This window comes from Aquarana catesbeiana, linkage group LG07 (assembly GCF_042186555.1).
Source record: "Aquarana catesbeiana isolate 2022-GZ linkage group LG07, ASM4218655v1, whole genome shotgun sequence".
Classification (NCBI taxonomy): domain Eukaryota; kingdom Metazoa; phylum Chordata; class Amphibia; order Anura; family Ranidae; genus Aquarana; species Aquarana catesbeiana.
Genome location: NC_133330.1, coordinates 302,298,051 through 302,370,139, shown reverse-complemented (window position 1 = coordinate 302,370,139; position 72,089 = coordinate 302,298,051). Strand labels below are relative to the sequence as shown.

The 72,089-nt window shown below is 42.5% G+C and overlaps 1 protein-coding gene across 1 annotated transcript; it reads right to left on the bottom strand.

Moving 5' to 3' along the window:
• Nucleotides 1–20,489: 20,489 nt before the first annotated feature.
• LOC141103703 (cytochrome P450 4B1-like) lies at nt 20,490–66,672 on the bottom strand. The gene is made up of 12 exons (XM_073593595.1): nt 66,405–66,672; nt 53,977–54,121; nt 51,271–51,315; nt 44,292–44,419; nt 40,469–40,593; nt 40,207–40,358; nt 36,898–37,004; nt 35,453–35,643; nt 31,869–32,002; nt 29,943–30,007; nt 26,166–26,248; nt 20,490–21,682 (listed from the first exon to the last, which is right to left on the bottom strand). Exons 1-12 carry the CDS (start codon nt 66,591–66,593, stop codon nt 21,511–21,513), a joined length of 1,536 nt encoding a protein of 511 aa, XP_073449696.1. The 5' UTR covers nt 66,594–66,672; the 3' UTR covers nt 20,490–21,510.
• Nucleotides 66,673–72,089: the final 5,417 nt, after the last annotated feature.

Genomic DNA, 72,089 nt, shown 5'->3' with positions numbered 1-72,089 from the left:
ACCAAGATCAGTGTAGCGGTGTGTCAGACTGACACACCGCTCCACCGATCGCCGCGATGCGCGCCCCCGGGGGCGCGCTGCGGCATGTTATCCTGCAGGACGTCATATGACGTCCAGTCAGGATAACACAACCACTTCCCGGACGTCAATCCGCTATAGGGCGGGCGGGAAGTGGTTAAAGAAGTAGATGAACACGATTGTTTTCAGCTCATGGAACAGGAGACAATGGGATTCCCGCACGTTACAGATACACCAATTTTAAACGCTGAGTACACCTTGTATATAGATGGTAGCAGGTTTGCTGATGACAAAGGTAAATATCACACAGGGTATGCTGTAGTGACTGATACCCAGGTAATTGAAGCACAGCCCTTACCAGCCCACATGTCAGCACAGGAAGCAGAATTAAAAGCTTTAGAACAAGCCTTAGAATACTTAAAAGGACGAGAAGGGAATATTTACACTGACTCTGCCTACGCTTATGGTGTAGCGCACGATTATGGCCACATATGGAGGGCTAGAGGTTATCTGACAGCAGCAGGTACACCTGTAAAACATGGAGAAGGGATTAAGAGAGTCCTGAACAATCTTCAAAAGGTTAAACGAGTAGCCATTATGAAGATAGCGGCACACACGAGCGCAAAAACAATTGAGGCAAAAGGAAATGCATTTGCAGATTTGACTGCAAAACAGGCAGCTCTAGGGGAAGGAAGCCCTGAGACCTTAGCAGCGGTAGAGGTGAGTATCCCAGAACCAACATGGCAGCAGCTGAGTAAATTACAGGAACAAGCAGGGGAGAGCGAGAAAGATAAGTGGGTCAGGATGGGAGCAACACCAGACCTTGACAATGTATGGAGGGAAGGAGGCAAAATATGCCTACCTGCCTCTCTGTACCCAGCGATGGCAGCGGCAGTTCACCTACCCACACACGTCAGTTCCAATTCCATGTATAGGATTGTGAACCAAGGATGGCTCGCCCCTGGATTCAGTAGCACTGCAAGAAACTACTGTGCAGCCTGCCAAATCTGTCTCCTGAATAACCCAGGACAGAGAGTAAAAACCCCACGAAAACACCAGGTCCGGGCCCAATACCCCTTCCAGAGACTGCAAATTGATTACATACAAATGCCTAAGAGCGGCCCCTTTGAATTTGTCCTTGTGTGTATCGATTTATTCTCAGGTTGGCCCGAAAGTTATCCAGTAAAATCAGCTACAGCTAAAGCCACAGCTAAGAAACTGATCACTGAGTTAATACCTAGGTTTGGTCTTCCTGAAACCATAGAATCAGATAGGGGGACACACTTTACAGGAGAAATCATGCAGAACGCGATGACCATGTTAGGGGTTCAACAAAGTTTTCACACCCCTTACCACCCACAGAGTTCAGGATCAGTGGAGAGAGTAAATGGGACAATAAAGTTAAAAATACAAAAAGCCATGCAAGAGTTAAACAAGCCTTGGCCAGAATGCCTGCCTCTGGCTTTATTCTCTATAAGGTACACTCCAACAGGAAAAACAGGATTATCCCCATACGAAATACTTTTTGGGAATGCACCTAGATTAGGTTTATACTTTCCACAGAGTATGCAATTGCAATGTGATAGTTTGACTGCATATGTGATACAATTACAACAACGTCTAACTAAGATCCACAAAAGTGTGTATTCTTCTCTTCCAGACCCTAATTCAATAACAGGTACACATACGCTGCTACCAGGGGATTATGTATATGTAAAGAAACACACCAGAAAGACATTGGAACCCAGGTTTGAAGGTCCTTACCAAGTACTCTTGACCACAGCCACCTCAGTAAAGCTGGAAGGAAAACCTACCTGGATACACGCATCACATTGCAAGAAACAACCCGAGAAAACAACATGATGAAATATCTACTTACATATTTTTTGTTGAAGATTGTTGTTTTACAAATATATGCATGGACTCCTGGTATTAATGTACTTGAAGTAGAGGAAACAACAACTTTCGAATGGGCTATAGATGATCCTAAAGTAGCAAATGATTATTGACAAAGGTAGACTAGTACATCTTTCCTCACAGATACAACAGGATACTGCACCACATTGGTGGGATATATTTAGTGGAATGTCTTCTGCAGCAACCAATACCTTTCACTGGTTGTTAAGTCCAATGGTAATTATTATTCTAATATGAATATCACTTACAATCACGAATATATGTGTATACAGGAAAATAAATAGGAAAATTAGGAGAATAGACAGGGCATACCGATAAATGTGTATTGACATCACCCTACTCCTATAAAACTCCTCTTCTTGAATTTTAAGATGTTGGTAATACCTAGGGGGATGGGTTCTACCCCTCTGACAACTCGCGGTCAGGGAAAGGACTCTGGAGAAAAACTGACTAGAACTTATTCATGAGGACCCAGGGGGAAGGAGAGGATGATGTCAAAGGGGGAAATTGATAGGGTTGAAATAATGACTTAGAGTTCCACTTTAATTGTTTCTGCTCTTTCTTACCTGTGTACGTATCAATTGTTCTATTTAAATTGTTTGTGCTCTTTTCTCTTCTGTGTACGTATCAATCTGTATCTAGATGGAATTTGGAACTGCTGAATAATCATTACATGTTCGCTGATAAGAAACTCTTTGTACCTTAACCTCATTTGGTAATGCCGATAAGATTACTGCTTATAGAACTGCCTATAAAAGAAGTAAAGGGAGCAGTCCTTTATGCTGAGAACTGTGATACAGACATACCTGACTCCGTGTCATCTTTCTTATAGAAGCAATAATTTGACAAAGCAATATAAACTTAAGCAACTTATTTAAAAGTTGAACCTAACAGGGTGGTATCAAGGAACGGTGCTCAGAGGTAGGTAGGGGCAGAGACAAGGGGGAGTTCCTGCACCTAGTCTCTGAGAAAAAAAAAGCCCTGCATTGGACCAACTACTTTATAAATAAAGGAACCTAGTCAGGTAAAAAAAATTAATAAATAAGCAGATGCAAATAGACTAGGACGGAATCCTATGCTGCAATGCACTTATTTAACAGAAAATGTGTTAGAAGTGCTGGTCCCAAAAGGCTAGATCACTTGTAAAATTCAGGTAGCAAGAAGCCGCTCTCTGTTACATGGTATATCCCTCAAGGTCCCCAAAGTATCCCAATTACAGTGTGAAAGATTAGAATGCCACACATTTGTAATAGGTCAAATCAAATTTATTTATTTTTTTCTTGATAAAAAGGTCAGACGATAATTCCATCACTTTTCGAGGGCTCAAAACTCCCCCTTTAATGGGGCTTGTCGAAGCATAGGTAATGACAATACTGTCCAACTTTTTATCAAGAATAATAAACTTTTACTGGACCTAAGCATGTCAAGCTTTACTATCACACTATGATATTGTTTCAGGAAAGGAATTACCGAAAGGTAAGTAAGCGACTTCCCATTTTCCTGATAATCATGGCAGCATACTCTTGGAATATAGCTTGTCCACAAAAAAAAAAAAAACTTGGTAGGGAATGCCAGAAACTTTCAGCCCTGTTTCACACTTGTGCGGTGCGAATTGAAGCTCAGGTTTCACTGGTGAGATAAAAATCTCCTGTTCAAAGGATTCATTGCGTTTTTGCTCAGGATTAGAGAGCAGGGAGAGGGGGAGGGAGGAGGGGGGGAGAGGGGGAGGTGTAGTGAGGAGAAGTAGAAATTCCTTGTTCAGAACGCAATGCATCTGCGAATCAGATGCGTTCCCATAGGAGATAATAGGCTTGTAGTTCGCACCGCAATGCCCAAAAAACGCACACGTTTTTTGTGCAATGCGCAGTGCGAATGCAACGCAAATATGTGAACCAGATGCATTCATATGAATGTATTTTAAAATGTCCTGCGAATTAGATGCGGTGTAAGCCGCATCTAATTCGCATAGGTGTGAACCCGGGCTTAAGAACAAGGAAAACTTTTAGACTTGTAAAATGGATTGGCTGAACCCCACAGAAATCAGAGCTGCTGTATTGACCCTATAATGCATAAATAAACATAAGGTGCTCTTGCTCCTTTAAATAATAAAAAAATATATATAAAAAATATCAATATGCGTAATTAAATGGTACAATAAAAACACAAAATATCACTAATTACAAATAAACCATAGTGCTTGTGCATAAATAATCTGTGCATAAATAATTTGATAATTAAATTGCAAAGATTAAGTGATTAAGAACCAGCCCCAATATTAAAGTCCATAAAATTGTGACAGCAATAGTGAAATAGTTCAAAGAATCCCTTTGATAGCAAATACAGTAAAAAAAAGTTTGTTGCTCAGAGCGGGAAAACTACTCAGGTGCTAAGATAGGGCAATCATTCAAGACAGCTTACCAAACTCAAAGATCTCAACACAGGAGATCTAAAAGTGCTTTTGAAAATGTGTCCTCCAATTCCAGTGGGGACCAAAAAAAAGGGTCCTGCACCATTTTGGTGCCAGTGCAATGCGATTTCAGAAAAAATGAATCACCGCTCAGGTAGACCTGATTCCAGGTGTATGTTAGTAAATCCTTCAGAGGAGGGGAGTCCCAGGTGCTGGCTAAATGCAAATTGAAGAAAGGTTTGGAACAGGAAAATCTGGATGCCACACACCGGATAAAGTTGAAAAATCTTCTTTATTGTAAAACTTGGATCATCAAAATTACAGGACAATCAGGCAGATAGTACAGACACAGCTGTGTCTGTACTATCTGCCTATGTCTGTACTATCTGCCTGATTGTCCTGTAATTTTGATGATCCAAGTTTTACAATAAAGAAGATTTTTCAACTTTATCCGGTGTGCGGCATCCAGATTTTCCTGTTCCAAACCTTGCTGCAATGCGATTTCAGCCAAACTGTATGGCTAAATTTGCATGCACAGACATTGCATGTGATGTGCACAGCAATACGGTGTGAAGCACATGCAATGTCTGGCATCGCATAAATGTGAACCCAGCCTCAAAAGCAGTTCACAGCCACAGCTACCGATTATGAAGTTAGAAAAAAGAGAAGCTTCATGGTGCAGTAAACCTCTATAGCATATAGGGGGTCATTTACTATTGCGGGGGGCTAATTACCGCGATTTAGCGTTAAAACGGTATTCACTATAGCGCTGGTAAAAAAAATACTCCCAAAATCGAACTTACTATAGTTCCCTGAAAACAAATAGTGCCCAAACCCTAATGCCCTGTACACACAGTCAGACATTGATCGGACATTCCGACAACAAATTCCATGGATTTTTTTGAGACGGATGTTGGCTCAAACTTGTCTTGCATACACACGGTCACACAAAGTTGTCGGAAAATCCGATCGTTCTAAACGCGGTGACGTAAAACACGTACGTCGGGACTATAAACGGGGCAGTAGCCAATAGCTTTTGTCTCTTAATTTATTCTGAGCATGCGTGGCACTTTGTGCGTCGGATTTGTGTACACACGATCGGAATTTCCGACAACGGATTTTGTTGTCGGAAAATTTTATAGCCTGCTCTCAAACTTTGTGTGTCGGAAATTCCGATGGAAAATGTGTGATGGAGCCTACACATGGTCGGAATTTCCGACAACACGCTCCGATCGCACATTTTCCGCCAGAAAATCCGACCGTGTTTACAGGGCATTACTCTGCTAAAACATTGGAGAATTGCACTTGGAAATAATGTTTAGAGCATGATATAATTGCCTTAATGGTACTGAAATATGCAGTATATTATTTAAAGATAATCTGCTTTTAAAATGTGTGAAAAAGTGATTTCTACACTAAAATATCATTAAAACTTTGAAAAGAGATAAATTCCCCGTCTCTTTATAACAAGGTGCCAACACAACTGAGCATGCTCAGACCTGCAAATAGCTCTCATTTTAGCTCCAGTGTCTTTTTTACAGGGCGCTATAGTAAATACCAGAATGAGCGCTATGTTAACCACTTCAGCCCCGGACCATTTTGCTGGCCAAAGACCAGAGCACTTTTTGCGATTCGGCACTGCGTCGCTTTAACTGACAATTGCGCGGCCGTGCGACGTGGCTCTCAAACAAAATTGACGTCCTTTTTTTCCCACAAATAGAGCTTTCTTTTGGTGGTATTTGATCACCTCTGCGATTTTTATTTTTTGCGCTATAAACAAAATAAGAGTGACAATTTTGAAAAAAACGCATTATGTTTTACTTTTTGCTATAATAAATATCCCCCAAAAATATATAAAAAAAAACATTTTTTTTCCTAAGTTTAGGCCGATACGTATTCTTCTACATATTTTTGGTAAAAAAAAAATCGCAGTAAGCATTTATTGATTGGTTTGCGCAAAAGTTATAGCGTTTATAAAATAGGGGATAGTTTTATGGCATTTTTATTAATAATTTTTTTTTACTAGTTTTGGCGGCGATCAGCGATTTTTATTGTGACTGCGACATTATGGCGGACGCATCGGACATTTTTGACACATTTTTGGGACCATTGTCATTTATACAGCAATCAGTGCTATAAAAATGCATTGATTCCTGTGTAAATGACACTGGCAGTGAAGGGGTTAACCACTAGGGGGCGGGGAGGGGTTAAGTCAGTACTAGGGAGTGTTTTCTAACTGTAGCAGGGCTGGGCTCTGTGTGTCAGTACACTGACCTCTGCTCCGATGACAGGGAGCAGAGATCGAGTGACACTGTCACTAGCCAGAACGGGGAGATGCTGTTTACATCAGCATCTCCCCGTTCCTGCTCTCCGTGAGACGATCGCGGGTATTCCCGCGGTGATCGAGTCCGCGGGACCCGCGACCCAACCCACGGGGCTCCCGGCCGGCACGCGCCGCCAGCGGTGCGCACGCAATGACACTGCAGGAAATTCAAATGGACGTACCTGTACGCCCATTTGCCCAGCCGTGCCATTCTGCCGACGTAAATAGTCGTGTGCCAGTCGCTATGTGGTTAAAGAGCATTTTTTGGGGGTGAAAGTTAGTCCAATGCAAGTTTTAGCGATTGATTCTAATGGTACAATTGTAACTTCCCCAAATAATTCCTTTTTAAGTTGAGATGAAATGTATCTTTCTCTGAAATAAATTTTCCTTTGCAACATTGTTACTTCTACTTAAACTATTTTGTTTTTAAGAATGCTAGAATGCGGAATGTGTTGGTAAAATATTTTTTTCTCTGTCACTTTCACTTGTTACTCTCCATCTCACAACAATCTTTACCCCAAACTCACACAGGTGTCTTTACAATCCACAAACGATACCATTGCTGATGCAAATTTAAAATGAGTCACAATTTTTTGTGCTTTTTATTATTTCCAAATAATCATAATTTGAGCCCAAAATGTGATATGTGTACCATCAGAAATCAAAATATAATTCCCAAAAATTTGAGGGCAATATCACTATTCTACACTCACCCACAAAGAACCACCAAATATCACAGAATAAATCAAGAAGAATAGAAATGCAGTATTTATGTGTATTTATGTGTAGGAGGTTCTTACATGTGGCAGCTCTGTGGCTTAGAGGTTAGAACTTCTGCTTAGCATCCCTGAGCGTCTGGGTTTGAATCCCACATGGCGCTTCATGTAGAGAAGTTGTGTCATCTCCCAGGTCCTAAAACTTAATGTAGGAGGGTTCCACCACCATTGTAAATTTTGCCTGATACACTATCCAGCCAAACCGTATTGGGACGCCTGCCTTTACACACACATGAACTTTAATGGCAGCCCAGTCTTAGTCCATAGGGTTAAAAATTGATTTGGCCCACCCTTTGCAGCCAGAACAGCTTCTGGGAAGGCTGTCCACAAGGCTTAGTGTGTCTATGGGAATGTTTGACCATTCTTCCAGAAGTGCATTTGTGAGGTCAGACGCTGATCTGATGTGGACGAGAAGGCCTTGCTTGCAGTCTCTGCTCTAATTCAGCCAAAAGGTGTTCTATTGGGTTGAGGTCAGGGCTCTGTGCAGGCCAGTCAAGTTCCACCACCCCAAACTCACTAATCCATGTCTTTATGGAACTTGCTTTGTGCACTGGTGCGCAGTCATGTTTGAACAGGAAGGGGCAATCCCCAAACTGTTCCCACAAAGTTGGGAGCATGAAATTGTCCAGAATGTCTTGGTATGCTGATGCCTTAAGAGTTCCCTTCACTGGAACTAAGAGGCCAAGCCCAACCCCTGAAAAAACAACCCACATTCTAAGCCCCCCCTCCAACAAATGATTTGGACCAGTGCACAAAGCAAGGTCCATAAAGACATGGATGAGTGAGTTTGGGGTGGAGGAACTTGACTGGCCTGCACAACAGTCCTGACCTCAACACAACAGAACACCTTTGGGATAAATTAGAGCGGAGAATGTAAGTCAGGCCTTCTTGTCCAACATCAGTGCGTGACCTCACATATGAACTTATGGAAGAATGGTCAAACATTCCCATAGACACACTCCTAAACCTTGTGGACAGCCTTCCCAGAAGAGTTGAGTTGGTGGGCGTGATTTTTTTGAGGGGGGGGGGCAGCATTTCATTCTTGGTCCCAGGCAGCACAATGTCTTGGGCTGGCCCTGGGCCTTGGGCATAACACATTCTTTATCTGGACATTGATGGTTTTGATTTTCTCCACAGGGATTTCCATCGGATTCTCTACTGTGTTCAAAACTGCACACAAAAAAAAATATATAATTTTCTGGGCTTCTTTTGGCTTTTCTTCAAGTTTTTGAACCAGCTGAAAGGTTGGAAGGAACGAAGAAGCATCTTTCTGTAGATCAGCATTTCTGAACAATGAGATATCAGAAGGCTGTCCTTGAGATTATGAAAACTCTGAAGACCTTGCTGATGAATATTCGCTATTCCCAACATTCTTTTAAAGTGGCACTAAGGATAAAGGCAAGGGCAATCAGATACCCCAGATTCAAAATTCTACAATGTTTTTTCTTTTTTATGGGAACAATCTTGGGTTTGTTTACGGCAACCTTTTCAACACAGAGGAACCCTGGTCTCAGGGAACCCCTACTAAAAAATATTATATCTACAACTTATGATACATCACTGTTATGGTCAGTGGGGAGAATGCTCTTTACACTTTTGGTTATTGGGAATAATTTCCCTCTTTTAAACTGGCTAAAAAGATAATTGGTACCAGTGGGAACTTATCTGAGAGGCAAAAATTGGTCATTATTCAAGGAACCCCTAGCAACCATTGGAGGAACCTTGGGGTTCCACAGAACCCTGTTTGAGAAGCCATGGTTTACAGTAATATTCGAAATCTATGAGGAAAAGTCAGGACAATCTGAATTGCTCACAACAACGGGGATATAGGCTTCTCATTGCCTGCATATACTGTATGTGTTTTCTGAGTCTAACCCAACTTTTTTTTGGCCAGCAGCCAAAATTACAGACAGCTCCAACGTTTTATGAACCATTCTCTATGACACCATTGGAGTGTCAATAATAAGCGTGCATTTCATTTTATGTTTTTATATTTTGTTCACCTGTACAGGATACTGTATCTATTGCAAAAACAAAAAAATATATACTTTCTATTTAAATTGAATAATTTGGGTTATAGGTAAAACTATTGAACCAGTCCCATAAAATAGGGCAAGGAGCAAAGTGCTCGTTACAATACAATAAATAACTAATTGGAATTCACATTGTTCTTGGTTTGCTGATTTATTGCAGTGGATAGTGGATTTTGCCCTTTGTACAATTTCACAGAATTAAAGCTCAGTGTCATCACTCTTACAAATGTCCCATCCTTTATTTATGGAAAGGAAGGTAAAGGTAACACATTCAAGTCTTGTGATTACCTGTCCATCTCCACCCTAAGTCTGAATGTATTACATAATCACTTTGTTTACTTTCCTTCTACAGATTGTTTAGTGTCATGCAAGGTTATAACATGCAAAATAAGCAGAGTAAAAGAGTTTACAAGAGTATTAGGCACTTAGCCAGGTGTAAAGAATTTGTGAATGATGCAACTTTGTAGTTTGTCTGTGTAAGATCTGTAGTAGATTTCAGGGAGGAACAATTAATGTTGCAATGAATCACATAAAATTCTTTCTACAACCACTCTGCCTGATTCAATCCTGCAGTAATAAGCCCATTCACATCATGATACATGTTACTGTATGTATGCATAACACACACGCTAGTGTAACCTGAATCCAGAGGACATAAGAAACAATTGTCTTGTTCCTGCATTGGGGCAGTGGTGGTCAATGCAGTCCAAACTGCTGGTTTAACTGTCCCCAAGTAATTATGAAGGATAACATAGGATTCTACCAATATCCTCCACATCACTCAGATGACTGTAGTTCTAATGCAAAACTTCTGCTTAAATGTTTTGTGTTATTTTCCTACTTTCATGTTTAACCCCTTCAAATGTATTTTATTGTTAAAAAAAGCGCAGATGCTTTGAAAACATTGTTGCCATGCATTGACACCTGTTTTAAAAAAGTACATAAATGTCAATGCACATTATTGCACCGAAACAGTGTGAACCTAACTCTTAACTTAAGGCGGAGTTCCACCTAAAAATGGAACTTCCACTTTAAGTACTCGTGACCCCCTGACAAGCCACATTTGGGCGGCTGCATCGCTAGACTGTGGGACAGTTGAGTGTCTGTTTATTGAAAGTCAGCAGCTACATTTTTTTGTAGCTGCTGACTATTAAATGGGTGGAACTCCACTGTAGCCTCCCTGGCGGTATTCCTGAGTGTGGCTCGGGGTTAAATTTCATTCCCATTAGCAGTAACCCCGAGCCACACTCGGGATTACATTGCAGGATCCTGGTGCGGTGTTACTTACCTTGTCCCCAGAATCCTGCGATGTCCCCCGCTGTGTCTGCGGGCTCTGTCCTCCTCCGAAGCCTCTCCGTGCCAGGCTCCGTTCCCTGCAAGCGTCTCGACGCACGGGGGCGGAGCCTGGCGGCAAATTCAAAAAAATGTACAAACTATAACACATACAGTACTGTAATCTTACAGATTACAGTACTGTATGAAATGATTTCACATCCCTTTTGTCCCCAGTGCTTTGGCCCATGCCCTGCATGCAATTTTATGTTATATATACTGTTCTTTCTGCCTGGAAACTGGAGATTGTCCATAGCAACCAAAAAGTGTCCCTTTACATCAAAAGTGGCTTTAGACCAGCTAGAAAACAGCGATAGTAAATTAGAACATTTGCAGAATTGAGCGATAGTGAATCGTGGGGAAATTTATTTTATTATTATTATTTTTTTTTTTTTTTAATTATTTATATTTATTTATTATATTATAATTTATGTTTTTGTGTTTCAAACTTCATCATACCCGGGATAACTACTAGACTTTTGGTGGACAGATTTAAGTGTGTTATTGTTAAGAATTACATGCCTACAATATAAAATGCCAAATTTCCATGCAAAATAATTATACCGCTTTCAGCACCTAAAATCCGAAATAATCATACCGCCAGGGAGGTTAACCCATACATCCAGCCCTCAAAGTGTTGATGGGGTTGTTACGTTTTAGGTGTTTTGGTCACTTAAATTAATAAACTGCCTAAAAACGACAGTAACATTCATCTCCACTCTATGCCAAATGCTGGGTCTCTCTAATTGGGCAATGCTCTGTTGCTGGGTCGCTCTAATTGCCTGCCCCCTCTTGCTTCCTAGACATTCCATTTAGCCAATGAAGCAAACCATACTAGTGATTTGCCAATATGAATGCTTAGGGGGAGAGAGTGGGCAACCTTTGAAACTACCCAGAAGAGTCAGAGCTTTTTCCTTTAGGACAGTCTGGCTTTGCAGGTGGAAAAGAAAGCTGCTGCAAGCACCACATACTTGCTTTAGGCATGATCAAATGCTTCCACCTTCTGACGACGTTTTGACATTTCCTTAACGTACTGTTCTTTCTGGTCTCCTGCTTGTTTCTTTTAATTAGTTAGGCAGACTATCATAAAGGAGTGTGCAGGGATGGGAGAGAAAGAGGCAAGCTCTGGCACTACCCAAAGGTATCGAAGCCTTGGCTATCAAAACAGCACTTGGACTTAGTGGATCTTGCATCTACTTAGGTAACTAACCACTGACACCAATGTTAGCGGATTCTTCCTTTAATGCCACTGACGAGGAGCAATTTTTTTCAATTAACACTGTGGAATTCTTCCACTGGCACCAACACTAGGCTACTCTTCCATTGACACCAATGTTGAGACATTCTTCCCTCTAATATCAATGCTTGCGCATTCTTCTCCCCCACTGATACACTTTGGGGGTTATTTACGAACGGCAAATTGGAAGTGCAGTCGCTCTAAATCTAAGGGGTAGATCTGAAATGAGTGGAAGCTCTGCTGATTTTATCATCCAATCACGTGCAAGCTAAATTGCTGTTTTTTTATTATCCTTGCATGTCCCCCTCGGATCTACAGCGACTTTACTTCCAAGTGCACTTTCAGTGCAAAGTGGATTTTCCTTTAGTAAATAACCCCCTTTGTGAGCATCCAGCAGCAATCACCACAGGTAACAGCCATGGATAGCTGCAGCAACTGCACACCTGTGATCAAAAGTGTACGGGCTCGGCAGCCACAACTAGCTGCTCACAGATGGCAAAAACAGCTGCAGGAATCAGCAGATTCTTGCTGCTGTCATTCACATTGGGCCAGATCAACCCAACCAACCCATACAAATGTAGCCTTATTGTAAATTCTATACATGGGAACCCTTTTATTTTTGGGTATCTCTTGATTTCAGCTCCCTTTACATTTCTGTCTCTGTACAGCTGGTGTTTAATACTCAGTTTCAAGCAAGCTCAATTTATAATGTACTAAATTCACTCTAGAGAGTAATTATTTTTCTTAGACAATTTCTTTTCTTAGACCAAGGGCACATCTATGAGTGCAAATTATGTATCCAGCTATGCCAACATAATAAAGGGATATGAGGAGGATATCAGCATTTGGAATAGCAACCCCTAGCCCTCTCACCTTATTATGGGCGCTACATAGATGATATAATCATCATATGGGATGGCCCTTGTGATTCCATAATTCTGTTCTTAGATTATTATAATATTAATAGTAATGCTTTGGGTGTGTCATTTATCCATGTAATTGACTTACCAACATTGTTTTTTTCTTTAGATGTAGAGCCAGCTAAGCAAACAGATTTTTACCAGAAAACATCGTGGAAGAACAATGTACCTAAAGGTCAATCCTGCAGACTCAAAAAAGTTGTACAAAGGAGGATTTACTAAACAAAGCATTCTTTTACAAGACAAATTCTACATAAAGGTTAAATGATGTAAATGATCACTGAAGCGCGCTACTGGGAATTCCCACCCAAAACTGACAAAAATAAAGATATAGGTTTTCAAAACATAAATTTCATTACTCCATTAAATCACAGTTATAGAGGTGTCAAACATTTCACATAAAGAACTGGGACCTCCTACTTCAAGACCCCAAATTAGGTCCAGTCTTGCTCACAAAGCCAAAAAAAGAATAACTTTAAGAAATCATGTTATATTAAAAAATTATATAAAGTAAATTAACCAAAAATCTCAATTAATTTTTTGTTTCACAATAGGAAAGGAATTTTCCAGTGCAGGAAACCCAAATGTGTGTAACCCAAATTCAACATAGGCAAGATATTTATGGACAGTTTGGGACTAGTTCATTGGACTAATCAATGTATTACCTGTTCTAGTGATCACCTGGTATATAAATTCTTCTGTCATAACAGCCTTTCATATTTAGTCTGCATCACAAGACCCTTGCGAAAGTGAACCAATGAAAATCATAGATACGTTGAAAAAGGTTTCTTTACATATGGTGGTCGAAAGTTAAGAGGTTTTGAATTTGAGTATATAATTTTACATATTCTTTAACTTAGATCAACCTTAAAAAAATCACCCTGGCAAGCCCTATGAAGATGACCAACGGAGGAGGTACCAAGACATACAGTACTAAAAAACTGATTTCATTTATATTTCTAGCTGCTAGGATAGCAATTTCCAGATCTTGGAGTTCTTCATCCATCCCATTCGCACTGATAAACACAAATATATAATGGATAATGGTAAATGAAAAATGATCAGCCACTCTGGATGAATAAAAATGCATTCATATGAAAAAAAAAATATAGGACTCAAAGATACATGATATCTCAGGAGAATAATGAATAGCAATGTATGCTGGACCTGCGGGATGGATGGAAAGGTGGGGTTCACCTCTTCACACTTTCTTTTTTTCCCTTCCTTCCTCTCTTTCTTGATTGTTTTTCATCCACTATAATTCTTGCTCAAAGCTATATAGTTACAATGCATCTATCGAATATGCATGAAACAATTCGGATCACATTCCTAGTTTGGTTCTAACACATTGACATCAATGTATACATTCAATTTTATCCATTCTGCGCTATCATTTCATTCTATATTGTTGTGCCTTTTATGTTATGAAAAAAAATTCTAGTGATAGAATATCTAAATTTACATCTAATTTATTTCATTTTGTCTTATTTATTTGTGCATTTATGATCTATTTTATATTGTATATAACAATCATTTTAACAACTTGAGTTCTGAGCCCCTTTTCTCCCTAAATTCCCTTAAATTCCAGAGCATTTTTTCATTTCAACAATATCTCAATTTCACACATTATTTTTTATTGTCTACCCTAACATTTATGTATACTTTTTTGGGATGCATAGGGCTTTAGATTGGTAGCAAATTTGGAAACATATATATTTATTTATTTGTTTTTTATTTATAATAATCAGTGAACCAAAAAAAAAAAAAAAAAAAAATTGAATAGAATATTGCACTTAAAAAAAAAAATTCTTAGTAACATTTATGTAATTTGCACGCTCCCATATATTTGCCCCAAAATATAGTCAATCTGCTGATTAACATAATATCACATTAGTGGGACTTTTATTTAAATCAGTTGTAAAGGATCTTATTTTTCTAAATAAACATGTTATACTTAGCTAATCTGTGCAATGATATTTCACAGAGTGGCCCCGAATGTCTTCTTCTGGGGTCCCCCACAGGCACTCTTGGCTCCTCCTCTTTTGTGCGTGCCACCCTAGCAAGCTGCTTGCTATTGAGGCATACCTATAGGCTTGCTACCAAGCCAGGCTGTGCATGTTCATAGACGGGAGGTCGTGATTCAGTTACTGGGACATTTTTATCTTAACCACTTCCCGACCGCCGCACGCCAATGCTTAATGACTTAACAGGGATCTAGTGCTCCCCCCTACAGTTAGAACACACTGAGGGAACACATTAAACCCCTTGATCGCCCCCTAGTGTTTAACCCCTTCCCTGCCAGTGACATTTACACAGTAATCAGTGGCTATTTTTAGCTCTGATCGCTGTATAAATGTCAATGGTCCCAAAATAGTGCCAAAAGGGTCCGATCTGTCCGCCGCAATGTTGCAGTCCCGATAAAAATTGCAGATTACCGCCATTACAAATAAAAAAAAATGTAATAAAAAAATAAATCCATCCCCTATTTTGTAGACGCTATAACTTTTGCACAAACCAATCAATGTACGCTTTTTGCGTTTTTTTTTTTACCAAAAATATGTAGAAGAATACGCATCGGCCTACACTGAGAGAAATTTTTTTTAGGGGATATTTATTATAGCAAAAAGTAAAAAAATATTGCTTTTTTTTCAAAATTGTCAGTCTTTTTTTGTTTATAACGCAAAAAATAAAGACCACAGAGGTGATCAAATACCACCAAAAGAAAAGCTCTATTTGTGGGAAAAAAAAAAAGTCAATGTTGTTTGGGTACAACGTCGCACGACCGCGCAATTGTCAGTTAAAGCGACGCAGTGCCGAATTGTAACAAATGCTCTGGTCATAAGGGGGTAACATCTTCCAGGGGCTGAAGTGGTTAATGTAGGGAACACATTAACATAAAAATGTGTTACCTTTTAGAACCACTTTATTGTAGTGGAATTGTATAGATCAATGTAAACATTTTGCTTTAGGATAGCTTTAATCCCCTTTTGATGCTACATACTAAGTGGCCATTCACACCAGATTGCCCTTTACTTGGACTCAACATTCCTCCACCCCATTTTCTTCATATAGCGTCTAAATACTTCAGTTGATAGGGCAAGATTTGTCACACTACCATTTTTATTTTCATTTACAGACTACATTATCCCCTCCTTTTTTTTTTTTTTTTTGTTACCTTCCCTCAGTACCTCTCTCCAGCTCACCTCATCTTCCCCTAAAATCATTACCTACTGTATGTCTACTCTATATTCTTCTATATTTCACTTTCTCATATACCTCCTTAACCCTTTCATAGTCCTCCTTCTCCCCCCTTCCCCAAGGTAGTGGTCCTGTCATCTGATGGCACCTACCCTGATAAATATTTTCAATATTATAGACAAAGGAGGATATGTGATGGTGTTGAGAAAACACATCTTCATTGGTCTAGGTACAATATTGCTAGATACTAGAGCTGGGCAATTTTCTCAAAAAAAATAAATCTGCGATTTAAAAAAAAAAAAAAAAAAAAACTCGATTCACGATTCGAGTCGAGTTTTTTTTTTTTGGATACCGCACCGGTCCTGAGGAGCTGTGGGCAGGAGATTTTAGGCGAGGCCGTGGCTTCGGCCTAGTCCGTGGCGTCCGGCCTCGCGGACTAGGCCGAAGCTGCAGCCTCGCCTAAAAACTCCTGCCCGCAGCTTCTCAGGACCAGCACGGTCCTGGTGAAAGAAAAAAAAAAAGTCTAAAAAAATCGATTTGCTTAATCTTTGAATCGATTTGACCTCTCAACTCGATTCAAGATTTAAATTGATTTTTTCCCCAGCCCTACTAGATTCATCAGTCTAACTAAACCTGGGGTGTCAAACTCTGTTTCATGGTGGCTTGCATCAGCATTATAGTTGCCCTCAAAGTGCCCCCCACCATCACAAGTCAAGAGTGCCCCACCCTGCCTTGCATTACAGTGCACCCCCCTTACCTTGTGCTGCTGCCGAGAAGAAGCTGGGGGTGGACCTGGGAAGCAGAAAGTGCAGGGTCTGGAGGATAAACAGAGGATGGCTGGAGTCAGCTGCCAGAGTCTGTCAAGTGATGGGACCAAGGGATGCAGAGAGGAGGGGCTGCTGTGGTTGCACAGAGAAGCACAGGATCTGTAGGAGGAGTTCTGTCCTCTTTGCTGACGACTGCTGAGATGGGGGGGTCAGAGGCGAGCCTCTTCACGGGCGCAGAATCTGGTGGAGGAGTTCTGTCATCCTCCCTGCCGCAGGGTGCTGAGACGAAGTGGGGGTGGAGACAAGGGGGTGCTGCAGTTGCAGGTAGACATGTGCAGAACGAAAACATTTGTTTCGATTCGTTATTTACTTAAATTAGTTTAGTTAAATTTGTTTCATTTGTTTAATTAATTTACGGAATTTTGTTTTCAAATCAATTCAAATTTTTTTTTTAATCAATTATAAAAGTTTTCGAATCAATTGTGAATAGTTTTCCAATTTCCAAAGAGAATAGAAAAGAAAATAAAGGAATAGAATATAAAATAATAGAATAGAATAGAAAAAAAGATAGAATGGAAAAGAATAGAATTAAAAAAAACAATAGAATAGAAAGAATATAACCATTTCCCAAAATTCGATTAGAATCAATTCAAATTTGAATAGAATAGAATAGAATAGAATAGATTAGAATAGAAAATAGTAGTATAGCAAAAAAACAACACAAATATATTCTATTTGAAATTCAAATTTCAGAAGATGATTATGTTCTATTTTTTTATTCTATTCTATTTGTTCCTATTATATTCTAGTCCATTCTGATCTTTTATTTTCTATTCTATTTTGTTCTGTTCTATTCTTTTTTTTTCTGTTATATTCTTTTCTAGTCTATTTTTTTTCTATTCTATTCCTTTATTTTCTATTCTATTCTCTTTTATTGTCTTTGGAAACTGGAAAACTATTTGAATTCAAAAATGTTGCCTGCCTTTACACGCACATGAACTTTAACCACTTCAGCCCCAGAAGATTTGGCTTCTGAATGACCAGGCCATTTTTGCGATTCGGCACTGTGTCGCTTTAACTGACAATTGCGCGGTTGTGCGATGCTGTACTCAAACAAAATTGATGTCCTTTTTTTCCCACAAATAGAGCTTTCTTTTGGTGGTATTTTATCATCTCTGCGGTTTTTATTTTTTCCACTATAAACAAAAAAAGGAGCGACAATTTTGAAAAAAAAAAAAAACACAATATTTTGTACTTTTTGCTATAATATCCCCATTTTTTTTAAAAGAAAAAAGCACATTTTTTCTCAGTTTAGGCCGATATATATTCTTCTACATATTTTTGGTAATAAAAATCGCAATAAGCGTATATTGATTTGTTTGCGCAAACGTTATAGCATCTACAAAATAGGGAGCAGTGCCGCAAATGTGGCGTCGCACTGATTAGGAATGGGCAAGTGCCAGTTGGAGTAGCGCCCTACGTTTTTTCACTTACTACACACCTGGGGACTTTGTGTGTATCTGGATTTGACTTTTAGCACCAGCACTTTATTTCTATGTATCCATTATAGTATATTATTCACTCGTTTATTTTTTCTTACATTATTTGTTTATTGGAGTTTAGATTTATCTTGTTAGCACCTAGCACTTTATATTGTTTATAATATCTTTATGTGTTGGCATTATCACTTTTGTACATTGCACTGGAGTTACATATTTAGTCTTTTAGCATTTTTACTGTAAATTCACCTCTTAGAGAGCAGCACCATCTATTGATTTTACTTACATTCCTATTTTGGCTTATGGTTTGACCAACCCAGTGTATGCTGCAACTAGTGTGTTACTATTGTTTTTGGTCCGGGTAGCGTGGGAATATTCTTTCTATTATTCTATGTACTGTGACATACTAAAGCAGAGCATGATCCCCTCCCTTCAGAGACTGGGCCACAGGGCAGTATTCCAACATGATAATGACCCCAAACACACCTCCAAGATGACCACTGCCTTGCTAAAGAAGCTGAGGGTAAAGGGGGTGGACTGGCCAAGCATGTCTCCAGACCTAAACACTATTGAGCATCTGTGGGGCATCCTCAAACGGAGGGTGGAGGAGCGCAAGGTCTCTAACATTAACCAGCTCCCATGGAGGAATGAAAGAGAACTCCAGTGGCAACCTGTGAATCTCTGGTGAACTCCACGCCCAAGAGGGTTAAGGCAGTGCTGGAAAATAATGGTGGCCACACAAAATATTGACACTTTGGGCCCAATTTGGACATTTTCCCTTAGGGGTGTACTCACTTTTTTTGCCAGCGATTTAGACATTAATGGCTGTGTGTTGAGTTATTTTGAGGGGACAACAAATTTACACAGTTATACAAGCTGTACACTCACTACTTTACATTGTAGCAAAGTGTCATTTCTTCAGTGTTGTCACGTGAAAAGATATAATAAAATATTTACAAACATGTGAGATATTGGATGTTTTCCACACTCAATAAATGTGACAGAGAGAGAGCCGTAGGTCTACTTGGGAGGGATGTAGGGACCTTTGTGTGTCCTTGTGTTATGTGTATGTTATGCAAACTTGTCTTCCTGATTCCTGGGTTCATTCAAGGATGGATTTCTGGATAGAACACACAGGCCAGGACCTGGGCATGCTCAAGGTGGCACTAGGTTCCTATAGTGATCTATGGTTTATACAGGGCTTTTTCCTTAGAGAAAAGGTGCAGAAACTCAACCACACGCCCCTCCTTCCTGGCAAACTGCATCAAATGGTGAGTGTGATCAAATTGCAGTGGGAGGGTCTTAAAGGGGCATTTAATACCAGGAGTGCATAACATATAGAGTGCAGAGTTCAGGAGTGTACTACATACAGACTCCAGTGTCTAGGAGTGTGCTATAGACAGAGTACAGGGTTCTGGGGTGCGCTACACAAAGAGTGCAGGGTTCTGGGGTGTGCTACACAAAGAGTGCAGAGTTCTGGAGTTTTCTATGTATAGAGTGCAGTGTTTAGGGGTGTGCTACCTACAGAGTGCAGCTGTTTCAGTCCTTACCTCTACGTCCCCCCATCCATGTCCCATTTTAACCCCTTCTCAGCTCTGACCTCTGGCCTATTACCCCCCCCATCCCCCACCTTTGCACACACTCCCTCCTTCACTGCCCTCATCTCCCCTCATCACCCACCTCTGCACACACCCCACTCCACTGTGTTCAATTTCCCCCTACCATTTCTTCAAATGTTTTACGCATCTTACCTTTTTAAAAAAAAACACCAGATCATCCATGGGAGTTGTCATCCGTGCACCCTGGGAACAGTTGGCGAGCCCAGAGGGTGCAGCCTACCAGGTGATTTCCTCTACCACCCATGACCCCACTGCACTAATACCTGTAACTCCCATGTACCTGCTGTGAGTGCAGGACAGGGAGGGATCTGTTGAGCTGCCAGGAGAGGTAAGCCTGGCTTCTGTGTTTACAAGTGACAGTGGTGAGCAGGGGGTGGAGAGCGAAACCCGGAGGTGGATGGAGTTTCACCAAATTCTGGCTGAAAAAAAGCAGTGGATTTTTTTTCCAACAATATCTTTTATTTATATGCACAAATAACATTTACAGAACGCTTCATAGACAAATAAACAATGAGAATACATGCGGCACCAATATACCGTAACTTAAGAGACTTAGGCAATTCAGTTGAAATATTCCTAAATATGATGTATCTGTGCCCATTTTGTGCTTCAAGTAATACTTGTATGTCTTGGGAATCTAGTCCCTAACAGGACGAAGACCATATGGTCAGGAGGTACCTGGAACTATTTGCGTTTTAAAGAAAAGGATGGGTTTATTAGGTATCCTTTTTAGGCCTGGTATCTGCCCCTCTGCCAGGAGGAGAGGTGACAAATGTGGGGTGTTTGTAATGAGCTCGGTGTAAGCTCCATTGTAGTCGAAAATGGTAAAGAATGTAACGGGGTGAGTGAGCATGTGTGGGAGATAGGCAACTGGGCCATGTATCTCATAGGTGGAGGGATAAGGAAAAGTGGAAGGTGGGATAATCAAGAGAGCGGGGGAGGAGGTGGGGAGAAATAGGGAGATGGGTGGCGGGAGAGAGAAAAGAAGAAGAAGGGAGCGGGGAAGGAGGAGGGGGGAAGTAAAGGGGCCCTCTCTGACCTCCCCCCTCGGTTTGTTTATATGTTTTGGGGGAGCCATTATGTAAGCCTGACATAGGGGGAGATGGAAGGGTAGGTTAGAAACCAGATTTGGTAGGGACTTGGCAAAGCAGTGGGTTTATATGATGTGCTGCCGCCCTTCCTTCAGAAGATCCAAGTACACACCCCTCTGCTGAACACATCATTCTGCCCTTTCAATGAGATTCCAGCATCCAAAAAATGAGAGTAAATTTCTCCAGAAATAAAAACCACAAAGAGGTTCTAATCCTCCCCCAGAAAATCCAAGTACAGCTTTTGAATGAAGTTAGATTGCAATTAATAATTCCGTCAGTCAGAAAGGAGATTAACAATAACAAGAAATTCTCACACATTTATCACTTAATTGTTTTGTCATAAGAACAAAGCCAGATATTTATTTTATTATATTTACATATTTATTTTCTTCAGATATACGTGGACACCATTTACAGATCGTAGAACGAGCTGAGGAATTTTCTTTGGCACTTTCTCTGGGTCTGGGCTCAGTTTAAATCTCTGTAACGTCAGTGCGAGGGCGACTTTCATCTCATTCATGGCAAAGTTCTGTCCGATGCAGTTTCTGAAGAGAAGAGTATACAACAGCAATTTATTAATCATCTATAAATGGAACCCAGTAGAGTAGACTTACATACAGTATCTCACAAAAGTGATTACACCCCTCACATTTTTGTAAATATCTTATTATATCTTTTTATGTGACAACACGGAAGAGATTACACTTTGCTACAATGTAAAGTAGTGAGTGTACAGCTTGTATAAGTGTAAATGTGCTGTCCCCTCAAAATAACTCAACACACAGCCATTAATGTCTAAACTGCTGGCAACAAAAATGAGTATACCCCTAAGGGAAAATGTCCAAATTGGGCCCAATTAGCCAAATGTTCTCTCCCTGATGTCATGTGACTCGTTAGTGTTACAAGGTCTCAGGTATGAATAGAGAGCAGGTGTGTTAAATTTGGTGTCATCACTCTCACTCTCTCATGCTGGTCACTGGAAATTCAACATGGCACCTCAGGGCAAAGAACTCTGAGGATCCGAAAAAAAGAAATGTTGCTCTACATAAATATTGCATAGGCTATAAGAAGATTGTCAAGACCCTGTATTTAACAGTACAGGTTCCACTCAGAGCAGGCCTCGCCATGGTCGACCAAAGAAGTTGAGTGCACGTGTTCAGCGTCATATCCAGAGGTTGTCTTTAGGAAATAGACATATGAGTGCTGCCAGCATTGCTGCAGAGGTTGAAGGGGTGAGGGGTCAGCTTGTCAGTGCTAAGACCATACGCCACACGCTGCATCAAATTGGTCTGCATGGCTGTCGTTCCAGGAGGAATCCTCTTCCAAAGATGATGCACAAGAAAGCCTGCAAAACAATTTGCTGAAGACAAGCAGGCTAAGAGCATGGATTACTGGAACCATGTCCTGTGGTCTGAGGAGACCAAGATAAACATATTTGGTTCAGATGGTGTCAAGTGTGTGTGGTGGCAACCAGGTGAGTAGTACAAAGACAAATGTGTCTTACCTACAGTCAAACATGGTGGTGGGGATCTAGAGTTCATTGAGGGAACCATGAATGCCAACATTTATTGTGACATGCTGAAGCAGAGATTGATCTCCTCCCTTTGGAGACTGGGCCACAGGGCAGTATTCCAACATAACGACCCCAAACACACCTCCAAGATGACCACTGCCTTGCTAAAGAAGCTGAGAGTAAAGGTGATGGACTGGCCAAGCATGTCTCCAGACCTAAACCCTATTAAGCATCTGTGAAGCATCCTCAAAATGGAAGGAACAGCAGAGCAAGGTCTCCAACATCCACCAGCTCCGTGATGTCATCAGGTGAACTACATGCCCACGAGGGTTAAGGCAGTGCTGGAAAATAATGGAGGCCACACAAAATATTGACACTTTGGGCCCAATTTGGACATTTTCACTTAGGGGTGTACTCACTTTTGTTGCCAGCGGTTTAGACATTAATGGCTGTGTGTGGAGTTATTTTTAGGGTTTACAAAGGAAATATGGTGGCCCTCCTGCAGACTGGGTTGGAGAAGTTCCTCCACTTGGGACAGAAATATTTAATCAAAAATCCCCCTCAAGAAATCTGTGAAGACACATTAATTCCACTTTTTCAGACTGCTGGAACATTGTATGAGTTTTGTCTTTATGGGGTCTTTTCTAGTGGAAAGATTACACAAGTGAAAGCCAAACACCTGAAAGACAGCATGTGTAATGTATTTTTTGTATCTTGTTTCCGGGCTGTCTGAGCTTGGCTGCCTGACTAATCAAAGCATTGTCTTGGTGCTTGGTTGATTAGCTTACTGTTAATTGGATCACTGTTAGCTGCTAACTGGATTGCTGTTTGAAGTTTGCATTGTCATGCTAATATTCCCAAGAGGGTAAGGCCCTTTTAGGGATATAAAGCATGTGTCTGAGTTTAAAAAAAAATCTTGTCAGTGTACGATGTTCGGGGTAAAGGGCTGGTATTAGCCATCACTGTGTTGGAAAGGTTTGGAAGGCAGGAGGCACCATTTGGCAGAGGCACCCAGGTGGGGTGCCAGGTGGTCCATCACAGGAGCAGACAAGTCTAAAGTATTCAAGTGACCTTTCTGTTGGCCACAATGAAATGTGGGAATTGAGGTTCAGGAAGTTCACGTACTATAGACCATTGGCAGAATAGTTTTTTTTTGGTGTGCAAGAAACTGGAGATTGCACATCACTGTTAGGGGTGCACCATCGCTGCTGCATGTTGATGGCCAGAGCAGGATCTGGAGTGTGGAGTTCGGGAGTGCCAACAGCCAGAGTCACCTGGGTGCAGGGCAGAGAGTGGACTGATCACTGTGTGTGACCGGATGGTGAGCTGCAATATTGCTGGGACTGGTGAGCTGCTGCTGTGGGGATTTACTAAAAATCACTCCTAGAGAGACTGAGCCCTTTAGGAACTTACCATATAGTTATCTAGTATTAGTAGCTTTATTGCTGCCTGCAAGCTCGACTGGGACCATTTTCATGTACACTGATGGCACAATTGGGCCTCAACATTAAAGGAATCTATACTTGTGTTCTTATAGGTTCTTGCAGTGATTTTTATTCAACCAGCTGTGTCAGAGGGGCTGAGGTTGTTCTTGGAGTCAAGGCGTAGAACAGAAAACCCAAATTACCAAGTGGCTCCTTTGGGGTTAGGGCTACATAAGGTATTGAGAATTAATATACAGGATTCCATACCCTTATACAACCCAAGTTCAGCATATCCTATGGTTACTTGAGATCGTAGCTAGCAAAATATTATTACAAAAGAGACCTTAAGTAAAAGATCTGGAGGAATGTTCACTGGGTGTCGGGGCTTAGAAACACCTCTTCTACCTTCACCGATTCACAGAAGCTCCAAAAAACAGTAGGGCTCAGTGGTACAAAGGAGGAGGAACCTAGGACTACAAATGATGAATGTTTGCACTGTAAAGGGATAAAATATGAAACCTTTCTGATGGCACATGGGCAGACACATTCACGCTAAGTAAGGTACATTTGAGGCAGTTGAAACCACTGGGACAAGACTATCACACATGGCAGTAAGTACCAAGAGATAAAAACAATGCTGAAAACTGGCATGCAAACATCAAGAAGAAGTGGCATTTGGATACTATGTATATAGCATTTTATAAGTATCCAATCTGTTTTTCTTTACAATGTATATGTCCACCACTATGGTGGTCTATGTGGCTCATTTGTAAAAAAAAAAAAAGGTAAGTTATTTAAGTTATTAAATTGTGTCGGATCTCGTCATACTTGATACAATACTGCGTCTACTTAATATTTTTATGTAGCTTTTCCCCCAGATTCACGCATCTTTCTAAATCGTTATTCCTGGGTGAAAATTGCATGAATCCTATGTGAAAACATTTATAAACAGACCCTCTGGGGTGTGTGTCGTCTGTCAGTAACATGCTGTGATGAGCTTATTGTTATCTAATCTAAAGGGTCGCTTAGGCCAGCCCAGATGAAGCGATCTTCTTTCCTGCAACCACGGACAGCGCTGACAGGTGAATCTCTACCGCCATTGTGTTCTCCCTGCGAGGAAGCCGTCCTACCGCCAGGAGAATACGGGAATTATTGCTAGCGGCTATAACAGAACATACATGATTCCAATAGTCTATGGCCGGCCTTACCCTAAAGCAGTGGCGGCTGGTGCTCAAAAATTTTTTTTTTTTTTTTGGGGGGGGGGGGGGGGGGGGGCGCAAACGAACTGAAAAATTCTGAAAAATACTGAAACAAAAACATCAATTGCAGCCACTGTGCCCATCATATGCAGCCACTTTGCCCATCATATGCAGCCAACTGTGCCCATCATATGCAGCCTCTGTGCTCATCAAATGAAGCCAACTGTGCCCATAATATGCAGCCATCAATTGCAGCCTCTGTGCCCATAATATGCAGCCACGTGCCCAGCAAATGCAGCCAACTGTGCCCATCAATTGCAGCCTCGGTGCCCATAATATGCAGACACTATGCCCAGCAAATTCAGCCAACTGGGCCCATCAATTGCAGCCTCGGTGTGCATTATATGCAGCCACTGTGACCCCCGCCGGCCTGCTGTCTGCCGGGCAGCTGTGGGACAGGTAGCACAGCGATGGCTCCTGTGTCTTCCGTGCGCGTCTTCTCCCTGTTAGGCGGCCAATGGGATTGCCTCTGCCTTCATCCAATCAGGTGGCCGGTATTAAATCTGTGCCTCCTGATTGGCTGAGAGGTGTTCTGTATTAATTTGCTTTGCTAACACACCTGGGTGGACTGCGAGTACAATGTTTTGTGCTCTCAGTTCACCTTTTTTGAATCCTATTAGAGCCTATAGCTTCAAAAACACCCCCCGCCGCTGTTATTCAGGCGCCTGGTGTCTGAAAAGGGGCCGGACGCCTGAATAGGGGGTGGCTACAGCGCCCATGGATAGATTCATGCAATGCCCTTAATGCACGCATCGTCACTGCCCTAAAGGGATGTTGACATATAAACCTTGGTAAAATCTCCCACACTGTAAAATCAGGCTAAGACGTATACCTTGATCCAGCTGAGAAAGGTACAAAGGCATATGAATGTCGGCCGGTGGAATTCTCTGGTGAAAATCTTAAAGGATCAAAAACCTGAAAAGGAAATAAATAAATAAAAAGCGATCACAATGTATGTACCATTTTAAATATAATCACTAAAAACATGACATACCAATAGGACAAGAACAACAAATAACAGAACACTAGTTAGCTATATGTTAAGACCGCCTATGCAGTATAAAATATCAGCTTTATTACCATTAAAGTGTATGTATAGCCCAAAACCTTTTTTGTTTTGGAAGGAACATTAAAGGATTAAAACCCTGCTAAGTTTTTATTGGCGTCTATGTTCTCACTGGGAGAGATCTCTATTGGTCTTGGTGACCATTACCACCAAAACAGAAAATGATAGGAAATCCATTTTTTTTAGTCAATAGTAAACCAAGCCATGTATGATGTAATTTTCTTTCCTGCAACCAGAGGTCAGTGTTGATGGTGGAATTGCTCCTGCCGGCAGTGATGGCATTAAACAAATCCGACAGGCAATCAATGGCTCTTCTTCAGTACAACCAGCCTGCACATAGATGGACCAAATCTGCTAAACCGTCTGAGATTCAACTCATCTATGTTGTGTTGTGAACAAGCACGAATAATCCATGTGGAACCGGTCTACCAATGTTCCAATATTACACTAGTGTGCTTTGGTCTGGCGGCAGCACCAGTGTGGCTACAATTTTCATGCACTTTACCCGCAGTTTAAGCCGTGGTCCCATACACTTTCTATTAGGTTGTGCATTTTTTCTGCATTTTCTGAAAGTGCACCAAAAGTCCTACATGCTGCATTTTTGGTGCACTTTCAGAAACTGCAGCAAAAACACACGACCTAATAAAAAGTCTACGGGACCACAGCTAAAACCCCATTTTTTAAAATAATGCCACCTGTGCCTGCATTTCGCAGTTGTAATGCGTTTTGAGATCGCAAGCAGAATCACACCGATTCTGCCCAAGATCCCGCAACCTCAAATGTGAATGGAGCCCAAGTGAGAGGAAATTTCTTCAGCCTGGGTTCACACTATAGCAATGTGGGAACCAGTGCGATTCGAGCGCCGCTTCTCCCTCGCAGGCTGTTCACACTGCTGTCTGCGAACCGCTGAGAGTGTCAATACAATGTTAATGACACCCCCAGATCGGTTCTCAGATCGCAGTGCGAACTGTGGATTCGGATAGGGATCATATTGCATGGGTGAGAACACCCATGCGATCTGATTCCAGTGTGGAAAAAAAAAAAAAGTGTCCCTGCACCTTTTTTAGTGCGAATCCAATGCGAGTTCAGCCATACCAACTGTACGGCTGAACTCGCATTGCACAGACGTTGCATGTGGTCAGCACCGCAGTTAGGGTTGCCACTTTTTCTTTAAGCCAAACCCAAACACTTTAGTGACGCACAGTAAAAATTTTTGGTTTTAGTATACACTGTAGGATTGTAACAGACCACGGACACTATTGGGTACTCCAAAGAGAATAATAATGCTGGGCACATGGTGCCCCCTCACCCTCCTGTCAAACCCTGTTCCGAGCCACATTCCTGTCTTAATAGAGACTGAAACCCAGACACTTGATTCAAATCCCGGACAAGTGGCAACCCTAACCGCAGTGCGGGTGTGAATCATACACGAAGTCTATATTCGCATATGTGTGAACTCAGGCTAAAAGAGAGGAATTTCCATCTTAGCCAAGTGTCACCAGAACATTTGTCCCCGTTTTAACATTTCCCCACTCTTGACAACTCTAAAAATGAAAGAGCAACTGCAGTCTGCTCACATAATTTGTAATAAAAACATCTTTGCCATTCTGAAGCTTCCCTCCAACCACTTTGCATATTATTCTATATATACTGTTATTCTGTACTTGCCAAATATGCTGCAGAAATTTCCCTCCACTGAGTCTGGCTGCATCCATTTTAACTGTGGGCAGCTGAAGCTGCTACCTGTACACTTCCTGGAATTACACAGGAGGCACACCTCCAGCCCTTCAGCTCTCATTGGCCCTCATATGACTCATCACCCCTCCATTCCTGACAAACTCTCAGAAGAGAGAGAGAGCTGTGCATGATGTCATAAGCCTAGGCTAATGACCAGACAAGAAACAGGAAGTGGGCTCTATAAGGTATTTACTGGCAGAAAAAAATGTTTTACTATCCAAAGTTAAAAAAAAAAAACAAGGGCAGAAGATTTAATAGATGGAAAGTTGAAAAAAAAATGACTGAAGGTCCGCTTTAAGGTTTCCTATTTGGACAGCAGCATTGTCAGTCTTGGGGAGTAATGTAACAGTAGATTTAGATATGCTAACAAACTGAAGCCAAACTCCAGCTAACACTTTACAAACAGTTACAGAAAACTTTTTGTTCCCTTTTTGGGATAAAAGGTTTTACGTAAATAAAATCACAGCTAACTGTATGCACTCTTGCCAGTTTTAAATGGTTTGTCTCATCCCTGTAAACCGATACATCTACAAGAGAGCTTGCTCTTTTGAAAAACAGACTTACTGGTTGGATCACCTGATGAAAAGAGAAGAGACAAAGCCTAAAAGGATAAAACAAATGCAGCCATCACATCTAAGAATTGGCAAGCTGCAATATAATAAATACCGTATTTGCTGTTGGCTTTAATACCACTTTAACTATTTTTAATCCCTATGCTGCCATCCTGGTTTCTGGTCTAGGCCAAAATAATGTCATACATCCCAGAAGTCTTCTTGGGATTTTTTTCCCCTCCCCATCTGAAAGGGGAGAAGGGGCTTTCTCAGATAAGCACCCACTCCTGTCTGCATGCCTGAGCTAAGGGTGGATGGGTTCCAGGAAGAAAATGCTACATGAATCGTCTGCCCTTACTCAAAATAGACGCAGCTAGAATGCTGATTTCAAATTGATTTCTCAACAAAATGAAGCTTGGAGACATGGATGGATGGGTGAGTTTAGTTTGAGTGTTAAAAAGGAGTTAAATAGCGTTTTCAGTTTGTGGTGCTCAGATACAGTTTAGTTCCACTTTTATTAATTTTTTTTTTTATTAGCAATGGCAGCGATCTGTGATTTTTATTGTGACTGCGACATTATGGCGGACACATCGGACACTTTTGACACTATTTTGGGACCATTGTCATTTATACAGCGATCAGTTCTATAAAAATTAAGGTGTAAATGACACTGGCAGGGAAGGAGTTAAACACTAGGGGGCGATCAAGGGGTTAAGTGTCCTAGGGAGTGATTCTAACTGTGAGGGGGATGGGCTACCACTAACATGAGAGCGATCACTGCTCCCGATGACAGGGAGCAGTAGATCCCTCTCATGTCACTAGGCAGAACGGGGAAATTCCTTGTTTACATAGTCATCTCCCCATTCTGCCGCTCCGTGACACGATCGCGGGACACTGGCGGACATCAAGTCTGCGGGACCCACGGGCACGGTGACGCTGTATGCGGCGGGTGTGCCCACTAGCCCCGCAAAGGGGACGTACAGGTACCACCGCTGCCATTGTGCCGACGTATATCAGTGTGCGGCAAGTGGTTAAGAACACACCATGGCTCACGAACTGCTGTACACAGAAAATGATGTAAAAGTTGGTGTATTTCATTAAATGAAGGCTAAACTTGTTTAAGAGGGATGTGATTTTTGCACAGAGCTTTTACTAAATGACTGTAGATATCACCAGATAAAATAATAAGAAAAGGGAAATAACAACCCATTACATGTTATTATACACATACATTTTTAAAGTAGACCAACCTTACCTCTGGATCATCCCAGACACTGGGGCATCTATTCATGAGAAATATACTCAGAAAAACAATAGAATCTGCCAGATAAAAGAGAACAAAGCTTTATACATTGTAAATCTCAGATTTGGGAGATTAAAATGGTATAATTAAATATTTGTTTTTCAAGGAGTGTAAAAAGTTGATGGTCCATATGTGCACAAAGTACAACTTAAATTGTATTTAAAAGACACCCTGTCAACACAGCATGAAAAGTGAAGAATCCCAAATCTGCGGCATGTAGTTTGCCCTTGATCAGTGTCATGCATTGCCATGGTGTGGGCAGGCCAGCCGCCAGCACAAAAAAAAAAAAAAAAAACGCGCATTGGGGATGAGTTACTAAAACTGGAGAGTGCAAAATCTGGCGCAGCTCTGTATGGTAGCCAATCAGCTTCTAACTTCGGCTTGTTCAATTAAGCTTTGACAAAAGGGAAAAAAAAATTGAAAGCTGATTGGTTTTTGTGCAGAGCTGCACCAAATTTTGCACTCTCCAGTTTTAGTTAATCAACCATATAGGGTCTCGCCGTGGCATCACATGAAGCTGATCCAGGGCAGGTGACATGTACCTCTGTCCAGACCTGCTCTGCCTCCTGCCCTCTGCTGGAGTAAGGTTCTGATGGCAAGAGAGGACTCTCTGATAGGGGAACTCTGATGTGAGGAGGGGGCTCTCCTATTTATGGGGGACTCTAATGGGAAGGGCCAGCTTCTCTGATATTGGAACTCTGATGTGAGGAGGGGGCTCTCATATTTATGGGGGGGACTCTAATGGAAAGGGCTGGCTTCTGATGTGATGAGAGGATTCTGTAATGGATAGACTCTGATGTGAAAGGGTAACTGATGTGACATGGAGCCTCCTATGGGAAGAGGGGGCTACTGATGTGATGAGGGACTCTTATGTACTGGGAGGACTCCTATGTGATGAGAGAACTCTGAAGGGGGAACCTCCAGTGTGATGAGGGAACTCTAAATGGGGGGGGGGGGGGGGTTCTGATCTGATGGGGGACCCTGATGGGAAGAGGAGCTGCTAATGTGATAAGAGGGACTAAGTAAAGGGACTACTCTAATGTGGTGGGGGTACTCTATTATGATGAGGAGTCTTTGTAAAGAGAAACTCTGATGTAAAGGGGGACATTGTGAAAGGGATACCCAGATGTTATGAGAATACATCTGATGTGATTGGGGGGGGGGGGGGACTCTTATGGGAATAGATGACTCTGATGAGAAGGGGGACCCTGATGTTAGGAAGGGGAACTCTGACATGATGGGGGATGGACTTTGATGTGATGAGTGGACTTTTGATGTGAAGGGTGGGGGGGGGACTAAAGTGATGGAGGGACCTCTTATGTGAAGGGGGGCTTTTGATATGATGTTAAATTTCATAAAGGTGGTTGTGTGCATCGTCCCAGGCTTAGGTTTCCCATTATTGGTAACGCATACATTTTTTACATTATAGACCGGCGTGCCTCGAGATTTTGTGTATTTTTAAAGCATACCATGACCTAAAAAAGGCTAATAAAACACTGACCTAGGTGCATTCAGCAGGCATAGTCTGAATGTTAATGTGGCATGTTTGGGCACATTCAGTGTGGCATGTGGACATCATACTAAAAGCAGTTAGTTGAAATGATCTGCATGTCATGTTAACATATTAAACTGTTCTATTGTAATTTGTTAACTAGCATGATTAAGACATAACTCAGTGGCAACCAAATTCTTGGAGTGCACCATGGGTAAACATTTTGTAAATGTGAGGAGACCCCAATTATGTATTTGGAGAAATATGGCAATGGTAATATTAGACGTGCAATTTCACAGAAGTATACTTTAAAAAACAAACAATAGTTGGGCTTTAAAGACACAGAACACACAATCTCAGTATACAATGCATTTGTGACGACTGACCTTTTGGGAGACTCCGTCCATCAGGGAAGGTGACGGGTGAGGTAAGTTGACGGGCCACTCCTGGTACTGGTGGATACAGGCGCATGCTCTCTTTAATACACATGGTGGTGTACGGCATCTTACCCAAATCATCCCTGATCACACACAAAATGAAATATATGTTAATATTTAAAGCCCAAAATCTTAAAATCAGGGGAAAATCGTGGGTGCGTGTTATACGCCGATCCCTCGCCGATTGTGAGCCTCTCGGCCGCTCTCGCAGTCCCGCGCGGGCCGCCAAAAGCCGCCAAGAACAGCCGAGAGCCGCCGAGATATACAGGACATCCGTCTCTGTATCTCGGCGGCGCCATTTTTAAATGGCAAGGTACTGACAGTACAGACTGTCTGCAAATGCACAGGGGCAAGGCTGCAATTGACACTGACAAGGATGCAATGATGGACACTGACAGGACACTGACAAGGCTGCAATAATGGACAAGGCTGCAGATGGACACTGACAAGGCTGCATTGATGGGCATTTAAATGTAAGTTTTTTCCCTTAAACTTCCCTCCTAAAAGCTTTTTTCCTTAAAATTCCCTCCTAAACTTGGGGTGCATGTTATACGCCGATAAATACAGTATTTATTTTTATAATAGTCTCCAAGACTATATTCAATTCTTACTCTCGTCTTCTGCAGTAGTTCTTTTGTGTGACTAGATGTCCTCGGTCTTCTAAGTTGAATAATGCCCAGAAGATTAAGGACATCTGGTGGGTACAAGTACATCACAGACTCTCCCACTGAGGGAGCATCACCAAATTTCTCTGAATTCATATAGTGTAGGGATAGGCAGCATTTGAGAGTTGGAGATCTACCTGAACAACATGGAAGAGATCAAAGATCACTGGGTTTTGGAGCTTTTTTATATATTATTTTTTGTTTTGTTTTTAGAAAAAAAACTAGAAATTAAACTAGCAAGCCCCCAATAAATAGGAAGGATGACACGAGGAAAAATTTTTAATAAATAAGAAAAAAAAATGTCCCCGTAAAGATAGAAACTTAGCCTACCTTATAATGTTGCTTCAGTGAGAAACTTGGCATTATGTCATTACAGCAGTGGACAATTTCGGTAGAACAGTGGACAGTATCAGTGGCAGTGGATGAAGTGTAGACGGTGTCTCAGTAAGGTTTGTTGACAGAGTCAGTAGGGCAGTGGTCAGTGAGTAAGCACTAGGGCAGTGAATGGTCCATAAGCAGTGGGGCAGTAGATGGTTAATAAGCGTTGGATGGTCAGTACGCATGGGGCAGTGGATGGTTAGTAAGCAGAGGATGGTCAGTAAGCAGGGAACGGTCAATAAGCAGTGAGGCAATGGATGGGAGCATCATGGCAGAAATTTGCGTGTACAGTGGTCACAGCAAGGCAGAAAATTTGCGCACTGGTAGAACAGTGAAATGCTGGCTACGCTCTGCTATTTGCTCCTCTGGTGCACTGATCCCCATCACCCCCCCTTACTTGTTCATCCCCTGTGATGGACTTGAGAAGGGGTGTGGGGATCAGCGCTGTATGCTAGGTGTGTTGCTTCTCTGTGCCTCTCTGCCTTTGTGAGAAGCAGTTTAGACCAGGGGCCGGCAAACCAGGGATGCAATCTAGCGGTCATCTGGCCGCAATCCAACAGTGACATGACCGCAATTACCAGGTAGATTGCGATCAATATAGAGTGATGCAGAAAGCAGTGTGGACATGACGACGTTGCATCATTGAGAACTGTTCTTGTCTGGAGAACATCCAAAGGTAAGAGAACTCTACACGTTACATTCCAAGTCTGAAGAGTTTGGTAAGGCAAGCATAAAGGAACCTCAACCTTTTTTCAGTCAAGCCATCCTTTAAAATTCCACACAAGCTTGAGGCGACATATTTTAAAATGTAAAGAACTAAACAAATAGTTCTACATAATGCAGCAACATCCCCAAAATGTAAAGGCACTTAACATTACAGGGTATTTATTCTTACAAAGCTAATACACCTGGTATATTACTGCTACTGGCAAGTATTCCAACGTTCTTCTTCTCCCTCATGCAGGTAAAGTAACCCCAGTGCTAATGGAGAGGGGCAAACAAGGATGCAGGAGCCCGACACCCTCCTTATCAACCACTTACATCATTGGTTGTTAGAATGCCAATGACTGGCCCTCACAGTGCCCAAGATTGCAATGCTGCACAAAAAACCCTGTGGCTTGTGTAACAAAAAGGTGGGGCTGATGCATTTGCTGGCTTGCTGACAATTTTGGGGTAATTTCGGGCAATTTTTTAGGCATTTTGCCAAGGCACACCTAAAGAACTAAGGTATCCCAGGGTGCCTGGTTGAAAAAGACTGGTTTGGACAAGTACCAAATGTAGTTACTATGTGATGTACAGTACAAGCCTAAAAAAAATAAAATAAATAAATATTAAAAATGTATAATTACTGACTGTATAATTAAGTGTTACAGTAGACAAGTGCACTACTGAAAAATGTGTTAGTTTTCGCTTCATTCGTTTTTGTTTGTTTTTTTTTGTTTTTTCGTTTTTCAGGTCATTCGTTATGATCAAAATTTGTTAATTTAGAAAATTCTTAAGAACGAAAATCCAAAATAACTAACAATATTTAACTATTAAATTATAGGTATTGGAATTTCCTTTAAAATTTGGCTGTTAGTGAATATAACCAATACAAATTTATCCGAAATTACGAATTATCCAAAATAAATTTGTTAAACAGGTTTTTGTTAATTCGAATATTTCTGAACGAATTTGTAGAATCTAGTCGAAAAACGAATTTGGAACTAAACAAATTGCACATGTAAATGTTAAAGCACAAATTTTGTTTAACTGGGAGGCCATAGTTTCATTTTAATATTAATAGTGACACTGTATGATCACAAACTATAAGTTCTTTTCTGGTCTCATTCACATGAGCAAAGCCAAGGTACGATTGTTGGCAGGGGTTTGTCTGTTGACAGACTATTGTCCTAAAATCTTACTGCTAGTAAATTTTTGGTGGACAATGGTTTGACGTCAGATTTTCGTATGGTCAGTACACAAATCCGTCACACATAAGTCGAAAGTACAAACACGCATGCTCGGAATCAATGCAGCGAAATGCGAAATTAGCAGAAGGGGCCCAAGGGTGGCGCTCAAGAGCTGAAATTCCTCATAGTACGTCACTGCGTTCGTGTTTGTGGCACAACAATTGTGTACCGTTAGTATGCAAGACAAGATCCTGGCACACGCCCTTTTGACAAAAATCAGACGCTCGGTTGACCAACAATCGTACCGTGTGTACGAGGCTTAAGGCAGGGTGAAGATTCAATCCCTTCTCCCCGCTCACCATTACCTCCGCTTAAAGGCTCAGTCAAACCAAAATTGATAGGAAAGCTGGGCATGGACAATTGTGGGTTTAACCACCAACTAGCCCCTTATATCTGGAATTTAGAAAACGGAGATATTATAACTTTCAAGCATCCAACTAGAAGTGCTATTTGGGTTTTGATTGGCCTTAGCCATTACTGCACAGAAAGCTTTTCGGTAGGTCATCAAAATTAAAGGACAATGAAATAATGTTCTCACCATTCCAAGGTGTTCCGACCTGCCAGGAGCTCTCTGATCTCCTCACGACATTTGTCCTGGTGTTCAGGGTGTGTAGCCATACAGTATAATGTCCAGGAGACCCCGCTGGCTGTCGTATCATGTCCCTCAAACATGAATGTGTCCACCTCTGCACGTAAGTCCTCATCTGACAGACCCTGGCCATTTTCATCCTGATGTTTTAAAACAATTCATATATTAGCAAACCTTCCAACATATTATAATAAAAAAAACAAGGACAAGTCAAAAACCTTGACCTAGTCTACCTAGGATTATGAAAGAAATGATCAGATGGGTCAGCAAAAGCATCCTCTACATTTCTGCCCTTGAAGGTTGACTTTAAAGTCAGAAAATTATTAATGTAAATTGTGAGTAAATTTATACATTAAAATCCAACAGGTCTTATTAAAGGTGCCATTTTATTTACAAAACATATGGATATGCCTTTTTTGGATATGGATATGCCTCATGCACACTAGACGCTTCTCCATCTCTCCTCGACGTCTTATCTCCTGGTGGTATTTTGGGATAAAAAATGCTTGGCGCTTGTAAAAGTGTTTAACGCATTTAGGTGTGTCTAGCTGCATCAAGCGTTTGGACGTTAACTCATTTCATTGGCCAGAATAATAATATATTCTGGCCATTGAAATGAATTAACGCTCAAGTGCTAAACACGCCTAGCGTTCCACGCGTCAAGCGTTTTTTTTTAGGGAAACCGCTGCTGCTCCTGGACACTTTGGCAGTGGGGTTTTCCCAATTCGTCTTCCAGGACAGCCCATGAGACATAGCACGTCCTTGAAGACTCCTGAAAACAGAGTTACCGGTAAGTCTAACTCTGTTTTTTTATGCCTCTAAACACCTAAGCCTGTAAACTCCTGCATGGTCTCATAGACATGCAGGAGTGTTTAGAGGCAGGAAAAAAAAAAAAATCCATGCCAGATGCCCTTAGGAGCAAATGAAAAAATGTCCAGTGTACACAAGGCCATAGAATTCCTGGTAAGGAAGGCAAATCTGGGCTAGATAATACTATTTTTACAATGCTCCCTCGGACTAAAGAAAAACTGTTTTTTTTTCTTCTGAAAATACTGATTACCTGGCTGTGATGTTGATCTCTGGCTTCAAGATATCCTGAGACATTGACCCCAGAACAAGAATGTGTATCAGACCTTGCATACTTGTTCATGTGTCAGCTTTGAAGCAAGAGGGTTAGCGTTATAGCAAAAAAATATATATATATAAAATAGTATTTGCAGAATGACAAGTAAACAGGCAACCCACATTTCTTTTTCTATAACTCTAGTTTGACAATCTAATAAAATTTTACACATGATCCATAGAAGTGGATACAATTTGTACTGCCAGAATAACGGATGATGATTATACCATCTACTGTAGATCAAGTGGTCATTTCAGATTAGATTTGGTACCTTGGCATACAGAAGAATGTCAAGAAAGTCCAGGTGTCTCTTCTGCTTCACTTTCTCCAGCTCTGTGTCCTGTTTAAGAGATTCTTTCCGCTGCTTGATCACATTATCTGTATTGGGAAAATAAATAAACAAATACATAAATAAATAGGGTTACAGCCATTGTTTCAACTAATCAGGATGTTATAAAGTATAAAATGTTGTAACTGCCAAATTACAAAATTCTGAAATTTGAATATATCATAACCTTAGTACAAAACGTTCAGAGGGTATTATTAATGTAGAAGTTTAAGTGCAGCTATAAGTAACGCAAGTCTGTGCCCATTTTTGGGTGAAAATTCACAAGCTCCAGCCCCCGGAGTTTGCACCTCCTAAAAGCAGTTAAGTTATGATTAAACCTAACAAATGTTCAAACACAGCTTTCATTTAAAAGTGTAAAGCCAAAACTTTTAGTTTTGGATAGAGTATAAAAATGTTAAAATCCCTGCCAAGTTATCTTTTTGCTACCTGTGTAACATTGGGGACATTTCCCTTCACTTCCAGTTCCAGGGTTCCAGGGACGCAACAAGAAGTTAGAAGAAACCTCCCAAGGTTAGGGACATTTCCCCTTAGATATTTCCATTCAAAACAGGTGTCTGTTGGAAGATAAAATTTTAGATTGCCCTTCATGGTCTTTCTAGGACCCTATGGTTACAAGTACAAAATAGGCCTTGTTCACACCAGCCCTGTTGGGCTGTTTTGGGCAACGTTGCCCAACATAGTCCCAAAGCAAAGACAAGGCAAACTTTGCTTGTTATCACTCCTATTGAACTTCAAGTTACCATTTTATATAAAATAAATATGCCTAATGTAGCTCCCTATTGCAAGGTGTACCTGCTGGTTTTGCTTGAAGTGGCATTTATCAACCTTTGTACCCCAGAGGAACCTTATCAAATAATGTTTAAATCTCAAGGAGCCCTTGCTAAAATAAACTAATTGGGGGAATCAAGGGAAAATGTTTGTTACAATAATGTCCAGTGGGAAGACTCTTAAACCTGTTTTCTGTGCTTAGTGTGATTTTTCTACAGATTATGCTAATATTTAATAATACTGACAGCTGCACTCACTGTATTGCACATACCAATACAAAAACATATAAAAAGAGAGAATGTTGAGCAGTCATTTAAAATGATTGTAAGTGCTTCTCATCATATAAATAGGCAAATTCATCAACAAATTTGTTATATTAGGTGCTATCTTGCAACCAGTAACCAGAAAGTGCAAATAAGTGCCTAAAAAAGAAAAACAAACAATCATAAATAGCAGGTCATCCATGTGCATATAATAAACTAAATCATCGTAATAATAATAAATAATAAAAAAAAACAAAACAGTTCAAATTCATAAAGTCTGCTATCAAAAGTCAAATACAAAATCCATATACATTGTATATATGGCAAAGTCATAAATGAAATGATGCACATATGCACCTCCTATTTTGCTAGTGCTCCAGGTGATCACCCATTTGTGTTCCAGTTGTAGGTGTAAAAATTAGCCTCTTACCAGCTATTAAGACCTTATAACAGCATCTAGCCTTGCTTTAGTGAGAACACCTCTCACTTTGGGTATAGAACATAGCTCCCATCAGAAAGGATCATATGGTAATCGGCCCCTTAGTAAGGATCTCCAGATCTCTCTGCAAATTATTAGTCCAAAGTATTCATATGGAGCAGGGTACGTGTGAAAGAGGAAGAGAAGTACTCATTGCGCAACATCCACAAAAGATACTCTTTATTTTATAAAAAGGCATATACTCACAAGTATAGTAAAAAAACAGGCATTCAGTAAATGAAACCGTCCAATGCCCTGGTGGGCGTGCTGACGTCACTGCTACGACCTCCACCCAATGTACGTGTCTTCGTATGAGATGTCGTCACTAGGGCAACAGTTGCATGATAGCATGGACTTTATGAAGTTGAACTGTTTTTTGATTATTATTATTACGATTATTTTATTATATGCCCATGGCTGAATTATTTTTTATGATATTATTTACTTCTATGCACTTTATGGTTACTGGTTGCATGATAGCAACCCAGACGACTTCTAAGAGGACAAAACGCATCGGGTAGGACCCCACTGCCGCCATATGTTTACAGCGCTGATTTTAAACATTTACATGTGAGTGTATCTCTCATTTTTTTATAAATTTGGTACCTGTTTTATGGATTTACACTAAGTGGCCTTTCCTTTTTCCTCTCCACCTATTGTTACTGCCATCTGTCTTCTAACATCATCCTGAGGGACATACCAGTCCACGGTTCATCCCAGGACCTCCATCCTTACAACCCCTCTGGATCCCCTACAGCCGTTCACCACCTAAGCCTGTTTTGACCCAACTAGGTGTATGTCTCTTTGGGTCCAATAGATCCGGTAAGCCTCCTTATTGTCGGTGGTGGCGTACTTATTTGTTTGTCTTCACTTCAGATGTCACGCACCCATTGATTTGTTCCTCACATGAAGTCACGTAATTTCTATGGACTATCAGTTATTAGGAGTCATACAAATATGGAGGACTTTCTTCTAATTCGTACCTAGAGGTTTACCAGCTCTTGGACTATATTGTCTCTATGTTGGACATTTAACATTGTTTTAGCACTACACTTATTTTGTTTTCTTTTGTATGAGATGTCGTCACTAGGGCAACAGTTGCATGATAGTATGGACTTTATGAAGTTGAACTGTTTTTTGATTATTATTATTACGATTATTTTCTTATATGCCAATGGCTGAATTATTTTTTATGATATTATTTACTATGCACTTTATGGTTACTGGTTGCATGATAGCACCTAATATGACAAATGTGTTGATGAATTTGCCTATCGCAACTATTTAGAATTTGAGAAGCACTTACAAGCATTTTAAATAGGAAGAGTGTCCCTCTTACAGTGTTGGTCAAAATACCACCTTTACAGGCAGCTAAAATTATATATAGTGTCATGCTGCTGCCTCTGCCAAGTGGTGCTGGCCCTCAAACATTGATGGGCACCATAAAATGAGCAGTCAATCAGCCCTGGTTGAAAATAGTTGGCCCAGAGGATGATGATGATGATGAATGTTGATCCTCTAACTGCAGTGTTTTCTGAGTTCTGAGTGACTGGCCAGTACTCAGATCGGAAGCTCTGTATAGTTTTTCCAGGTCAATGTTAATAAATTACTAAAGCCAGAGGCAGTCAGTCAGACAAGTACCATTTTTCGAAGATCAGTAATGTCAGCCAATATAATTTTCCTGTAACAGATGTCCTGTAGCATTCATAAGTTGACACTTACCTGTGTGTTCATGAGCTGTTCTTAGTGCCTTCCGGAAGCGGTATCCATGGGGGCTCAGGTTGAAGATGAGATCACTATGGTATTGGAATTTTCTAAATCGAAAATCCACCAGATAGGAGAGATCATAGACAGCCTTGATGTATTCACTCTCACTGTAAGGGGACAAAATGTGAGAGCAGTCTGTCATGCAATACTCTTTTAGACCCAGGTGTCCTCATAGTAATAAAAAAAAAATTTCATACTGCTTTCAGAAGATACCGACCTGTCATTCTGGCAGTTGCTTTGGTAACTGAAGGCACATTTCATGATGGTGTCCAGCGTCATGAGGCTCACATGCTGGAACAGCTCTATAGACTGCTTTTCTGAGACCAGATGCTCCCATTTGTCCTAATGAAGATCAAAAAAGAAGAAATATATTAATGCAATCATTCATTGAAGACTAAATTCAGCTTTTTTTGTTTGTTACAGATAAAGTAGGGAAAAGTAAAAACTTTTGTCTGGTTTTTATTACTGCCCGTGAATACACTGGTGAGATGTGATGGACTAATCATTAATGGGAAGGAGTGTGATGGAAATTTTTTGTTGAACGAGTGGTATGTGGTTTTCATTCAGGAAATTACATTCAACAAAACGTTTTAAAAAAACTGTTGAACAACATTTGTCCGGTCATTGAATTTACAAGGAATTTTTGTAAAAACATTCATTCGAAAAACCTGCTAACTTAACAAGTTCAGTTCTATCCCTTCTCCACTCTGCCATTATTTTGCCCCATTCTGACACGAAGCGATGAGAAATCCCCTAATCAGGATACAGCAATACTGTAGTTCACAGGGCCATTCAAAAGTGGATGTGTAGGGCTTTTTTTTTTTTAAAAAGAAGGAGAGATACAATTTAGTGTCACTTTAAGGTAAACCACTCAAAAGAAAAAGTACAGGGCCTGTCATAGGTCTTGTCCCTGCCCAAGCCTGGCACTGAACAGTGAAAAAAGCAGCAGATCGATGAGCTCACTAGGTGTGCTGAAATTAATCGTTGCATCGATGCATCGTGATTCGGGTGTCCTCGATGCGGTATCGATGCATAAGGACCGGAAAATCGATGTCTGGTGACGTCATTATTACTAGCCTCGCCCCTCCCGGGAAAGCACTCCAAGCGTATTTTTAAAATTACTTTATTTTAATGAATGTTGTATTACAATGGATGCTGTGCCCCCGCTGTATGTGCTTTTTAAAAAACAATGTCACTGTATACCGAATTTCGCCGTAGTAGTACGATCACGTGACTCCCGGCCCATCCCGCCCCTCTCCGCTCTCCTCTTCCGTCTCCTGACGTCAGCGGGGATTTCTCAGTCCCGCCCGCCTCTCTTCTGATATGATAACTATAGTCAGCGGGCGGGACTGAGAATTCCCCGCTGACGTCAGGACTCAGGAGACACGTGAGAGGAGAGCGGAGAGGAGAGCGGAGAGGGGCGGGATGAGCCGGGAGTCACATGATCGTACTACTACGGCGAAATTCGGTATGAAGTGACATTGTTTTTTAAAAGCACATACAGCGGGGGCACAGCATCCATTGTCATATAAGATTAATTAAAAGAAAGTAATTGTGGGGGGTTAGTGATGGCTGCATTTAATGGGCACAGGTGGCTGCGTTTGGGCACAGGTGGCTGAGTTTGACAGGCACAGGTGGCTGCATTTGGGCGCAGGTGGCTGCGTTTGGGCGCAGGTGGCTGCGTTTGGGCGCAGGTGGCTGCATTTGACGGGCACAGGTGGCTGCGTTTGACGGGCACAGATGGCTGCGTTTGACGGGCACAGATGGCTGCATTTGGGCACAAGTGGCTGCATTTGATGGGCACAGGTGGCTGCATTTGGGCGGCACAAGTGGCTGCGTTTGGGCACAGTGGCTGCGTTTGACGGGCACAGATGGCTGCGATTGACGGGCACAGTGGCTGCATTTGATGGGCACAGTGAGGCTGCATTTGATGGGGGAGGTTCAGTATTTTTCAGTTTGTTTGCGCCCCCCAAAAAAATTTTGAGCACCAGCTGCCACTGGTCAGCACAGAGACAGTACAGGGAACTTCACAGGGCTGTTTGTCATCTGTGGATTCTATCCTTTCTGACCTCCAAGCAGCAGTGTGTGTGAATGTCTGTACCCTGTAGTGCACCGGATTAGTGCACTTTTTAGGGAGTGAGGTTATTTTTCAATTCAAAGCGGAGTTCCAGTCAATTTTTTGTTTATTAGAAGTCAGCAGCTACAAAAAAAGTGCATCTTCTGACTTTTAATAAAAAGACACTCACCTGTCCCACAATCCAGCGACATGGCAACCCAAACCCTCCCTTCTCTCCCCCGCCTGTCCACAGCGCTGGCAATACTACTGTGGGCATCCGGCTGTGACAGATTGCAGCTTCATAGCCTGGTGCGCATGTCTCACTGCGCTGTCCTGCATAGCCGGGCAATCTTTTGGGAACTGTGATGTGTCCCAGAAGATTGCAGGGTGGAAGGGCCGCCTAGGTGGCCCAAGCGGAAGTGGGAGCTCGTCGGTAATCATGATGCATCGTGATGCATCGCGGAATCGAATCGTTGACCAGATAATCGAATCGTGAGACCAGTGAAGATGCGCACCCCTACTCATCACACTGTCTCTCTGCTCTGTCCTATCAGCATTTTCCTAGTTAGCACATGAGCATTGCAGCAAAATTGATTGGCTCCTTGTGCAGCTTATCCCTTACCTAGAACAAAAAGATTATAGTGCACACAAACAAAAATGACATTTAAATCCTGCAAGGCTATTTAAAACATCTGGGCATATTCAGCAAATAAGCAAAAATATGGGGATTTGGTCACACCTTATGGCCATATAGTGCTTAAGCCCACTACTGCGTCAAAGTACCCCATTATCAGTTGGTACACTATTGATAAAGTGAAAGATCCTGCTTCTCAACCATGGGAGCAATACACTCCTCTTTACGGTAGGTCATTACTAGCCTGACTGACCAAGCACTACCTGCAGTCACAGCCTAAAGCCACAGAGAACTGAGTATCAGAACAGCAGAAAATACTTGCATGAACTTTCACTTTATCTTTACAACTTACAGTTCCTGAATGTGTAAACCACATATTAGTACCCGCAACCACGCCAGCGGCGAGATACACCATTTATATATGGTCCCATGCAAATCCTAATTGATCATACAGTGTAATTAATCAACTACTAGTAGCTTATAGACCATAGTGAAGTGTGACTACTGGGTAAATGGATGCGAGCGCAGCTGCGACCCTCCCTCGGACAACGTTGTCTTTTTTAATGTAATTTTGAAGCTTTTTTTGCTTGTAATTTTGTGGTCGTTTTTATAATATGGTGCTTTTTCTATAAATAAACGTACATCTTTATTCAATCGTGGTGTTCCAAAGAGGTGACCTTCTTGGTAGGTTTCTTCCTCCCCCTTTTTCATATGATTTTTGGTCACATGGACTGCACCATATGTGGATGGCATATGGTGATTGGTTGAGCGATTATTTTTAAAAAGGTACTTATACTGATTGTCAGTCAAGCGGTAGATCCAGGCTTTTTTGATTTATTTCAGAGTAGAGAGTGGTGACTGTCAATCACCGGCTCCTTGCTCTGCCCCTCGAGCACTCACTGGAGCACCGGCATGGGGAGGAGCATTTGGCTCAGGCTCTTAGCGGCGCAGCTGAGAGGCTGAGCCAGCTGCCAGTCCAGTGACATCAGCCGACAGCCAAATGAACTGCACAGCTGTAATTCATAGGAAAAATAGGGCGAAAAAAGCTTTGGCCATACTTCTCCTTTAAAATGATTAAATATAGTTGCACAAATTTGTGTATTTTATATCTGCCTGGAGTTTAGCTTTAATTTGCTGCATAGTAGCTCTGGGTCAGCAACTCATAAAATATAGAAACCATTAGGTCAGCATGACAGCCAGGGCTCTAGCATTTCCAAGAGAGGTCAAAGGCAAATTAAAATGTGATTAGAGGTCAGTTTCACCTTCACCAACTGGGAAAATGATGGGCGACGGCTTGCTTATTCACCCTCTACAGGGCCAGCCTATATCTCAGCACTGATTCTTTCTTACCAGCATCACATTAGTGCAGTCTGACATCACTCCCACATATGGCTTCAGAACATCATAATGGAAACCCGGGGTCAGCAACTTGCGGTGCTGGAACCACTTTGCACCAGATAATATCAATAACCCTTTCCCTGCATAACAAAAGAACAGTAGAAGGATCAGAGCAAAAGATGCATAAGAACCAGAGTTATATGTACAGTACATGTTGCACTTGGCAGGTGTTACGGCTACCAACTCGACCAATGCAAGTCTATGGGGCCGTACCTCAACTGCTCCTCAACTGTGTACAATGCATGCCCATTGTGGCAGGATAGTGTAGCATTTACGGGGTTAAGTCAAGTGGTAAGGAAGAAACTTCATGCCTCATCACCACTTGCAAAAGGGGAGACTTTTTAAAAAGGAAGAGAACATGTCCTTGTGTAAGCAGAGCAGTCTTTCTTAACCTTTTCAACACAGAGGAACCCTTGAAAGAACTTTCCCGTTTTGGGGAACCCCTGATAAAAATTTCTATTTCTACAACTCATGTTACATTAGTGTGATAGTCAATGGGAACAATGTTCCTTACATTTCATTGGTAAGGATTACCCCCTTACAGATAGCTAAATGGACCAATGGTGTCAGTGGGAACATAGCTAAAAAGGTAGAAATTGTTCAAAGAACTCCTAGCAACCTCTGGAGGAACCCTAGATGACCCTGATGTAGAGAATATAAATTGCAGCAGTTGAGAGTCAGAATTTTGCAGATATTATCAAAAATACAACACAATACAAAAGATAAGATATAGTAAAATGGTCTGCTGATTATAAGTATACCATTTATTTCACAGAATTAAAAAAAAAAAAAAATTAAACGAAAAGCCCCCCATCAAAAATTTCCATTGTGAATATGGTGACAACATTGTCAACGAACTCCAAGCCACCCACTATTGCATACAGTACATCCATCACACTACTGAGGTACCGGGACCATATAGCCATATGTGTGAAAACTACCATATAGAGACCCCCAACAAGCCTTAAGGATAAAAGTATATTGGTAGTAGACACAAAATGATGGCAGATGCTCAACTGTGCTAGTCACTAGGAGAGGTGTACTGTAAACATCTTCCAGCTTGGTAGAGTACTCTGCTGTAACAATGCATGAATGGTAGTGATAGCTAATGCCACTCATATTAAAAGGCCCTTCTAGAGACAAATATCACAGTACTTGATCACCTCTCCTTCTTGGGGGCAAATAATGTAGAAGCATATCCATATAAACTGCACAAGTGCAAACAGAACTGCATTCAAAGCATATGGACATAGAATGAGACGCATGTGGAATTCAGGCTCAGTCCTTGACTGAGAGATATATGAGATTTGGGAAGGTGGGGGTATATATTCCAAAGCAAGATCTCAATTTTGGATTGGAGAACTCTTTTTAGAAGCATACAGTGCCTTGCAAAAGTATTCACTCCCCTTGGCATTTTTTGTGTTTTGTTTCCGCACTCACAACCTGGAATTAACATGGATTATTTGAGGATTTGCATCAATTTACAGAACATGCCCACAACTTTGAAGATTTTTTTTTTTTTTATTGTGAAGCAAACAACAAATAGGACAAAATAACAGAAAAAGTCAATGTGCATAACTATTGACCCCCCTAAAGTCAATAGTTTGTGGAGCCACCTTTTGCGGCTATCACAGCTCCAAGTTGCTTTGGATAAGTCTCTATGAGCTTGCCACATCTTACCACTGGGATTTTTGCCCATTCCTCCTTGAAAAACTGCTCCAGCTCTTTCAAGTTGGATGGTTTGTGCTTGTGAATAGCAATTTTTAAGTCTGACCACAGATTTTCTATTGGATTGAGGTCTGGGCTTTGACTAGGCCATTCCAACACATTTACATGTTTCCCCTTAAACCACTCAAGTGTTGCTTTAGCATTGTGTTTGGGGTCATTGTCCTGCTGGAAGGTGAACCTCCATCCTAGCCTCAAATCACACACAGAGTGGTACAGGTTTTTCTCAAGAATATCCCTGTATTTAGCACCATCCATCTTTCCCTCAACTCTGACCAGTTTCCCAGTCCCGACTGCTGAAAAACATCCCCACAGCATGATGCTGCCACCACCATGTTTCACCGTGGGGATGATGTTCAGACATACCAGACATACCATTTTCTTTGATGGCCAAAAAGTTCAATTTTAGTCTCATCAGACCAGAGCACCTTCCTCCATACATTTTGGGAGTCTCCCACATGCCTTTTGTCAAACTCAAAACATGCCATTTTATTTGTTGCTGAAAGTAATGGCTTTCTTCTGGCCACTCTGCCATAAAGCCCAACTCTATGGAGCGTACGGCTTATTGTCGTCCTATGTACAGATACTCCAGTCTCTGCTGTGGAACTCTGCAGCTCCTCCAGGGTTACCTTAGGTCTCTGTGCTTCCTCTCCGATTAATGCCCTCCTTGCCCGGTCCGTGAGTTTTGGTGTGCGGCCGTCTCTTGGCAGGTTTGCTGTTGTACCATGTTCTTTCCATTTGGTTATGATAGATTTGATGGTGCTCTTAGGGATCATCAAAGATTTGGATATTTTTTTTATAACCTAACCCTGACTTGTACTTTTCAACAACATTGTCCCTTACTTGTTTGGAGAGTTCCTTGGTCTTCATGGCAGTATTTGGTTAGTGGTGCCTCTTGCTTAGGTGTTGCAGCCTCTGGGGCCTTTCAAAAAGGTGTGTATATGTAATGACAGATCATGTGACACTTAGATTGCACACAGGTGGACATAATTTCACTAATTATGTGACTTCTGAAGGTAATTGGTTGCACCAGAGCTTTTTATGGGCTTCATAACAAAGGGGGTGAATACATACGCCCATGCCAATGATCAGTTTTTTATTTCTGAAAAACAGTTTTATGTATATATTTTTTCTAATTTTACTTCACCAACTTAGACTATTGTGTTCTGATCCATCACATATAATTCAGATTAAAAAAAACATTGAACTAAAAGCTGTAATGTAACAAAATAGGTAAAAAGCCAAGGGGGGTGAATACTTTTGCAAGGCATTGTACATAAGTGTCAACTGCCAATAAGGCTGCTTTCACGCTGCTCTGTTGTGATAACGCAGTAAAAAAAAAAAAAATGCATATGCGTTTTTTTTCCTGTGCATTTTTTTTGGTTGCCCGACATCAGCCTGCGCTTGCAAAAAAAGGGCATGCGCATCAAAAAAACTGAACCACAGTTGCATTTTTAATATGTTCTCAATAGACTGAGGTTTTAAACATGCACCAAAAATGTAGCAAGCAAGACTTTTAAAAACGCAACTGACTGATGTGAAGAGTTCGTAAGCAGCATGCAGGAATGTACAGAACAGCGGCAGAATTACCAGGGTCACATAGGTTGCACTTGCGATCAGACCCTGGTGTTCTGCCACCATGGGGGGGAGGTCCAAAGACAACAGGAATGGAGCCCACTGCAGAACATGTGAAAGGGTCCCACTGTGGGACCATAATAAAGGACCCCACAACAGCAATAAAGGGCCCCGGGACCGATGTAAACGGCCCTGCTCTGTTGATAATTACAGAAAGTTAAAATCAGAAATATTTTACTGTTTTATATATTGGGGAAAAAAAGTGGCCCTTAATGGTTTCTTACACATGTACAGTATCTCACAAAAGTGAGTACACTCCTCACATTTTTAAAAATATTTTATTACCATATTCCTTTTCATGTGACAACACTGAAGAAATTACACTTTGCTACAATGTAAAGTAGTGAGTGTACAGCTTGTATAACAGTGTCAATTTGTTGTCCCCTCAAAATAACTCAACACAAAGCCATTAATGTCTACACCGATGGCAACAAAAGCGAGTACACCCCTAAGTGAAAATGTCCAAATTGAGCCCAAAGTGTCAATATTTTCTGTGGCCACCATTATTTTCCAACACTGCCCTAACCCTCTTGGGCATGGAGTTCACCAGAGCTTCACAGGTTGCCACTGGAGTCCACTTCCACTCCCCCATGATGACATCACGGAGTTGGTGGATGTTAGAGACCTTGTTCTCCTCCACCTTCCATTTGAGGATGCCCCACAGATGCTCAATAGGGTTTAGGTCTGGAGACATGCTTTGCCAGTCCATCACCTTTACCCTACCTTCTTTAGCAAGGCAGTGGTGAGTGGTCGTCTTGGAGGTGTGTTTGGGTTTGTTATCATGTTGGAGAAATGCCCTGTGTCCCAGTCCCCAAAGGGAGAGGATCATGCTCTGCTTCAGTATGTCACAGTACATGATGGCATTCATGGTTCCCTCAATTAACTGTAGCTCCCCAGTGCAGCACTCATGCAGCCCCAGACTATGATACTCCCACCACCATGCTTGACTGTAGGCAAGACACACTTGTCTTTGTACTCCTCACCTGGTTGTCATCAGACCACAGGACACGGTTCCAGTAATCCATGTCTTCAGGAAACTGTTTGCAGGCTTTCTTGTGCATCATCTTTAGAAGAGGCTTCCTTCTGGGACGGCAGCCATGCAGACCAATTTGATGCAGTTTGCAGCATATGGCCTGAGCACTGACAGGCTGACCCCCACACCCCCCCCCACCCTTTCAACTCAGGGGTGGATCCAGAGTCTAGTATCGGGAGGGGCACTGCCAGAAAATACTTTTTTTGCAGGTAATTTCATCGAGGAAATGGCTGGTGTTGGTGCATCAATCATCATGGCACCATGGTTGTTATGGTGTCAGGAAGATTGAAACGCATTATTTCTATTATTACATTGGAACATAAAATAAAATAGTTTCACTCACCCTAATGCTGAATAAGTGGGAGCCCTGAATGTGTGACTTGTCACGTCACCTGCTACCAGATGCTGATTCCCACTTGCCACGTCACCTGCCACAAGTTGCGGATTGTCACTTGCTGTGTCACTTGCCTGCTATAAGGTGCGGCTTGTCACTTGGCACAAGTTGTGGATTGTCACTTGCAACACGTTTTGGATTGTCACTTGCTGTGTCCCTTGTCTGCTACAAGGTGCGGATTGTCACTTCCCACGTCACCTGCCATACATTGCAGATTGTCACTTGCCACCAGATGCAGATTGTCACTTGCTTGCTACAGTTACACGGTGCAGATTCTCACTTGCTGTGTCCCAGCGTGAAGGCAGGCAGCAGAGAGATGATGTAATCTCTCCGCTGCCCGTGGCTGGACAGTGAGGGCAGGAGAGCGGTGATGCAGGGCGAGCGGTGAGAAATTATGTTATCTCTATTCTCCCCCACCCTCCCACTCACCTGCCGACTGACCTGTTGGGCCGCTCACCCACCGGCACGCTGACTGATCCACCCGCTGATATGCCGGCTCACCCACCAGCCCCGCTAACTGATCCACCCGCCTGCCTCTCACTAATTACCAATTGCCCCCCTAGATCCGACCCTGGTTTAACCTCTGCAGCAATGCTGGCAGCACTCATATGTCTATTTCCCAAAAGACAACCTCTGGCTATGACGCTGAACACGTGCACTCAACTTCTTTGGTCGACCATGGCAAGGCCTGTTCTGAGTGGAACCTGTCCTGTTAAACCACTGTAAGGTCTTGGCCACCGTGCTGCAGCTCAGTTTCATGGTCTTGGCAATCTTCTTATAGCCTAGGCCATCTTTATGTAGAACAATTCTTTTTTTCAGATCCTCAGAGAGTTCTTTGCCATAAGGTGCCATTTTGACCTTCCGGTGACCAGTATGAGAGAGTGAGAGCGATAACACCAAATTTAACACACCTGCTCCCCACTCACACATGAGACCTTGTAACACTAACGAGTCACATGACACCGGGGAGGGAAAATGGCTAATTGGGCCCAATTGGGACATTTTCACTTAGGGGTGTACTCACTTTTGTTGCCAGCGGTTTAGACATTAATGGCTGTGTGTTGAGTTATTTTGAGGGGACAGCAAATTTACACTGTTATACAAGCTGTACACTCACTACTTTACATTGTAGCAAAGTGTCATTTCTTCAGTGTTGTCACATGAAAAGATATACGGTAATAAAATATTTACAAAAATGTGAGGGGTGTACTAACTTTTGTGAGATACTGTATGTATATACACCAGGGGAGGACTGACCCATCGGCACTTAGGCACTGCCCCATGAGAGGCTCTGCAACATAGGCAGTGTAGGAAGGGAAGCGTCTGTAATAACACCTCTCACAGCATGCTGCTCCCAGCCCGCCCTCATTCCCTCCCGTCCACCCCAGGTGCTTTGTACATGGCATTACCCGGGACAGACGACAAGAGAGGAGGGGCCAGCGAGGAGCAGCATTCTGTGAGAGGTATTATTACAGGCATCAGGTGAGGGGGGGGGGGTAGGCAGCCAGTACAGATGTAGGGGGTCAGGGGGTCCGCTGCATACCACATCCAGCTACCAATGACCCCCCCCCCCCACACACACACACTCCTCGGCTCCGGTGTTTTCATAGACAGGATGGTGGAGGGGGCACATTGCACTCCTAGAGCCGGCTGATGATTTATTGATGGATACAGAGGAGGGGGACAGTACACATGGAGAAGTGATGGCAGAGGAGGGGGAGAGGATTTGTGCTGGGGTGGGAACAAATCCACTTACCCCCCAAATCAAAGAGATGCCACAGAGGACATGTGTCCTCCCCCTGCCCCCCCCCAGGCATCCCCCAGTGTCCTCCGTGCCCCCAAGCAATCCCAGTGTCCTCCGCGCCCCCCCCCACGGCATCCCTGTTACCTCCTGTGTCCTCCGTGCCCCCCCACGGCATCCCTGTTACCTCCTGTGTCCTCCGTGCCCCCCCACGGCATCCCTGTTACCTCCTGTGTCCTCCGTGCCCCCCCACGGCATCCCTGTTACCTCCTGTGTCCTCTGCGCCCCCCGCGTCCTCTGTGTCCCCCTGTGACAGTCCGCCCCTGACACACACACACACACACACACACACACACACACACACCCTAATCTAATGTTAGCTGATAAGAAAGCTGTTACATACCAATCCACGGGGTGAGGAGGTTATAGATAAAGTAATCCTTTGGATCTGTAAGAAAAAAAACAGAGCGCGATAGTTCTGTGTATAGGTCACATAGAGCACTGAACAGTTCCAGGTACTCCATTCAAGGGGAAAAATTGCAGAACCAAAAATAGGGCAAGTTGGATATATTTTTATGCTTTTCCAAGTCCATCATAGAAATTTTTTGATCCCCCCCCCTTTTTTTTTTTAAATGTTTTTTAATATCAGAAGATTAAAGTACAAGGATTGTAAATGAGTGGAGAGTATTAGATAACTGATAAACATGCATGTCCTCCTCCTATCAAGCTTTTGAAAAATGTACCTGTCTTCCCAACTCAATTATTCAGTTTTAAAATGTATGAGGTGATATCTGCCTTTTTAACAAGTGGCAATTAACATTGTAGGGTAGGATAAAACGAGGGGAGGGTAAAATAAAATAAATAAAATCGGGGACAAATGACCTACGGAGGAAGTAAAACCGTAATTGCTGCGCATGTGTGTAAAAGCATAAGGAGGCATTCATGCATACAACACACAATATATCCTAAAAACTTTAAGGTGGAACTCCAGCCAAAGCATTCCCTCTTGTTTTTGAGTGGGAAAGGGATAGGACCTCTGTTGGGTTTTTAATTCTGCCCGTCTCTCTACTTGAAAATATCCCCCCTTATATCCTGTCAGAGACTCATCAGGAAGAAAATTGGTAATTGGTAATGTGCTATCTCATCTTGGACAGCTGTCATCACTGTCATTGGAGTAAGTGTCCCATTGCGAAATTCCCACCCCACTCCAGTGTGTAGCGCTCACACCCAAAAGTGCTCGCTGAGTGGTCCCAGTGTTCTTTCCCAAGATGGTGGTCTAGCAGCTGGGCACACAGTCTCAGTCACTTTTGTAGCTCAATAATTAGCCCTGGGGTATCCTTTTTTGATGCTTTAATAAATCTTGTAACCTGAGGAAACCTATCTTCCTCATAAAAAATCTGAGCACAGTCCTTGCACCAGCAAATGATGGACTGAACTACACAGGGGCACCATAAGAAATGTCCACCTGACACAGATTCCAGAGGGATAGCGGCAACACACCATCACCGAGATCTCACACAGCAGTCTGTACTCACCTGTGTCCTTTAATATTTGGATGTCTCCTTCCAATATCAGCCAGACAAGTCTCCTTTGAACACTTCAGAAGGGCAGTAGACATTGAGGCTGACATCTTCTCCTGGGCAAGAACCCCTCTGCTCTAGGTCTAAAACTATTTCTGCACTCTCTCAGCCACCTACTGGCCACCCTCCCCCAGGAATTGTCTGGGACCACATACATATTCAGACTGTAGATTTGACTCTCCTAGCCCACTGCATTCCAGTACTCTCCAGAAGGCAGGGGGAAGCAGTCAAACCCAAATCCTGTGAAACTCAAGAGCAGCCCAAAGCAATTACAAGCTGCTCAACTGATTACAGTAGAGCCAAAAGCTGGATAACTAGAAAGATGATAAAAGTGAAACAATCTTATATTTCCATTTATTTAACATGGTGTCCTTGATGAACTAGGTCACAGACAGCAATACACATCCAACAGATGCTCTGAATCTTCATAAGAGGTCAGCAATGATTCTCTCTAAGGCTCTATTCACACTAATGCGTTTTTTGATGCATTTTGCATTTTGCAGAAATGCATGGGAATTTTTTAACATGGGTTCCTATGGAACATGTTCACATCAATGCATTTTTGTGTCTCTGCTTTTTTGGAAAGGGTTGGGGACTTTTTTCCATGCAAAACGCAGCGTTTTGCATGTAATAGAATTCAATGGACCCGCATCCAAAAACGCAAGTACCGTGTTTTGTGTTTTTTTTTCTTTTTTTTACACTGTATACAGTATAAAAAAAAAAAAAAAAAAAAAACGCAAAACGTGGAAAAAACGCTGCAAAAATGCATGTTCAAAAACTTGGCAAGCACCGCAGAAAGCACTGCAAAAATGCTGCAAAAATGCTTAAAAGCAACATGCTAGATGTGAATCGAGCCTAAAGAGAACCTATTGTGATAGAAATATCCATTGTTGATCACTCCTGAAAATGCTGGTTGCCTGTCATTTTGAGCTAATGGCTTCAACATTTTCTGAGTTACTAACCAGGAACAAGTTTGTAGATTGGGAGTTCCGACTTCACTTGTTGCATACTGGCTTTAGAGAAGCAACTCAAAGGCTGGCCATAGACAGTTGAAATCTCAGCTGGTTCAGCAGGAACCGGCTGAGATTTGTACTATATATGGGCAGGCTGAATGGGCAGGCAGAATGGACCAAGTTGATCGATCAACTCGGGTACAACCAGCCTGTCTGCTTTTACATGCAATTATCACTACCGGCTGGTATAGCCGCTAGCAACAATCACCGTCTTCTCCTAATGGGAACGGCTTCCCCCTCTGGGAGAATACAATGGCTCAGCGTGAGGGATTCTCCTGTCAACACTGTGTTGATTGGGGAATTGAGTGAATTTCCTGCAGGAAAGAAATTTGCTCCATGTATGGCCTGCAAAAGCACTGACATTTTTAAGAACACGGTTACCCGATTCAAGGCACAGCTCAGACTGCAAAGTAACCTACATTACCATACCCAAATCCTTATCACAACAGGTTATCCTTTTGTAAATTGAAATTCTATAAAAAAAAAAAAAAACAAAACAAAAAAAAAACTTCTTACCTTGTCTGGAAAAAATGACCTTTGCATAGTCTGGATGACAGATAGTGATAGTAGCAAAGAATCTTCCAAGCCACATGGGAAATGCATATTCAAATTTTCTCCCATAACCAGCCACAATATCCAAATCTGTGCCATCTTTTTTAAACTATGAGCAAACAAAAACAAAAACAAAAAAAAAAGAGGAATTTTTGACAATGGAGAAAAAGCATGATAGAATCTGTTGGAAGACTATCTTGAAGAATCCTGCACTGGGTAAAAGTGAAGATGAACACAAAACGGTTGCATTGGGTTATTTAAAGAGTAACTGCACTCCTTACCAGCGGCGACCGGTCCATAAGGGGCGCCGCCCCCCTAAATCTCCATGCCGGACGCATTGCCATAACTGGAAGTGAAATTCAACTTTTAATTGTTAAAGTGACCCTATCACTACAGAGCCAAAAGTAAAATAAAGCCACCCTATAAGATGTAACATACTGTACCTTTCTGGTGGCCCATGTGTTAAAAGTCTGCCGTGTTGTTGATCCCTATCTGCTGCAGGTATCCAACACTTCTGGGTGTGTGCATTCCTCCCACCTAACCCTGCGATTCCACCTGTGCTTTGGTACATTATTACATGATGTACAAGCTAACAGGGAGCAAGTATTTGACACAGCTAGACGTGTTAGATATTTGCTGCTGCATGGGATCAACAACACTGGGTTTTAACATATAGATCTAGCAGCAATGCAAATATATATATTATCTTATTTTACAGGGTGGCATTTGTGACGAAGTCCGGACACCCTGTTGGGCATTTCCGCCAAGAATCTGCTTCCCAAGTCCTGGAACATGAGACTAATTGATTTGGCTATAGAGTACACCAGAAACTGAACTGCTTTGTTTTTAAAAAACACACTGAATTTATACAGCAAACCATCAGATAAGGGCTACTCCCATTATCTCAGACAAAGGTCACCTTACACAGTAGAGCTAGTCCTATTATCATAACAATGACCTCCTTAGATTGTCTGTCTCCCCCTATAGGAGTAACTTCCATAAGAAGCCACAATCGATTCATGATCAGCTCTGGATAACTTAAGAACACATGATAAAAACACAGTTCCCCAGGCCATGGTTCTCCTGCAGCCCAAAGTACGTGACAATACTCCCCCCCCCCCCCGTTGCATAGTCTGGCAGAACCGGCTAGATCCAATACGGGTCAGCTTGGGGATGTCCGGGAGCTATAGTACAGTCAAAGTTCAGTTTGCCAGGAAAGTCCATCTGTGTTGCCATTTTGTCAGCCCGGCATGTACTGCAGAGTAATGTTGTAGGGCTGCAGGGCAAGTCTCCATCTCAATAAGCGTTCATTGTCCCCGGATACTCGATTTAACCAGATCAAAGGGTTGTGGTCCGTGAGCACCATGAAGGATACAGCTGAAGTTTTTTCAAGGCCCACACCAGCGCCAAACAGTCTTTTTCTATGGCTGCATACCTCACCTCCCGGGGTAGTAGCTTGTAACTGATGTAGGCAACAGGGTGCTCTCTGCCGTCGGCTCCCACTTGGCTTAGCACTGCTCCCAACCCAAAGGTAGAAGCATCTGTATGTACACAAAAACGTTTGTTTGGGTCAGGAACAGCCAAAACTAGGGCAGAAACCAAAGCATTTTTCAGGCGCTGGAAAGCATTTTCACACTCTGGGGACCACAGGGACTGACGAGGAAGATTATTTCTGGTCAAGTCACTCAGGGGTTTAGCTATAGTGCTATAGTCGGGAACAAACCTCGGGTGCCAGTTGGCAACGGCCTCTACTTTAGCTGGTTCAGGACACTGTTGCCCATGGCCTACCCAATGCCTGAGGTACTGAACCTCGGACATCCTGATGCTACATTTCTCTGGCTTTAATGTTAGACTGCATCAGGACTTCGGGACTAAACACAGTAGAGGTTCCTCCCAGGTATCGCTGTAGATTGCAATGTCATTCAGGTATACACAGGCATAATCCTGAAGGCCATAGAGGAATCTGATCTACCATCCTCTGAAACATCGCCGGAGCATTTTTCATTCTGAATGGCATGACCTTAGACTGGTACAAGCCAAAGGGGGTGATGAATGCTGACTTCGAAACAGAATCCAGGTTCAGAGGAATCTGCCAGTACCCTTTGCATAGGTCAAGGGTAGTTAGGAAATTACCTCAGGCGATGCGGTCTAACAGTTCATCACCCGGGGCATGGGGTAGGCGTCAGTCGTTGTGCAGTCGTTTAGTCGGCGGTAATCTACGCAGAAGCGGGTAGTACCATCCCGCTTTGGCACTAACACTACTGAGGATGCCCAGGGGCTGTTGGAGGGCTCGATGACTCTTAAATCGAGCATTTCCTTTATCTCCTGCCTCTCTCACTGACTCAGGTACCCGGTAAGCCGCCTGCCGGGTAGGTGGCTGTTCTGGGGTTTCCACTCGATGCACTGTCATAGTAGTGTATCCAGGCTTGGTGGAAAACAATTCCTGATGCTGCCTAAGGACCAGCCTGGCCTGGTCCTGCTGCTCCGGCCCTAGCTGCCCGTCTATCCTCACTGTCTCTACACCTGCTCTGTCCCCATCTCTCACCAGTAGCTCTGGCAGGGGAATGTTCTCGGAATCTTCCCCGGCTGGAGCACATATGGAAGCTATCTCCTCAGGCCTCTCTTTGTACGCTTTAAACATGTTCACATAGAAGGTCTGCCGGACTCTTTCATCTGAGCATTTAGCTACCAGGTAGGTGTCGTCATATATACCCTACACTACCTTGTAGGGTCCCTGCTAAGAGGCCTGTAATTTGTCTGACTTGGTAGGCTTGAGGGCAAAAACATTCTGCCCTACAGCCAAGGTGCAATTCCCGGCGGTACGATCATACCACCGCTTCTGCCCCCCCGTGCCGTCTGCAGGTTCTCCCATACGATGTCCGTGAGTTCCTTCAGCCAGCCCCTGAGCGCTAGTATGTACCCTACCACAGAGGTCTCTTCAGCCCCTACACCTCCTTCCCAATTGGCTCCAAGTAGATCTAGTGGCCCCCTCACCCATCTCCCATACAATAACTCAAATGGGGAGAACCCCGTAGGTTCCTGCAGCACTTCCCTGTAAGCAAACAGGAGGTGCGGCAGAAATTTCTCCCAATTCCTGTGAGAAGTTGCGAAGGTCTGCAGCAATTGCTTTAGTGTCCCACTGAACCTCTCACATAGTCCATTAGTCTGGGGGTGGTAGGGAGAGCTGTGTATAGGCTCAATTCCACAGAGCTTCCACAACTGCTGGGTTAGGTCCGCAGTAAACTGAGTCGGGGTAATGGTCCTACCAGGTCTACGGCTGTCTGGCTAAAGGGCTCAGCTATGATTGGTAGGGGGGAAAAAAAGGAGCTTTGGATCGGTCGCCCTTCTTTCCCACACGCTGGCAAGTATCACAGGTACGGAAAAATGCAAGTTAGACTTACCGGTAACTTGTTTTCCAATAGGCTTTCAGGAGGGCACCCGAGAGATCATGGCTCCTCCTCCCACAGGAAACTCCTCCTCAATTAAGTCTTTAATTGGAGTTCTCCACGTTGCCTCGTCAGTTGTTTGAGGAGAACTCCAGCCCCAGCTGCAACACATAAACAACAGTTATATCATAGTATTACAGCAACAGCATAAAAAAAGGTGGGTTACTGCTGTCCTGAAAGCCTATTGGAAAACAAGTTACTGGTAAGTCTAACTTGCATTTTTCCAAAACGTCTTTCAGGACAGCACCCGAGAGGATAATCGAGACTTACTCCATTTAAGGTGGGACAACAGCCTGTAAGACTTTTCTTCCAAAAGCCTGGTCCCCAACCATCATGGGGGTCTAACCTATAATGACGGGCAAAGGTTGTCAGCTTTTTCTGCCCAACTCACCGTTGAAGCTCTTGTAGAATGAGCCCAGACATTCACTGGACTCTCTTGACCTGTAAGGGAATAGGCTTCTGAGATAGCCATTCTCAACCATCTGGCAATGGTTCCTCTGGAAGCTTGTCTTCCTTTTTATTACCGGAAAATAAAACAAATAGAGCATCTGAACATCTAAAGTCTTTAGTGTTTTCCAAGTAACTCAAGACTGCTCTTTTAACATCCAGGGTATGGAATTCTTCTTCCTTCTTACCCAATGGATTAGAACAAAAAGGTAGGAAGTATTATCTCCTGAGTTCGATTCTGGACCGAAGCGACCTTCGGTAAAAAAATTAGGATCCGTCTTCAGAACAATTTGGTCTGAAAAAATGGAAAAGAATGGCTCCCTGATTGATAAGGCTTGCAGCTCACTGACTCTTCGAGCTGTTGTATCAGCCACTAAAAAAACTGTTTTAAAGTAACTAATTTCAGGGAGGCTAAATTAATGGGTTCCAAAGGTTCCCTGGTCAGGGCCTGTAGAACAACTGATAAGTCCCATGCTGGACAGCTTTTGATCACCACTGGTCTAGAACGGGTGAAGAATCTAACCACTAAGGGGTCTGACGAAATGGATTTTTCCAGAACTACCCCCAGCACAGCAACTTGAACCTTGAGGGTGCTGACCGCTAGGCCCTTGTCCGCTCCTTCTTGCAGAAATTCCAGAACAGAGGAAATTTGTTTTGATGATCTGTCAGATGCTGTGCACCAGGAATTGAAGACTTTCCGAACTTTGGAATAATTTGCTCTTGCAACCTTCTTTCTGCTGGATAGGAGGGTAGCCACCAATCTATCCGAGAAACCTTTTCTCTTCAAGAGCTGTTCTTCAGTAGCCAAGCCATGAGTTTTAGCCTTGCTACTTCCTGGTGAAGCTGAGGACCTTGTAACAGAAGGTCTTTCCTTAACGGAAGGTGCCAATACGGTTTTAGTTGTATCTGAAGAAGGGATGAAAACCAAGGCCTTTTGGGCCAGAAGAAAGTGATGAGGATCACTGTTGTATCTTCCTTCCAGATTTTTGCTATGACCCGAGGGATAAGCTGAAACGGGGGAATGCATAACAGAGGTGAAATTTCCAACTGTGCGCCAGAGCATCCATTCCCAGTGATGACTCCTTCCTGTTCAGGGAGAAGAAACGAGACACTTGCGAGTTTTCCTGAGTCGCAAAGAGATCCACTCTTGGGCGCCCCCACTTGTTCACGATCAAATGGAAGACCTCTGGATTCAATTGTCACTCCGCTTCTAATACCTGGTTCCTGCTGAGGAAGTCCGCTACCCTGTTTAGGAGCACATATGGAAGCCATTTCCTCAGGCCTTTAAGTGGACCACGGACAAGGATAGAGTATGGAGCTCTCCTCAACTTAGAATGCTTCTTGCTAGGTTTTGCAGAACTCTGCTTCTGGTTCCCCCCTGTCTGTTTATGTAGGCCACCGCCGTGGCATTGTCTGACAGGATCTGAGTATGCTGTCCCTGGACTTCTTTTGCAAAGGTCAACAAGGCTATCTCTATAGCTTTTAGTTCCCTCCAATTTGAGGAACTCAGTGCATCTTTTGTGGACCACGAGCCCTGGGCCCACCGACCGTTCATATGAGCCCCCCAACCCCAGGAACTGGCATCGGTTGTTAACCTAACCTGGGTTGGGAAGGACCATAACAGACCCTCTGAATAGCTTGTCTGGTTCTTCCACCACCAAAGACTCCTTTTCACTGATGTAGGGATCTTCACTAGTGAATCTAGTGAATCCAGGTTTTTAACAGGAAACTTTGCAGAGGTCTGAAATGGAGCTTTGCCCACCGGACGGCCGGTAAGGAAGAGGTCAGGGTTCCTAATGCTGACATGACCTTCCTGATAGACAGAATTAGATTAGACTGTATCAGTGACACCACTTGTACCAACTTTTTCTGTTTTTCCTCTGGAAGAAAACATTTTTGCTCCAAAGAGTTGATACGGAAACCCAGGAATAACACTTCCTGTGAGGGAATCAGATTTGATTATTGAAGGTTTAAAATCCACCCAATTGACTCTAGGTGAACACGGGCTCTGAGCAAGTTTTTTTGAAGACCTTCTCTGGTTTGAGCAAAAAAAACAGCAGATCGTCCAGATAAGGAATAAGTGAGATTCCTTCTAGACACAGAGGTGCCAATGCTTCGGCCATTATTTTTGTGAACACCCTTGGGGATGATGACAGACCAAACGGGAGTGCTCTGAATTGCAGATGTACCACCTTCTTCCCTTCTTTCAGTGCTAACCTCAGATATTTCTGTGACCTGGTGGCAATAGGAATGTGGGGGTAGGCATCTTGTAAATCTATTGATGCCATGTAGCACCCTTGATACAGGAGGTTTCTTACTGAAAAAAATGGAATCCATCCGAAACCTTCTGTACTCTGATTTGTTCAGCATTTTGAGAGTCAGGATGAGGTGGAACTTTCCTGAAGGTTTCTGAACGAGGCACATGTGAGTAGAAACCCTGGAAGAACTCTTGTCGGGACCGGAACAATGACTTTCTGGGTTTTCAGTTCCTGAATTAGGGACTTCATGGCGAAAGCCTTGACCGGATCCCTTGGGACGTTTGTCATCAAGAATCTTTTTGGAGGTTCTTCCGTGAATTCTATCACATACCCCTGGGAGAGCATATTTACAATAAACTGGTTTGAAGTGATGGCTCTCCACTGAGGAAGAAACTCTTGGAGTCTTCCCCCGACCTTGAGGGAGTCATTGCGATTTTCCGGAGGTCGCAGGAGGATTGAAGAGCACTCCACTCCTACCTTTGGGCTTCTGAGAAGACCATGGCTTCTGCTTGCCCTACGTTTTTCCTTCCTGTTGCCCTTTTTGGGGCCGAAAAAAACGCTTACGGGTTTGCACCTGTTTCTTCTTGACCGGAAACGACTTCTTATCTGCCGTACGGTCAAGAATGGACTCTAGCTCTGAATCAAATAACAGATCAGATGCAAAAGGAATACTACACAGTCTATTTTTAGATGCAGCATCCCCTGGCCAAGTCTTCAGCCATAAGGCCCTCATAGCAGAATTAGTTAAAGCTGCTGACCTGGCTGACATGCGGTGAGATTCTGCAGAAGCATCCGCAATATATGATATTGCTGCAGAGTTGTAAAGGAGTCTAGAATCTCCTGTTTTGAGGAATCCGCTGTAAACGTGGGCCTTCAGCTGGTTAACCCAGTGATCTAAAATTCCTTGCAACACAGGTTGTTGCCATTGCCGGTTTTAGATTGTTCATCACCGATTGCCAGGTTCTTTTAAGAAGCAGGTCCATCCTTTTATCCATAGGCTCCTTCAGAGTGCCCATATCCTCAAAGTCGAGGTCCGTAGACTTTGAGACCTGAGAAAAGGCAGAGTCCAATTTTGGAACCTTGTTCCATATAGAATCAGGATTTTCCTCAAATGGAAATCTTTTCTTGTGAGCCCGGGAAAAGAATGGCTTTTTCTCAGGTTCCAGCCACTCTTTTTTAATCATATCAGTGATAACTGAATGGACTGGAAAAGAACGGCCTTTTGAATCTCCTAAACCAGCATACATGCGGTCATGCAGGGAGAGTTCCTTCTTTTCCTCTTCTATCCCCAAAGTGGCATGGATTACTTTCAGAAGTCCTCCAACCTCTTCTAGCGACATTTTGTACTTAGAAGCGGCACCTGTTTCATTTTCCTCCTCCTCAGAATCTGTTTCATCTGAGGCGAGGGAAACGGACCCTTGGGAAGTGTCCTGTGATATCGGACCCCCTAAAATTATTTGAGAGCCGCCTTGGGGTTCTGAAGATGGCTGTGGAACCGAAGGATCCCTTGAGAGACATGGATCCTCTCTTAGGTTTGACCTAAAAGCTTGAAAGGTGGCCCGGAGCTCATCCTTTATGGTTGTAAACAAATCGTCACACATGGATGGAGACTCCTCCCTGACTAGATTTGCAATGCAAACTGCACAAAGCGTTTTGGTCCAAACATCACTTAATTTCTCTTTGCAGACAGGGCACCTTTTCTTGACTGGTTGGGCAGAACCTTTGGCCTGGACAAACAGAAAAGAGACAAGGAACCACGCTTAAAAGGCTGCTACACAGCACAGATAAGACACCCAGGTGCACTAGGGAAGATAACATCTTACTTCCATGTGCCCAGCAAGCCACCACCACCAAAAAAAAACCCCCTGTTGCTGGGCAGATATGCTAACAATAGCCACTGCAACATACATTCTCAGGGAGATAGGGGGTGGGGGGAAAGTGTGAGTAACCCCCCATAGGAGAAAATGGCCCAGAGTAATAGAGGACACAGTCCCTTACCTTAGCCTTGCTGGCGCCTTGGCTTGCCGCCTTATCCGCTGCATCCATAGCTGTTTGCGTACACATGGTGAAACGAACAGTTCCAGATTTGAAAACGCAGCTGCGCTGACCTGGAACCGGAATTAAAGCACCAGGAGACCCTGCCCTTTGCCTCTGCACTTTGCGGCCGGAAATTACGCGCGCACCGACCCGGAAGTGCTGCTTCTTCCCATACAGGACATGGCTGAGGTGCTCCTCTGCCACCAGAAACATGGCGGCTGCCACCGCTTGTTCCGCAAATGCAGCCAGCAGGGAACGGAGGATCTGTTCATCCATCCTCCCGTCCATCTGGGAAGCAAGTGGGCGGATCACTCTCCTAGCAAAAAAAAGACCTAACAGGTGAGAACCTGTGTCTCCCAGGAAAGCCCTGAGAGATCATGGCTCCCACCAGAGGTGTTCCTCCAGCTGGATGAAACACAAAAAACTGACGAGGCAGCGTGGAGGACTCCAATTAAAGACTTAATTGAGGAGGTGTTTCCTGTGGGAGGAGGAGCCATGATCTCTCGGGTGCTGTCCTGAAAGACGTTTTGGAAATACTGTTCAATATCTTCAGTTATGTCATGTCCGATGTTAAGTAGGTCACGCAGATATTTCTGCAGCACGACCAGCTGTCGCTTGGGCACTGGATAAGATCCCTTCCATCACCCGATAAAGCAATTCCCGATCCCACTCTATCCATTCCCTTTCTAATCCCCCGGGGTCCATCCCTGCCCTCTCCCGGTAACTAGCCAACGTTGGGTCAGATAGTAGTTCCTGGGTAAAGTCAGTCGGGGTAGCCCAGGTAAAAGGTGGTACAGTCTGGTCGGGGTTAGGGAAGTTAGGCCTCACCTGGGTCCTATCATAGAGTGCCTTCTCCGCTCGTCTTGCTTGCTTGGTGGTCACAGGGAAGGCTTCTGGGGATAAATCCACATGGAAAGATGAAGAAAGATGTGCCAAATCATTTCCAAGTAGAATGGGTATACCTCTCATAACTCCAACTTCCACGTCTCTGTATCCCAAGCCCCAATCCATATGTACTTGGGCAGTAGGGATGCATAAAACTCAGTCTGGTTTTCTCAGTCATTGTAACCATCCTGGGTTGTACCAAAGTAATAGTAGCTCCGCTGTCCCCGAGTCCTTTACCCATACGGCCTGTCGGTAATCCCTGCGATTGTCATCGGCAGCAGCTTGTATCGGGTTCACCTCATGGAGTAGACCAAATTCCTCTTCACCCCAGCCAGTTGAGGTAGATGGTGGGGCGGCTTCCAGGTAATGAGCAGCAGCTCGGGCTGGGCCAGGGGCAGCATGGTTCCATGAAGTGACGTTGACATTTCGAGGACAGTTAGCTCCTTGGTATCCCATTTGATTACACCCATAACAGCGAAGCCCGGCCTTCTTGATGGGTATAGCCGGTTGGGCCATTGCAGGGAGGGCGACTGACTGCTGGGTGGATGGCTGGATATGGGCAGGTGCTGGCGGTGGTCTGGAGATGCAGTGAGGCTCCAGACCAGCGAGATCTGCAAAATACTCAACATGCCTCTCAGCAAATAGCTGGGGGGTCTACTTTCCAAAATGGGGTCATGGGGGGGGTTGTGCTATCTGGGCATTTCATGGCCTCCGAAACTGTGATAGGTAGTGAGGACTGAAATCAAAAATGTACGCTCTTAGAAAGCCTGAAGACAGTAATTGGTTTTCGGGGTCCTGTACACGGTTAGACTGCCAAAAAGTCTCACACATTGGTATCCCCGTACTCAGGAGAAGCAGCAGAATATATTTTGTGGTGCAATACCACATATAACCATGTCACGTTTGAACAAAATATAATTTAATGACAACTTTGTGCAAAAAAACAAAAACAAAAAAAAAAAGTTTGTCATTTTCCGGCAACTTGTGGCAAAATATAAAATATTCCATGGACTCAACATGCCCCTCAGCAAATAGCTTGGGGTGTCTACTTTCCAAAATTGGGTCGTGGGCGTGTTCGCACACACCACGTGCAGAGCCCGCCAGGAAGTCGGCACGGTGCTGTGCTGCACTAATCATAGGTAGTGAGACATTGTCCCGATGCACGGCGGCTGCGCATCGGGACAATGTCTCACTGCCTGTGATTAGAGCAGCGCAGTGCCGACTTCCTGGCGGGCTCGGCATGTGGGGTGTGTGAACACGCCAGAGCTCTTCCTTAGTAGTGAGGAGTGAAATCAAAAATGTATGCCCTTAGAAAGCCTGGAGGCGGTGCTTGGTTTTCGGGGTCCTGTACGCGGCTAGGCTCCCAAAAAGTCTCAAACATGTGGTATCCCCATACTCAGGAGAAGCAGCAAAATGTATTTTGGGGTGTAGTTCCAGATATAACCGTGGCACGTGTGAGCAATATATCAATTAGTAACAACTTTGTGTAATTTTATTTATTTTTTGTCATTTTTCAATCACTTGTGACAAAAAAATAAAATATTCAATGAGCTCAAAATGCCTCTCAGCAATTTCCTTGGGTTGTCTACTTTCCAAAATGGAGTCATTTGGGTGGTGGTGGTGGTGGTGGTGGTGGTGGTGGGGGGGTTGTACTGCCCTGCCATTTTAGCACCTCAAGAAAGGAGATAGGCAGTCAAACTAAAAGCTGCATAAATTCCAGAAAATGTACCCTAGTTTGTAGACGCTATAAAACTTTTGCGCAAACCAATAAATATACACTTGCCTTTTTTTTTTTTTTTTACCAAAGACATGTGGCTGAATACATTTTGGCCTTAATGTATCACTAAAATTGAGTTTATTGGATTTTTTATAACAAAAATTTAAAAATATCATTTTTTTTCAACATTTTCGGTCTTTTTCCGTTTATATTGCAAAAAATAAATATCGCAGAGGCAATCAAATACCATCAAAAGAAACCTCTATTTGTGGAGAAAAAAGGACGCAAATTTCTTTTGGGTACAGCATTGCATGACCGCGCAATTACCAGTTCAAGCAGCGCCATGCCAAATTAATCACTTCAATACCCAGCTATAGTAAAATGACGTCCTCCAGCTAGATGCATCAATCAGATATCATTCTTTGCAGCCGGCGATTCTGTGCATGATAAGAATGATCATAGCGGCAGTTCCACCACTTGATCGTTCTTATAGTCGGCGAGAGGGGACGTCCCCCCCCTCCTGCCGCCATCCGGTGCTTCTCCGGGCTCTCCCGTGGGCCCAGAGAAAGAATCGTCCAGCGCCGGATGAAGATGATAGAGATGGTCACCAGTCATCTCTATGACCGTCAGAGGTCCAGGCGTAACGTTATGACGTCACGCCCGGGTACCCGGAAATAAACGAAGCCGCAATTGCGGCTGTCAGCATGAGATCGGTGAATTTTTTTTCCCAGATCTCATGCTTTCCAGCCTGGATGAAAGATGTGGGGTCTTATTGACCCCACATCTCTCCCTAAAGAGGACCTGTCACATAGATTCCTATTACAAGGGATGTTTACATTCCTTGTAATAGGAATAAAAGTAATCAAAAAAAAAATGTTAAAAAGTGTAAAAATAAAAAAAAATTAAGTAAAATAAAAAAATTCAAAACGCCCCTGTCTCGCGCTCAGAAGCGAACGCACACGTAAGTCCCGTCCACATATGTAAACGCTGCTCAAACCACACATGTGAGGTATCGCCGCGTGCGTTAGAACGTGTGCAACAATTCTAGCACTAGACCTCCTCTGTAACTCTAAACTGGTAACCTGTAAAAAAAATGTAAAGCGTCGCCTATGGAGATCTTTAAGTAATGAAGTTTGGCGCCATTCCATGATTGTGCGCAATTTTAAAGTGTGACATGTTAGGTATCTATTTACTTGGCGTAACATCATCTTTCACATTATACAAAAAAATTGGGCTAACTTTACTGTTTTGTTATTTTTTAATTAATGAAACCGTTTTTTTTTTCCAAAAAAAAGGCGTTTGAAAAATTATTGCGCAAATACCGTGTGAGATAAAAAGTTGTAATGACCGCCATTTTATTTCCTAGGGTGTCTGCTAAAAAAAACCATATATAGTGTTTCGGGGTTCTGAGTAATTTTCTAGAAAAAAAATTATGATTTTTACATGAAGGAGAGAAGTGCCAGAATAAGCCCGGTATTGAAGTGGTTAACTAATTAACTATCTTATCTAATTAACTAAAAAGTGCTCTGGTCATTGAGCAGCCAAATGGTCCAGGGCTGAAGTGGTTAAATTATGGTCAAGATAAGCATAACAGTGCCTTACCACATGCGTATTGCCATACAGCCAGTGCGTCTCAGGACCTGGAAAAGAACGGAAAATTTTCAGCAGCTGCTTCCTCCTCATGTGCAGTGAATAAGCTGTATATAGGAGATAGAAGACACACAGCCAGGCAACCCAGTGAAATATATCTGAAAAACTCAGAGAGGGAAATCCAAATACAGAGGACGCCATGCTGGAAATGTACTCTGCTCTGTGTACACTGCACTGATCTCTGTACTAATGTCAGATCACTTTGTCAGTAGAAGGCATGTCTTCACAAATGCAATAGATAGGACAATGTGCAGAGGAGGTGGATAAACCCTGCAGGAGGCTGTGACTTCCCTGACAATCATATACAGACACTGAGTGCAGCAGGTGTATGAGAGATTTAGTGGAAGAAAGAGAAAACAAGCAATGGAGTATATTAAATCACAGTATCCAGCAGAAGTATTTTTACCGGAATGGGTTAGCCAGATTCATGTAAAATAATTATTTTTAACTGAAGTAAATGTAGAATAGTGCTGTGCTGCTAGACACTCCATTTAAACGTATATTCACTAATAAACTTCAGCAAATAAATACGGTACGTGAATAAAAATAAACACAAACACCATACAGCGCTATAATACAAAAATGTGCAAATAAAACTAAATATATAAAAAAAGATGACTCTCAATAGTGAAATACTAATGAATATAAAAGGTATAGCATGAATAAATCAACTTCATGTAAACACTCGCCAGCTCACAAGACACATATAAGGTGAAACAAATATTCAGCAAATAATATAATGCATCAAATTGAAAATAAATCAGTCAATCAATCAATCAATCTATAATGATGACACTTGTGCAATCTATTCCATGAGCATAATGAAATGAAAGCTATTCCTGCGCTATCAAATTTGGAAAAAAAAAAAAAAAAACGAAGACAGAAAAAAAGGTTGAGAACTGTAGAGAACCTATGCGACTGGACAGCTGCACACACCAGAAAAAGGGCCAAACATGAGCCCAAAATAAGCAGAAATGAAAAAAGTGTGTGTGTGTGTGGGGGGGGGGGGTTCTGCGCTAACCAGGAAAATAGCTATAAATCTCTATGTATGGTCACTTGCTATGTGCTAAAAGCCATATAATATTTAGAATAGCATATGTAAAATCAAATGAAATAAAATAAAATAAAATCGCATGATATAATAAAATCGCATAAGGTTAGTGTTGATTACTAAAAACCTGGTGAAATGTGAAAATGTTGTAATAAAGTGATAATCCAAGGGAGTGGTATAGGTTACAATAAAACGTACATATGTCTACAAACCATCCAATAAATATAAAGCAAATTAATAATGTAATCTGTAGTGCAAAACACATGTATTAAAGTGCTAGTGCTCAAGTGACCTGAACAAAAATTATTCAGACAAATATATAACAAAGCATGAAGTGAATGAATAAATAAATAAATCCAGTGAAAAAATGGTATAATGGCCCAATCCTAGTGATTAAAATAAATGTTATATATAAAATCCGGTGTGGGTGGTCAAATTGATAATATAATGACCCAATCCAAATGCTAGTATCCAAAGATAATAAATATCATGCCAGTGGATCCAGCGAATACGTGCAAAAAATGTCTTATAAAAGGTGCACAAAAAACAGTGCTCAGAAAACGACAGCGGGGTGGTGGGATGCAAAAACACTCTGTGTCCTCTTCGTGCAGCATACACTAGTGTAGGTAATGGCCCCTTACCTAGCGGTGCTAGGTCAACCGCATAATGAGTAGCACCGCTAGGTAAGGGGCCATTACCTACACTAGTGTATGCTGCACGAAGAGTACACAGAGTGTTTTTGCATCCCACCACCCCGCTGTCGTTTTCTGAGCACTGTTTTTTGTGCACCTTTTATAAGACATTTTTTGCACGTATTCGCTGGATCCACTGGCATGATATTTATTATCTTTGGATACTAGCATTTGGATTGGGTCATTATATTATCAATTTGACCACCCACACCGGATTTTATATATAACATTTATTTTAATCACTAGGATTGGGCCATTATACCATTTTTTTCACTGGATTTATTTATTTATTCATTCACTTCATGCTTTGTTATATATTTGTCTGAATAATTTTTGTTCAAGTCACTTGAGCACTAGCACTTTAATACATGTGTTTTGCACTACAGATTGATTACATTATTAATTTGCTTTATATTTATTGGATGGTTTGTAGACATATGTACGTTTTATTGTAACCTATACCACTCCCTTGGATTATCACTTTATTACAACATTTTCACATTTCACCAGGTTTTTAGTAATCAACACTAACCTTATGCGATTTTATTATATCATGCGATTTTATTTTATTTCATTTGATTTTACATATGCTATTCTAAATATTATATGGCTTTTAGCACATAGCAAGTGACCATACATAGAGATCTATAGCTATTTTCCTGGTTAGCACAGCACCCCCCCACTTTTTTCATTTTATTCCATGAGCATGTACCGTTTGGAGTGAGCTTTTAAATCTCGTACTTGTGGGGACGTGGAGTGTTTAGGGATCATCCTTTGATGCTGATACTGTTGAGCGCATGTTGACCTGTATATTATATGGGTCAGAGGATAAGATGAGCCTGCATGCCCGAGGGTGGTGGTAGAACACGGAGGTGCATATTACTGAAAATTCACTGGTGTTTCTGAATGAGGATCTGCTTGGTGAAGTGGGACTAGTTCACATTATTGTTAAGGATGAGCTCCGGCGTGTTCGCGCACTCAACGCGCAGAGCCCGCCAGGAAGTCGGAACTGACTGCGCTAATCACAGGCAGTGAGACATTTCCCGACTCTGCAGCCGCACATCGGGAAAATAGTCTCACTGCCTGTGATTAGCGCAGCGCCGTGCCGACTTCCTGGCGGGCTCGCCACGTGGAGTGTGAGAACACGCTGGAGCTCATCCTTAATTATTGTACTCTGAATTATTGGAGTGGACTTACTTTTATACCTGTTTGCCCCTCTGCTTCCATATATTTATATGTGTTAGCAGGGTGGCGAGTATTTTTATTTTTTATTTTTTGCACACTTGACATCATTATAGATTGGTTTATCGTGAATTTGATGCATTATATTATTTTCTGAATATTTGTTTCACCTTATATGTGTGTCTGGTGGGTGTGCACTGGTCCAAATCATTTGGTGGAGGGGGGATTATGGTGTGGGGTTGTTTTTTAGGGGTTGTGCTTGGCCCCTTGGTTCCAGTGAAGGGAACTCTTAAGTAAGGATGAGCTCACAGCACGTGCAAACAGCACGTGCAGAGCCCGCCCGGAATTCGGCACTACGGATCGCTAATCACAAGCAGTGAGACATTTCCCGATTTCTGCAGCCGCGCATCGGGACAATGTCTCACTGCTTGTGATTAGTGATCCGCAGTGCCGAATTCCGGGCGGGCTCTGCACGTGCTGTTTGCGAACATGCCTGAGCTCATCCTTACTCTAAAGGTGTCAGCATACTGAGACATTTTGGACAATTTCATGCTCCCAACTTTGTGGGAACAGTTTGGGGATGGCCCCTTCCAAAAATGACTGCGCACCAGTGCACAAAGCAAGGTCCATAAAGACATGGATGAGCGAGTTTGTGGTGGAAGAACTTGACTGACCTGCACAGAGACCTGACCTCAACCTGATAGAACACCTTTGGGATGAATTCGAGTTGAGACCATGAGCCAGGCCTTCTCGTCCAACATCAGTGCCACCACAAATGTGCTTCTGGAAGAACATTCCCATAGACATACTCCTAAACCTTGTGGACAGCCTTCCCAGAAGAGCGGAAGCTGTTATAGCTGCAAAGGGTGGGCCAACTCAATATTGAACCCTACAGACTAAAGCCCCGTACACACGATCGGACTTTTTGACAACAAACATGCAAATTAGCTGTTTTAAGGCAACATCTGACCGTGTGTACGCTCCATTTGACAAACTTTTTCGGGTTTCATCGGACAAATGTTGGCTGTGCGAACAGACAAACTTGGCGGCAACAAAAGTCTGACGTCGGCAAGTCCGATCGTGTAAACACAAAACCATCGGACTTTAGTACAAAGTACCAACACGCATGCTCAGAACCAATGCAAAAGATCAGACAACAATACAGAAGTTGACCAAAGGGTGGTGCCGGAGAATTGAATGTCCCCTTTTGAAGTGTCGTCAGTACGTTGAAAGTCACTACGTTCGTGTTTGTTGGCTAAAAAGTTCTGCCATGTGTATGCTTAACAAGTTCACGGCCAACGCCCTTTGTACAGAAATCCACGGAAAAGTTTGTATAAAGTCCGATCGTGTGTATGAGGCTTAAGACTGGGATGCTATTAAAGTTCATGTGCGTGTAAAGGCAGGCGTCCCAATACTTTTGACAATATAGTTTACAATGGACACAGGTCCATGCAGTTCAACCTATGTGTGTGATTTTTGTTTTTTTACCAATCCATACAACCCTGTATATTCTGCTTCCTGAGGAAGATATCTAAAAGTTTTTTGAAGCTGTCGACACTTTCAGAAAGTACCACATCCTGGGGGAAGGAGCTCCACATTTTTACTGCTCTAACAGCAAAGAACTCTTTCCACAATCTAAGGTTGAAGTGTTACTAAACCCAGTAATATGAAAATAGTTCATCCGCCACCCACAGTGCCCAGAGCTTATAAATCTTTTTTTTTTACAATAAAATATTGCCACTATATACCTTTTTGTATGATCTGTGTGCCATGGTTACATCATAAACTACACAGTTTCTTGAGAGTTCAGGTGGGTGGAGATTTTCCCCGCAGCCTGTAGACACGCCCACATGTGTGATGCCAATATCATGTGACCTGGCTATCTCTGAGAACAAGAAACTGTTCTCTCCAGCATAAAAGACACAAATGAGCATGTGCAGGTTGGCTATTGCCTGTGTGTTAGTTGGCTTTCCCCAGATAGACATTGAAGGAGGGGAGGATCTATGTATACAGAATAAAACAGCCTTTTTACACAATGCAGAGGATTAACCCCTTAAGTTCCACTGTGAGTATAACAAGCATGCTATGCTGTATATATATATATATATATATATATATATATATATATATATATATATATATATATACTGATTTTACTGTTGTGGGTTTAGTAACACTTTAAGCCTCCTTTCTTCTAACCTCCAGTCGTGGCCACAGGTTTTCTTCAAGTACCATAGAGTAAACAGTTTAATATTGTTGATAACCAGCAATCCTAGAAATGCATAGGTTAAAGCAGCGCTTGAAGGTGATAGGAAAAACACCAAATTGTGGTAAGGTGCCCTATGAAGGGCGAGTCCAAACAGGCACAAAAAACAAATTTTTATAATTCCTATAGAGTGTTCATATGGGATCTTGTCAGAAGAGATGACAGGCCTTCACCGCACCACGTGACACCGCTCCCCTCAAATTAAACACTCACCAAATGGATCTAATAAAACAGCTTTGGTATGTAAAGATGGATGTTGGGCAAGCAGCAACCACACTTCCTTAACCGGTTCAATACCGGGCATTTTCACCCCCTTCCTTCCCAGGCCAATTTTTAGTTTTCAGCACTGTCGCACTTTAAACGACAGTTGCGCAGTCGTGCGATGTTGTACCCAAAAAAATTGACGTCCTTTTTTCCCCACAAATAGAGCTTTCTTTTGGTGGTAT

Bases quoted from the DNA above. Each gene is read 5' to 3' on its own strand.
- LOC141103703 (XM_073593595.1), bottom strand. From the start codon at position 66,593: ATGGCGTCCTCTGTATTTGGATTTCCCTCTCTGAGTTTTTCAGATATA. The intron at 30,008-31,868 runs GTCAGTCGTCAC...TTTATCTGGCAG, and splicing joins TGGACGGAGTCTCCCAAAAG to ATTCTATTGTTTTTCTGAGT. The intron at 21,683-26,165 runs GTATACGTCTTA...TCTTCTCTTCAG, and splicing joins CCTTTCTCAGCTGGATCAAG to AAACTGCATCGGACAGAACT.